General features: G+C 45.2%; 1 pseudogene; it reads left to right on the top strand.

The window, feature by feature from the left end:
- The first annotated feature begins 30755 nt into the window (after positions 1-30755).
- On the top strand, positions 30756-31387 carry LOC125519584 (annotated as a pseudogene).
- Positions 31388-72089: the final 40702 nt, after the last annotated feature.

Raw genomic sequence — 72089 nt, 5'->3', positions numbered from 1 at the left:
TCGGCCATAGGGTCTATCATGTATGCTATGCTGTGTACCAGACCTGATGTAAACCTTACCGTAAGTTTGGTAGGAAGGTACCAAAGTAATCCCGGCATGGAACACTGGACAGCGGTCAAGAATATCCTGAAGTACCTGGAGAGGACTGAGGATATGTTTCTCGTTTATGGACGTGACGAAAAGCTCGTCGTAAAGGGTTACGTCGATGCTAGCTTCGACACAGATCTGGATGACTCTAAGTCACAAACCGGATACATGTATATTTTGAATGGTGGGGCAGTAAGCTAGTGCAGTTGCAAGCAAAGCGTTGTGGCGGGATCTACATGTGAAGCGGAGTACATGGTAGCCTCGGAGGCAGCACAAGAGGCAATCTGGGTGAAGGAGTTCATTACCGACCTAGGAGTCATACCCAATGCGTCGGGCCCGATGACTCTCTTCTGTGACAACACTGGAGCTATTGCCCTTGCCAAGGAGCCTAGGTTTCACAGGAAGACCAGGCATATCAAGCGTCGCTTCAACTCCATTCGTGAAAGTGTTCAAAATGGAGACATAGATATTTGTAAAGTACATACGGACCTGAATGTGGCAGATCCGTTGACTAAACCTCTCCCTAGAGCAAAACATGATCAACACCAGAACTGCATGGGTGTTCGATTCATCACAATGTAACTAGACTATTGACTCTAGTGCAAGTGGGAGACTGTTGGAAATATGCCCTAGAGGCAATAATAAAATGGTTATTATTATATTTCTTTGTTCATGATAATTGTCTATTGTTCATGCTATAATTGTGTTATCCGGAAATCGTAATACATGTGTGAATACATAGACCACAACACGTCCCTAGTGAGCCTCTAGTTGACTAGCTCATTGATCAAAAGATAGTCATGGTTTCCTGACTATGGACATTGGATGTCATTGATAACGGGATCACATCATTAGGAGAATGATGTGATGGACAAGACCCAATCCTAAGCATAGCTTAAAGATCGTGTAGTTCGTTTGCTATAGCTTTTCCGAATGTCAAGTATCATTTCCTTAGACCATGAGATTGTGTAACTCCCGGATACCGTAGGAGTGCTTTGGGTGTGCCAAACGTCACAACATAACTGGGTGACTATAAAGGTACACTACAGATATCTCCGAAAGTGTCTGTTGGGTTGGCACGAATCGAGACTGGGATTTGTCACTCCGTATGACAGAGAGGTATCTCTGGGCCCACTCGGTAATGCATCATCATAATGAGCTCAATGTGACCAATTGGTTGATCACGGGATCATGCATTACGGTACGAGTAAAGTGACTTGCCGGTAACGAGATTGAACAAGGTATTGGGATACCGACGATCGAGTCTCGGGCAAGTAACGTACCGATTGACAAAGGGAATTGTATATGGGATTGATTGAATCCTCGACATCGTGGTTATTCCGATGAGATCATCGAGGAGCATGTGGGAGCCAACATGGGTATCCAGATCCCGCTGTTGGTTATTGACCGGAGAGTCGTCTCGGTCATGTCTGCGTGTCTCCCGAACTCGTAGGGTCTACACACTTAAGGTTCGGTGACACTAGGTTTGTTGAGATATTAGTATACGGTAACCCAAAAGTTGTTCGAAGTCCCGGATGAGATCCCGGACGTCACGAGGAGTTCCGGAATGGTCCGGTGGTGAAGATTTATATATAGGAAGTCAAGTTTCGGCCATCGGGAAAGTTTCAGGGGTAATCGGTATTATACCGGGACCACCGGAAGGGTCCCGGGGGTCCACCGGGTGGGGCCACCTATCCCGGAGGGCCCCATGGGCTAATGTGGGAGGGGAACCAGCCCCTAGTGGGCTGGTGCGCCCCCCCTTGGGCCTCCCCTGCGTCTAGGGTTGGAAACCCTAGGGGTGGGGGCGCCCCACTTGGCTTGGGGAGCACTCCACCCCCTTGGCCGCCGCCCCCCCCCTTGGAAATGGCATCTCCTAGGGCCGGCGCCCCCCTAGGGGTCCTATAAATAGTGGGGGGGGGGATGGAGGGCAGCCGCACCCTAGCCCCCGGCGCCTCCCTCTCACTGAGCTTGGCGAAGCCCTGCCGAGATCACCGCTGTTTCCACCACCACGCCGTCGTGCTGCTGGATCTCCATCAACCTCTCCTTCCCCCTTGCTGGATCAAGTTGGAGGAGACGTCTTCCCAACCGTACGTGTGTTGAACGCGGAGGTGCCGTCTGTTCGGCGCTAGGTCATCGGTGATTTGGATCACGACGAGTACGACTCCATCAACCCCGTTCTCTTGAACGCTTCCGCTCGCGATCTACAAGGGTATGTAGATGCACTCTCCTCTCCCTTGTTGCTAGATGACTCCATAGATTGATCTTGGTGATGCGTAGAAAATTTTAAAATTCTGCTACATTCCCCAACACCACTTACCTGGCCTCCTTCAATACATAAGTTTGACATTATGAGCGATAACCATGATGTGTTGTGGTGTGAACAAGGTTATTTTCTCTCTCAAGATTTCCGTAACAGACCAGTTTACTGGATTTCCAGTGCTTCGTGAGAAAAAGTGTTACCCTTCTAATTTGCTTGAATTTGATGCCCCTACTAACATCCTCATAACTGAGTTGTACTTGTACTCTAAAATGTCCTAACTAGTCTCTGCTGCATATTTTCTACTAACTTCTATCCCTCTAACCTTATTACATCTACCAACGAAACCACCTCATGTGCCTCTATAAAAGGGGAAACGCTTTTCATCCGTAGATAGGAGAAAATCGTCAGACTACTCAACGGCCGTCGATTCAATTAGAATCTGACGCTCATAGATGTGGTTAGTTATGAAAAAAAGAAAAAAAATCCCATCGGGAAGACGGCAACCTCCCGCAACCCCCGCTTGTAATCGCTCGAGATCCCTCCCGATTTCACTCGCTGCCAACCGAACGCAACGCCCCGAGCAAATCCACCTCCCACGCACTACCCTGAACTCGCCGCGCAGATCCCCTTCTACCCTCGTTATCGAGTAGCACGGCCACCTCATCGGCCAGTTCCCTTCGCCTGTTTCTTCCCACTACATCATCTTGTCCACTGATGCGACACATGGGGACCTCATCCTCATCAGCGGATCTTGCTCCGCCAGGTTATCCATCGGCTGAATCGGCATATGGAGTAGCAATAGTAGAAAAAGGGTCATTTGTCTCGGTTCCGGTTCGTAAGGACTTTCTGTTCCGGTTTTGGAACTGGGACTAAAAGGTCGTTACTAATGCCTTTGGTCTTTAGTCCCGGTTCTTACACGAACCAGGACAGATGGGCCTCCACGTGGCCGCTGTGGCCAGCCTAGACAGGGGGGACTTTGGTCCCGGTTGGTGACACCAACCGGGACCAAAAGGCGAGCTGAGGTTTTTTTTAAAGGGGCTGGTTTAGGGGTTTTGGGGGTTAATTTAGGTTGTTATTAGCTAGCTAATAGAGAGAAGTGTCCTCTATTATGCCTAAACATGGCTTAGATTGAAGTGAAGGCAACATGTGGTGCATGTCGAAAGTAATACTAATCCTAACTTAATCAAGTTTGGATTGTACTACTTTCGACATGCACCACATGCATGTTGCCTTCACTTCAATCAAATCCATATTCATTTCACCCGCTGATATATAATAACCCTTCATGCTCCCATCATGCATCATCATATATAATAACAAGTCTACTAATCATCATACAACTTGCGATCATATATAATAACAAGTCTACTAATCATCATTATGCATGTACTCGTTATTAATAACAAGTCATACGATCATCATCCTCATAGTAATCAAACCAACCCTACTTAATTGTTCTTAGCACATGATCATCAGTATTAGGTAGGACCTAAATACCCTCTTTAAGGTAAAAATAGCATAAAACAATATAGACCCTGACTCTCCATTATGGAGAATGGAGATCATCCTGTCTCCAATTCTTGCGCTTCGCTTCCTTTTGCTTTCAAAAACCTCCTTACGACTGTCCATACATTTTTTCCATCCTTTGATTTGTATGTCTCCATTTCTTTTAGAAATCTGGTATGGACAGATGAGATTCGTAGGATGACCTGGCTGTATGTTCAAAACATTAAGGCTACCTTTCTGATACATCAAATGAGGCACACAATTCTCTGGGATTATCTGTTGAAAAACATAGTAATAACTTCATAGTTAGCAATGATGTATTAGTTTTAGAAGCATGCAAAACATGCACGGATGTTGCAATAGTAAAAAATCTTACCAGGGTATCTCCATGGTAGTTACCGTAGTTCAACACGTGCACTAGTGGCACGTATTGACCATAATGTTGAGAAGTTTGATGTAGATATTGTAATTCTCAATATCAGTACAAAATCCGACCAGATGATTTTTCTCCTGATAAGTTAATTCGGAACCATCGGTGCAGTGGGTTTTGTCTACTATCTTCCGCACATTCTTTGAAGGATGAAAATAAGCTGTCAACTGTTTTGAAATAAATAATATAAATTAACTAATAACTATGTTTGAGAAACTCACATAGTGGTAGAATTGGAGGCGTATCAACAAGGACCCAAATGTCTTGCTCGATTTCAGGATCACCAAGATCCATGGTGACAAGCATACCGTCATCAAAACCATACATCTTGCAAAGTGCTTCCCATTTTGTGCAACCAAAATGGGTTACGCTCTCAGAATTGTACAGCTTTACTTCAAATTCCACACCATGGTGGGTCCTTAGGTGAATTTTCTTTGTTTCAGAACTTTCATGGTCTTCAAAACCCATCCTCTCCAAGACATAGCGTCTTGCATGGCATGGGATAAGCTAGTCGAATTGTAAAAGATGAAAAGTACATGTTGAAATATTTGAAGTCGTGCTTAATTACGAAAAAAATAACACTTGTCGTTGTTGCGTACCGTTTCAACATCGAAGGTCTCCTCCAGCTTAATGCTGAAGCGTCGATCTTCATCCAGGTGAGGCATGTCGCACAGACCTCGGTCGTCATGGCACCAGCCGCACTCCCCCGGGAGACTTTCATCGTCCGAGTACGACATTTCATATGTTCATAATTCAAATATTAAACGTCTACAACTAAATATATGTACTAAAAAACCTAAGTTAGATTATTATTATTCATCACGGGTTGACTATCGGTATGTCTAGTCTTTTCTTGAAAACTCTCAACACAGGAATGAAGGAGAAGCTACCCCCATATATGGTGGAGACTCGACAGACTTAAAGTCAACCCGAGGACTCATATTATAGGACTCATATTGACATGGAGATTTGGCTTGTCTCACCTCGAGGTCGGAGGGGGGGGGTCGGTGATGGGGACGACGGCGCGGATGATGGAGGGGGCTCCTAGATTTCTGTAAAAACAAAAATCCTATAAGATATCAAGTAATCAAATGCATACGCCTTGCATAGTGCTTTCCAATTTTAGCATTCAAAGTAGCAGTACTTTTCCAATTTGAGCATTCAATAAGCAAAACCAAATCATAAAATAAAGTAGTATTCAAATTAGCATGCATTCAATTATAAGCAAAACTACATCATCTCTTGTGTCCATACATCGCCGAATATTATCACTAATACTCCTCGAATACTATCATACATATAGCATCGCTAATACAGCTAGAACCGTAGCGCCCGACGGGTATCGACGTGGGCGGTGGACACCCAAAGAGAAGGAACCATCACAGGATCATAGGTCCAGTGAGATCCCTGAAGAACCTGCCAGGTATTGTCGAACCTGCCCTCCAACGCAACCATGTAGCGACGGGCGTGCTCGTCCTCCTCGCTGACACGGTGACGTACCACCTCCGTGGCGTCCGGAAGCCTCGGCACCATCACTGGCCCACGCAACCGCCACCAAACAAGGATCGGGTCAACGACGGGCTGGCTCCTCACCAACCTGCGCCCCCCGGAAGGTAGCACCTCCCAATACCAGCCCGACGGAGCCCAGTCCCGGACATGGCCCCTCTGATCAAGCCGTCCTCCTCCGCTGAGTCGACGATGAGGATGCGGGGTAGGCATCGTCGACACCGATGCGAGAATAATTGCTTGAACTAAAAAAACTATTTCTATTAATTTTCTTGCTAAAAATAAACTACTTCTATACTAAAATGAAGTAGTTTTATTAAATCAACTAGTTCAACTACTAAGCACTTACTATAAATAAAATAAAGTAGTACTTACTAAAAATAAACTACTTCTATATATATAGTAAAATAAAGTAGTTTTATTAAATCAAGTAGTTCAACTACTAATTAAGCACTTACTATAAATAAAGTAGTTTTATTAAATCAACTAGTTCAACTACTAATTAAGCATTTACTACAAATAAACTAGTTTAACTAGTTCAACTACTAATTAACCACCTCTGCGGTGTCCAGAAGAAGAAAAAAAGGAGAAGAAGAAAGGAATAATAGAGGAGAAGATCGAAGAAGAAACTAAAAATCTTTTCTTCTTCTCCTCTTTTTTCTTCTTTTTTCCTCTTCTTATTTATTTCTCCTCATTTTTCCTCTTCTTCTCCTTCTTCTTCTCCTTCTTCCTCTCCTTCTTTTTCTTCTTCTTCTTCCTTCTTTCCTTCTTCATCTTTTCTTCCTTTTCCTTATTTTACTTTTTCCTCTACACTAACCTAAAATTGATATATACTAACAACCTACTTAATACATGTATGAAAAAACATATATAAACAAAAAAATGCTATGAACATTATATTCATACATACATAGCCACATCCATTCATCATATAGCTACCACATACATATATACATTATATATATATATGACAAAATGCAATGAACAAAAAAATACAAATTATATGGAAAAAATGAACAAAGCTGTGGCGACGGCTCACATCGGGGGCGGCCGGCAAGGGCGATGGCGGGGGCGGCGAAGGGCGGCTGCGACGGCGGCGGGCGGCGGCGGGCGGAGGGCGACCACGACGGCGACAGCGGCGGGGGCGGAAGGCGACGACGATGGCGGCGTGTGGCGGCTCGGGGGCGGAGGGCGACGGCGTGGGCAGCCTGGCGGCGTCGAGCTCGCGGCGTCGTCGGGCGGGGGGCAACTGGGGATGAAAACAGAAAATTTTCACAAGTGTTTCATATATAGTCGAAGCATTGGTCCCGGTTCGTGGAACCAACCGGGACCAATGATACCCTTTAGTCTCGGTTGGTGACACCAACCGGGACCAAAGGTCATGTACTGGAACTGCCGCGGTGCGGTGGGATGTTTAGTCCCACCTCGCTAGCTGAGAGGGGCTCGGAGTGATTTATAAGCCCTACCGAGCCGACCACTTCGAGCTCCTCTCTACTGTAGGCTTACGGGCCTAAATCCACTCTCTCTGCCTGCGGGCCTACTCGGCCTACTGTGGGCCTGCATCCTGGCCCAATTAGCGGGTTTCTAGCCGTATGCAGGCCGTGGTGGCCTAGTAGGCGGCATTTTTTTGCTAGTTTTTTTCTTTTTTCTTTTTTCTTTTATTTTTTAATTTTGTTTCTACTTACAGCAAAATACTTACTAGTTTTTTAATTATTCTTTTTGGTTTAGGTAATAAAAATTATAAACTTTCTGTTGGTGCCATTAATTTTCCAATTTGAATAGTTCAAATTTGAATTCTTTGAAATTTGTGTGAATCACTAGTTTGTGATTAACTTTACTATAAAAATAGATTTTGGAGTGATTCTTTTTCCTGCTATTTAATATTACTGTGTTTTATCATTATATTCAAAAACAGTCTTCATTATTTTAGTTTCTAACAAAAAAATAATTATTATAATTATTTTTGATATTAAAGTTTCTAACAAAAAAAGTTCTTTATGAAAATTATTTTTGCTTTTAATGATTTTGAATAGAAAATACTTTGATAATTTTAGTTGCATCAATTTTATATAATTTTAGTTTCAATAATACTAGAGGTTGATTATAATGTTTTGAACAGAAAATACTTTGATAATTTTAGTTTCATAAATTTTATTTATGTTATTAAAGTTTATTTTATTTTATTTTATTTTGTTTCTACTTATATATTTTATTAAATTTTATATTATTTTGTTACTAATTACTTATTTATTTTATTTTATGATAATTATTTTTGCTATTAAAGTTTGTAACAAAAAAGTTCTTTTTGAAAATTCTGTGAACTCCTGACTTTTTGTGTGTTCAAAATGCACCGTTCAAAGCCACATCATAAATTTTTAGCCCTTTCTGACTTCATTTGTTATTTTTCATGCATTTACTGATTATTTTGAGCTATAAGACCCTGAAATTGAAAAGCTTTTCAAATGAACTCTGAAAAGGTTGAAAGTTGGCATGGTATCATCATTTCATCCACATAGCATGTGCAAGAAAGTTGAGAGGGTTACGGCAAAAACTGGATGCCCTTCGTTTACAAAATGGACAATCTCTTTCGAAATATCAGGATTTCATGCGAAAACTTGTCTGTTACAACATGCATTTCAAATGAACTATGAAAAGGTTGAAAGTTGGCATGGTATCATCATAATAGTTGTTGAGAGAAAGTCTTCATTTTTTCTTCGCTTGTGTCCTTTCCTTATTGTGCCGTAACCGTGGATAATCTTCATCATTTATCAGGATGCATGGGTCAGCCTTGACTTTGAAGGGAGGAATTTCATGAAACGTTTCATAATCTTCGGACATGTCTGTCTTGCCCTCCACTCCCACGATGTCCCTTTTTCCTGAAAGAACTATGTGGCGCTATGGCTCATCGTATGATGTATTCGCTTCCTTATTTTTTCTTTTTCTCGTTTTGGTAGACATGTCCTTCACATAGATAACCCATGCCACATCATTGGCTAGGACAAACAGTTCGTCAGTGTATCCAAGATTGTTCAGATCCACTGTTGTCATTCCGTACTATGGGTCTACTTGTACCCCGCCTTCTGACAGATTGACCCATTTGCACTTAAACAAAGGGACCTTAAAATCATGTCCGTAGTCAAGTTCTCATTTGTCCACTATGTAACCATAATATGTGTCCTTTCCCCTCTCGGTTGCTGCATCAAAGCGGACACCGCTGTTTTGGTTGGTGCTCTTTTGATCTTGGGCGATCGTGTAAAATGTATTCCCATTTATCTTGTATCCTTTGTAAGTCAATACAGTCGAAGATGGTCCGCTAGACAACGAGTACAGCTCATCACAAACAGTCTTGTTACCTCTGAGACATGTTTCCAACCAACTGCTGAAAGTCCTGATGTGTTCACATGTAATCCAGCCGTCGCACTACTCTGGGTGTTTGGAGCGCAGACTGTTCTTGTGTTAATCGACATACGGGGTCACCAAGGTAGAGTTCTGTAAAACTGTGTAGTGTACTTGAGACCAAGAATATCCGTCCCTGCATACTATTGAGTCCCCTCCAAGCGTACCTTTTTCCAGTCAGTCTCCCCTCATACCGCGATTTAGGGAGACCTATCTTCTTAAGGCCAGGAATGAACTCAGCACAAAACCTAATGACATCCTCTGTTTGATGGCCCATGGAGATGCTTCCTTCTGGCCTAGCACGGTTACGGGCATATTTCTTTAGGACTCCCATGAACCTCTCAAAGGGGTACATATTGTGTAGAAATACGGGGCCCAGAATGACAATCTTGTCAACTAGATGAATTAGGACGTGCGTCATGATATTGAAGAAGGATGGTGGGAACACCAGCTCGAAACTGACAAGACATTGCACCACATCACTCCTTAGCCTTGGTATGATTTCTGGATCGATCACCTTCTGAGAGATTGCATTGAGGAATGCACATGCTTCACAATGGCTAATCAGACGTTTTCGATAGAAGCCCCCTCAATGCAACCGAAAGCAGTTGCGTCATAATCACGTGGCAGTCATGAGACTTTAGGTTTTAAAACTTTTTCTCTGGCATATTTATTATTCCCTTTATATTCGACGAGAAGCCAGTCGGGACCTTCATACTAAGCAGGCATTCAAAGAAGATTTCCTTCTCTTCTTTGGTAAGAGCGTAGCTGGCAGGACCTTCATACTGCTTTGGAGGCATGCTGTCTTTTTCGTGCAAGCGTTGCAGGTCCTCCCGTGCCTCAGCTGTATCTTTTGTCTTCCCATACACGCCCAAGAAGCCTAGCAGGTTCACGCAAAGGTTCTTCGTCACGTGCATCACGTCGATCGAAGAGCGGACCTCTAGGTCTTTCCAGTAGGGTAGGTCCCAAAATATAGATTTCTTCTTCCACATGGGTGCGCGTCCCTCAGCGTCATTCGGAACAGCTAGTCCGCTGGGACCCTTCCAAAGATTACGTGTAAATCATTGACCATAGCAAGTACATGATCACCAGTACTCATGGCGGGCTTCTTCTCGTGATCTGCCTCGCCTTTGAAATGCTTGACTTTCTTTCGACATTGATGGTTTGTCGGAAGAAATCGACGATGGCCCAGGTACACATTCTTCTTGCATTTGTCCAGGTATATACTTTCGGTGTCAGCTAAACAGTGCGTGCATGCGTGGTATCCCTTGTTTGTCTGTCCTGAAAGGTTACTGAGAGCGGGCCAATCGTTGATGGTTACAAACAGCAACGCGTGCAGGTTAAATTCCTCCTGTTTGTGCTAATCCCACACACGTACACTGTTTCCATTCCACAGCTATAAAAGTTCTTCAACTAATGGCCTTAGGTACACATCAATGTCGTTGCCGGATTGCTTAGGGCCTTGGATGAGAACTGGCATCATAATGAACTTCCGCTTCATGCACATCCAAGGAGGAAGGTTATACATACATAGAGTCACGGGCCAGGTGTTGTGATTGCTGCTCTGCTCCTCGAAAGGATTAATGCCATCCGCGCTTAAACCAAACCATACGTTCCTTGGGTCACGTGCAAACTCAGCCCAGTACTCTCTCTTGATTTTTCTCCACTGCGACCCGTCAGCGGGTGCTCTCAACTTCCCATCTTTTTTACGGTCCTCACTGTGCCATCCCATCAACTTGGCATGCTCTTCGTTTCTGAATAGTCGTTTCAACCATGGTATTATAGGAGCATACCACATCACCTTCGCAGGAACCCTCTTCCTGCGGGGCTCGCCGTCAACATTACCAGGGTCATCCCGTCTGATCTTATACCGCAACGCACCGCATACCGGGCATGTGTTCAAATTCTCGTACGCACCGCGGTAGAGGATGCAGTCATTAGGGCATGCATGTATCTTCTTCACCTCCAATCCTAGAGGGCATACGACCTTCTTTGTTGCGTACGTACTGTCGAGCAATTTGTTATCCTTTGGAAGCTTCTTCTTCAATATTTTTAGTAGCTTCTCAAATCCTTTGTCAGGCACACCATTCTCTGCCTTCCACTGCAGCAATTCCAGTACGGTACCGAGCTTTGTGTTGCCATCTTCGCACTTGGGGTACAACCTTTTTTTGTGATCCTCTAACATGCGATCGAACTTCAGCTTCTCCTTTTGACTTCCGCATTGCGTCCTTGCATCGACAATGACCCGGCGGAGATCATCATCATCGGGCACATCGTCTGGTTGCTCTTGATTTTCAGCAGCTTCCCCCGTTGCAGCATCATCGGGCACATCGTCTGGTTCCTATTGATCTTCAGCAGCTCCCCCCGTTGCAGCATCACCGTATTCAGGGGGCACATAGTTGTCATCGTCCTCTTCTTCTTCGTTATCTTCCATCATAACCCCTATTTCTCCGTGCTTCATCCAAACATTATAGTGTGGCATGAAACCCTTATAAAGCAGGTGGGTGTGAAGGATTTTCCGGTTAGAGTAAGACTTCGTATTCCCACATATAGCACATGGACAACACATAAAACCATTCTGCTTGTTTGCCTCAGCCACTTCGAGAAAATTATGCACGCCCTTAATGTACTTGGAGGTGTGTCTATTACCATACATCCATTGCCGGTTCATCTGCGTACATTATATATAATTATGTGTGTCAAAAGTAAGAAATCAGACAAGTATCTATCTAAAGTAAGAAAATCAGACAAGTATCTATCTAAAGTAAAAAAATCAGAAAGAAGATAAGAACAAGATGCTCACCACGGTGGTGCTGGCGACGAGATCGGCGCGGGCGATCGACGGCGGTGAAGACGGGGACGGGGCGTGCCGGACCGCTAAACCTAGACAAATATCGGGAAAAATGGAGCTCGGAGGTCGAGCTTCGAGAGGAGAAAACTTACCTAGCGTGGGTCGGGCATTTCATCGAACACCTCATATGCATAGGAGGTGGGCTAGAGCACCCAAATGCCCTCCCCTCGCCGGCCAAAAAAATAGAGCAGTGTGGACTGCTCTGCTGGCCGGCAAGGGGGTATATATAGGCAACTCATTTGTCCTGGTTCGTGGGTGGAACCGGGACTAAAGGCCCCCCTTCTGTCCCGGTTCTAGGCACGAACCGGGACCAATGGCTATGGGCTAGGATCGAGGCCCATTGGTCCCGGTTCGTGCCTAGAACCGGGATAAATGGGTCCACATAAACCGTGACAAATTCCTCCCCACGCCCGGTCAGGCCCCTGGGCGCACGAACCGGGACGTATGCCCCCCATGGGTCCCGGTTCTTGACTGAACCGGAACTAATGGGCTTGGCGGGCTCGAACCAAAGCCCTGTTTTCTACTAGTGTAGCATCAGCCGGCGAAGAACATGCAGTGGACTCTAGTATTTCCCCCCTATTCTCCAAATCGAAGGTATTGCACTTCATCGATTGCCCCTGATTTGCTGCTACACTGTAATTTTGCATGCAAATTTCATTGTCTGGCGAGTACTCGTTGCCATTTATGTGACCCATAGCTATGTAGAGAGGCAATCCTGGCTATTCCTTAGTTTCAATCTTTAGTGGTTCGAATGAAGTTGAGAATCGTTGAGATAACATCATTTCATTGGTTCCTGTATATGGAGCTTCCACGAATATGCATCTATAGTCAGTGGCAATTTTTTGTTCATTTAAAAAAAAGTCATGCTTCCACCTAACAATAATAATGCACCCTTTGCATTATTATCTAGCTTCATACCTGGGTGCTTCTACATTGTAACCATTTTGCTACTATTGTCTAGAAAAATGCTTCCATTTATCATCACAAATATTATGTGTAATTTGAAAGTTGGCGACACTGAAGATTCATCCTCATCTTGCTATCAAGCTCAGTTTGTTATACATTACCAATTTTCCATGCTTCATACAAAGATTAGTTATGTTTAAGTCCCCGTGTTTTCATGCTTCCGAGTAACGCTACATATGAACCTTGTACAAAAATCCATGTTTCTAACCAGGGTGCTTCTACTTAGTAAACATTAAGTTTCGTTGCGGTAGAAAATTGCTCCCAATAAGATGCATCCTCATAATGGTACCAAGCTTACTTTCTTATCTAATATCACTGATATATGCTTCATATAAAGATCCGTAATATTGAGTCGCCATATTTTCATGCTTCCTACATCCTTGTTGTTTTGAGCCAACATTAGGGGTCAAACCCTATTGCTTCCGCATGATGTGCTTCCATACTTCTATTCCATTACTATTCTTGTCTCAGTTCACATTAACAACAACCCATGTTCTCATCGATTTAAATTTGATCTGGTTTGACTGTATGTGGTTTAACCTTGTTGCTGAAAGCTCACATTTACTCAAATTTAGATTCACAGAATTGGCTTAGAAAGAATTAATTTGTTTACCCTACTCTGGGAAAGTAGCTAATAATTTTGAATTTTCAAATTTATGCATTAACAATATATGTATCAATCATGCCGCATATCCATTGTGATAGCATTTTTTCCTAACTAGTTATACTTCCTTTGTTTTCCATATATGCTTCTACTTTATATATGTTTTGTTTCACACAATGATAATCATGCAGTGACACTCATGCTTCCTTCGTTTTCCATATATGATTCCTTCAATTATGTGGACTGCTTCCATACCCGCCCCCCTATTATTTTACAATTTTTGTTCTTGTACCATTAATACATGTCATGCTCATATATTGTACTACATATATGTATCTGTTCTAGGTAGTTTGCTTCCATAGTTCTAGCATCCTTTTTTATTTGCTCCCATTTTCTTTACCATTGTAATGTTAACATTCTCTCCTTCATCAGTATTTTGATGTACATGTAGTATGAATTGTTGATTCCTACCTTTGATACTTACACATCATGTTAACTAATGTATGATTTAGGCGGCTGTTTGCTGAGGGCCGAGTGGTGCCGGTGAGACATGTCTATATGGAGCCGGCCGGTGCATGCACTAAGAAGCACAACGACACTTGAATCTACCTCACAACGAAGATGACCATTTGCTATACGAAGGGAAGTGGGTCTATAGTCTTTACACTAGTAGAAAACAGGGCTTTGGTCACGGGGCAATATTCACATTAGTCTCGGTTCAGTCACAAACTGGGACTAATGTGAGCATTGGTCCCGGTTTGTGCGGCTAAGGCATTAGTCCCGGTTCACCTGAGCCCTTTAGTCCTGGTTTGAGACACGAACCGAGACTAAAGGGTGCGATGCCCTTTAGTCCCAGTTTGTGTCTCAAACCGGGACTAAAGATTAGACCTTTAGTCCCGTTTGAGACACGAACCGGGACTAAGGGACTCAAACCGGGACTAAAGGTCCCATTTTCAAACTCTACCCCCCCCCATGGATCGCCTTTTTTGTTTTGAAAAAATCAAAACAAAATGATAAAAACTTCAAAAAATAAAATCCTTCGAGAGATAGTTATATTACTACATCTACTAGTTAGGAAAATTTAAAAACTTAAATTTGGACATGTTTTGCAAAAAATGTAGGGAAAATATAAAACGGCTATAACTTTTGCATACGATGTCGGAAAAGAACGTATAATATATCAAAATGTTCGGCTACAACTTTTGCATAGAGCCTGTTTGCAAATTTTTAGAATCCTCAAATTCTAAAAGGAAAAAAGTTATGCTCAAATTTCAGTTTTTTTGAATTTTTGTTAAATCTGGTCAAACTACTTATTCAAGAAGTATTAGTGTTACTAAATAATTATTGAAGAATATTAGTGTTACTAAATAATTATTTCAGTTTTTTTGAATTTTGGTCAACTATGGTCAAACTGTGGTCAAACTACTTATTCAAGAAATATTAGTGTTACTAAATAATTATTGATTTTTAGAACAATAGTTTCAAAACTCAAACAGTGAAATGTGCGACATCATGCTCAAGCTAAATTCCTGAGGGTTAATAGGATTGACATCTTACTATTGTCAGGAAAACAACAAGTGCAGACTTGGAAACGAGGGAGAATAGAACCCGGAAGTTAAGCGTGCTTAGGCTGGAGTAGTGAGAGGATGGGTGACCGTTCGGGAAGTTAGATGATTTGGAATGATGAGGGGTGATTAGAGATTAAAGGTTAAATTGAGCAGTGATGAGGGGTGATTAGAGATTAGAGATTAGAGGTTAAAATAATTCAAAATTTTGAAATTCAAAAAAAAATTCAAAAAAATCATAAAATTTCCTTTAGTACCGGTTGGTGTTACCAACCGGGACTAAACATGGACCTCCAGGCAGCGGCCACGTGGAGGGCCTTTAGTCCTGGTTCCAGTTAGAACCGGGACTAAAGGCCCTTATGAACCGGGACTAAAGGCCCTTTTTCTACTAGTGTTAGGAAGCATATAATATAAACCTAAGAAGCATTGTACTATCGGTGACTTGAAGGAACAAAGAATTTGTAGCACATCTGAAACATGTTGTATGAACCACTGAAGTATGAAAACTAACTTATGTATGGTTACAAGAAAATTAGTTTTGTGATGGAAACACTTGTGTAGTGGATGGAAGCAAAGTTTTCTTTTGTTTGAAAAACATAATTAAATAGATATATGGGACTCCAATTTTCCCATGTGAAAAATAATTTTTGTGGGTGCAATATTTTGTTTAATTTTGGGTAGATCAAACCAATTTTGATCGCAATCATACAAATTTGTGTTGTCGGTGGATGCAAAATTCATTCTATGGTGTTGGAAGCAAAAATGAAGTGTTACATTAGATACAAAGTTTTCATATTATCGAAGCAATTACAAAAAAGTTTACTAGCACCCAAATAAATTGTTCACTGCTGAACGACGGAAGCAGGAAAAAAAAGTTGGTCCTAGGAAAGGTTGAGCCATGGAACGGCAGCAGGAAGCAGACAACTTGGTTCTAAGGAGCAAAGGCTCCGTGAAGTTAACGGGAGTGGTTACAAGAAGCACGCAATTTGAGGAGGACCCTACTAAAAAACTAACAAACAACCAGCATCATTTCCGTACAGGATCCAACGGCTTCTGTGCTACTAATCCTACGGTCACAGACTAGTCTGATGAAATAGTAAGGATCAGTAGTCCGATCCCTAGTGGTCCCCCTATAAAAGTAGTTCGGCCTCCTGGCCTTACACGGTTACTCCTCTTGGACATCACATATATAAAGTGAATAAAGTGAACGTGACAAGCACATAACCATGGGGCACCAAGCTCTCATTTTTCTTGGTTAGCATCTTTGTTTGCCTAGTACTAATAGTGGTGTAGCCATGATTTTGGGTCGGGGTGGTCCAATTGATATAAGAAAATACCACACAATGAATACAACATATCAATATACTAGCCGAGGGGGCCAATACCCCCTCCCTTATATATGTTCAATGGTATGCTAACATCTACCAAATAGCGCTATTACCTTGCACACCGGTGCAAGACCCTCTTTAGAAATAGCCCGGCCTTACACACACTGCACACCAAAACACTGCATGGAGAAGAAGAACATCAACGTCACGTGCGCGACTTCATGAGAGACACTCTTAGGGTTGAGCGGATGCAGGGGAGGAGGAGAGTGGAGCTAGAGGAGGGAGATGAATAGCAAGAGGAAAGCCATGGCCGTTCCAGTAGGAGTGATGGTCCTGTGTCTTTCAGGTTGCTCTCAAGCCCATGGAGGATCGACACGTAGGGAAGGAATGACGGCGCGTCATCCCCTGACATGGTGTGGTGGCCTGGTGGGGCATGGGTCGTCTGATGGATGCACGCGGATGCAACGCAACGATATGCATGTGTGTATCACTCCAAACGTCGTATGGGCATGCACCATTGCTACTTCTTGAGCTTGCGCTGGGATTTCCTTAAAGAGGAAAGGTGATGCAACACAATAGAGGTAAGTATTTCTCTCAGTTATGAAACCAAGGTTATCAATCCAGTAGGAGGTCCACACAAGCGCATTTGATAGTACCTACACAAACAATCAAATACTTGCACCCAACGCGATAAAGGAGGTTGTCAATCCCCTCAACGGTTAATTGCAAGGATCAAATTTGATAGTAGTAGATAGATAAAAATGCAAAATAAAAAACAGTAAATAAATTGCAGCAAGGTATTTTTTGATGTTATATATGATAAAGAATAGACCCGGGGGGCATAGTTTACACTAGAGGCTTCTCTCTCCAATAAAAGCATACGGTGGGTAAACAAATTACTGTTGGGCAATTGATAGAAAAGCACATAGTTATGACATATCCAAGTCAATTATCATGTATATAGGCATCACGTCCTAGACAAGTAGACCGACTCCTACCTGCATCTACTACTATTACTCCACCCATCGACCACTATCCAGCATGCATCTAGGGTATTAAGCTAATGAAAAAAGAGTAACGCCTTAAGCAAGATGACATGATGTAGAGATAGATCCAAGCAATATGAATAAACCCCATCGTGTTCCGCTTAATGACAACAATACAAATACATGTCTTGTCCCTTTCTGTCACTGGGATATCGATCACCGCGAGATTGAGCCCATCAGAAAGCACCTCTCTGATTGCAAGATAAATCAATCTAGTTGGCCAAACCAAAATGATAAATCAGATAGAAATTAAGGACAGTATAATCGCACCTAAAGCGAGCCCTCACAGCGATTTGCATTCCTGGCCGTCCGTTTTGACGATCTGAAAGTTTCTGGCCATCAGATTTCAGGTCAAAGGCGATCAGTTCCGCAATGTGTTTAAACTGGCCCAGCTGTCCTATGGCCTGCTGCTCTGGAGGCTGAAACAAAGGCTTTTGGTTAACTGGGCCTGTTCTCCTAGCCCAATCGCTAGCCCACTGATACGCACATTCCCTGGCCTCATTTTCCCGTGATCCCTCAAAAGCCACACATCACTCCACTCCTCCCTCATCAGCCTCCGCCACTGCCACCATTACGCCTCCCTCCTATCTGGTTGACACCAACGACGACCAAGCCCCCCGGAAGCCGTCCACGACTTCATGCTGCTGCGATGGTGGCCAGGGGCGTAATCCTGATCTGGACTTCGATGGGGAAACACGCAAAAAGAGAGGAATCGACTGTTGGGGAACGTAGAAGAATTTTAAAATTTTCTACGCATCACCAAGATCAATCTATGGAGTCATCTAGCAACGAGGGAGAGGGTAGTGCATCTACATACCCTTGTAGATCGCGAGCGGAAGCGTTCAAGAGAACGGGGTTGATGGAGTCGTACTCGTCGTGATCCAAATCACCGATGACCTAGCGCCGAACGGACGGCACCTCCGCGTTCAACACACGTACGGTTGGGAAGACGTCTCCTCCTTCTTGATCCAGCAAGGGGGAAGGAGAGGTTGATGGAGATCCAGCAGCACGACGGCGTGGTGGTGGAAACAGCGGTGATCTCGGCAGGGCTTCGCCAAGCTCAGCGAGAGGGAGAGGTGTCACGGGAGGGAGAGGGAGGCGCTAGGGGCTAGGGTACGGCTGCCCTCCCTCCCCCCACAATATATAGGGCCCCTAGGGGGGGCGCCGGCCCTAGGAGATCCAATCTCCAAGGGGGGCGGCGGCCGAGGGGGGTGGCTTGCCCCCCAAGACAAGTGGGGCGCCCCCCACCCCTAGGGTTTCCAACCCTAGGCGCAGGGGGAGGCCCAAGGGGGGCGCACCAGCCCACCAGGGGATGGTTCCCTTCCCCACTTCAGCCCATGGGGCCCTCTGGGATAGGTGGCCCCACCCGGTGGACCCCCGGGACCCTTCCGGTGGTCCCGGTACAATACCGGTTACCCCCAAAACTTTCCCGATGGCCGAAACTGTACTTCCTATATATAATTCTTCACCTCAGGACCATTTCGGAACTCCTCGTGCCGTCCGGGATCTCATCCGGGACTCCGAACAACTTTCGGGTTACCGCATACTAATATCTCAACAACCCTAGCGTCAGCGAACCTTAAGTGTGTAGACCCTACGGGTTCGGGAGACATGCAGACATGACTGAGACGACTCTCCGGTCAATAACCAACAACAGGATCTGGATACCCATGTTGGCTCCCACATGCTCCTCAATCATCTCATCGGATGAACCACGATGTCGAGGATTCAATCAATCCCGTATAAAATTCCCTTTATCAATCGGTACATTACTTGCCCGAGACTCGATCGTCGGTATCCCAATACCTCGTTCAATCTCGTTACCGGCAAGTCACTTTACTCGTACCGTAATGCATGATCCCGTGATCAACCACTTGGTCACTTTGAGCTCATTATGATGATGCATTACCGAGTGGGCCCAGAGATACCTCTCCGTCATACGGAGTGACAAATCCCAGTCTCGATTTGTGCCAACCCAACAGACACTTTCGGAGATACCCGTAGTGCACCTTTATAGTCACCCAGTTACGTTGTGACATTTGGCACACCCAAAGCACTCCTACGGTATCCGGGAGTTGCACAATCTCATGGTCTAAGGAAATGATACTTGACATTCGGAAAAGCTATAGCAAATGAACTACACGATCTTTGAGCTATGCTTAGGATTGGGTCTTGTCCATCACATCATTCTCCTAATGATGTGATCCCGTTATCAATGACATCTAATGTCCATAGTCAGGAAACCATGACTATCTTTTGATCAACGAGCTAGTCAACTAGAGGCTCACTAGGGACGTGTTGTGGTCTATGTATTCACACATGTATTACGATTTCCAGATAACACAATTATAGCATGAACAATAGACAATTATCATGAACAAAGAAATATAATAATAACCATTTTATTATTGCCTCTAGGGCATATTTCCAACATTGGCATACTATTTCCCCTCCTGCTCGTCCTCCCCCCTCTCCCTGTGTCATCGACCGTCACTTTTGTTGAGTCTCCCACCTCCATCCTCCTCTCCTCTCGCAATCTGAATTCCACCATTACGAGAGTCTCGAGGATAAGGAATGAAACCCTAGCCTTACCATATACCCAGTACATGGCATGACATGCCCCAGTAAGAAGAGAGGGCTTTAGATGAGGCGAATTCTGCACTCACGAAACCAATTTGGGCTCCAGCAATTACCCAGATCCAAGACACCTCCCCCATTCCGTCTGCTGTTGACTTAACGTTTGATATCAGTCTAAATGATCTACAATCCTACTGCTTGCCTGAGTTCGCATCACTTACGGGTTTTTTTTTCAATTCTATCAGGCACAAATAGACCTACTTATCAGGTGAATTTGGAGGTCATACTGTAAACTGCATTTCCATACAGCTCATTTGGGTGACACCCTGGGGCGTTGGCTGATATTGCTTCATACAGTAAATTGTGTTCCTGCTGACCCGTTGTGCTTGAGGTGACAATTTGGATCATGATAGGCCTTCTATTGTATGATTGGTTGCACCCTGTTATCAACGGAGTTTGGGCGTGGCTCCTTGGCAGGTTAGCTTTTGTTTATTCCCTATAATTCTTTATCGTTGTTCCTTCCAAGTAATGTGCTTGTTCTGTTGCATTTTAGTGTGTAGAGTATACAAGTAAGTCATTAGATTATCTTGCTTCCTCAGGGTTGTGTTCACATGAAAGACATTTGGAATTTTGTAACCAATCAGGCATACTAGCTTCTGTAAATCGACAAAGCCACAATTTTAGATGAAGGCATGAAGCAATAACGCACTCTGCATAATCCAATTCGAAATCACATTTTCTGCATGGTCTCTTACTTTCCTTTTCCCACTACCTATTGTGTCACAAATTTATTGTGTGTTTTTTCTTATGGAAAATCTCTATGAGGAGACAATTATATCACTGTTTCAGAAGGAAGTAAACACCCTCAATTTTACCTAGATTCTTCTGTATGGAATCTTCTCTCTGCAAAATTACCCGTATGTTTTTTTCATGAGGTATTAGTCTTAGATGATATGTAGTTTGTACGCTTCTTGCTGTGGAATAAGTGAGAGTTTACATTCTTTGTGATTGGACAAGTACCTAATTAACCGTTATTTAGTGTAAGAAAGGAAACACATCGCTCACTTCTGTTTTTGTGGCAGATGCGTGGACGTTGATACCAAAAGAAGATTGTTTTGTTATAAAGGTTGGGGTAATTAAATCACTGGATTCATGTACTAGGTGAGAGATTGTTGGTGCTTTAAGGTAGCTAACCTGTAAATCTTATATCTACATACAAGGCAGGCAAGGGAATTTTTTAAAATCAGGTTAACCTGTAAATATTTCTTATATCAACATGACTTCAATTGATTGGCATGTATAAACTTGGAACAGATTTATCTTTTGAATTGTTAACTTGCCTGAATCAACCCCATGTCATCTCCACCAGTTAACTTCCCATGGATAGCTCATCCCTTACCTAGGTTATTGAGAGTTCTAGCTAAACTCCTGTTTTCTTTTCTTTGAAATTTGCTAAACTTCAGTTGCACCATTATGATGGTCTTGCAAGAGTACGAATGGCAATGTACTAGAGTGCTACCAGTTGGAATTGTATCTCCAGATGACCGATTTTCGTAAAGAGAGAAAAGACACACAAAATAAACCGAAATGTGATATACATCATATACTTGCTGCACGTTTGTGATGGTTGTTCCATCATCTAAATCATAATGTATAGTTGAAGCCTGATTCAGTGTGCATCAGGATTACTATGTTCTGTTACATCATTCAGTGTTTGCATGTGTACATGAATTAGCCTTCTTGATTGTATACAAATTTATAACATGTAGTGATGGTTGTTCCATCATCAAAAACATATTGTATTGTATCCAGATTCAGTGTGCATCGTATTTCCATATTCTATTATGTCATCCAGGATCCAGGATTGTCATGTTTACTTGGATTAGCTCTCTTGATTGTATACAAATTTATAACATGCTTTGTTTGTATATGTTTTTAGTAAAAGTGCTCAGCCTTGAAGTCTATATACTCATCTATGACACACACACACACACAAGTAATTGGCCGTTTTACTTATTTGTGCTCCAACATGTCATGTAATCGACACGCTGTCACGGACTTTATTCTTCATTCTTATGTAAACGATCTTGCTCTTATCTGATGAATAAAGTTTCTATGCTTGAATAAAAAATAGTCATTTGATTTATTTATGCTGTAAATCATATTAGGTAATTGAGGTATTTTTGTTTTTTCTCTCTCTTTACAAAATCAAATATTGTGAAGAACAGACCATCTTCGACATTGTTTTCATTCAGTTTGTTCATAATTAACCTCCACAGGTTGGTGATGAATCATGTATGTGATAGCAACCAACCATAAATATATTTACCAATAGACGGGCGCAGCAATGCGCGCCTTCATGGTCTAGTACAAAGCTATAATATAAGAATTCAGAAAAGACTCAAATAATAATCATGGATAGTTTGATCACAAACCCACAATTCATCGGATCCCAACAAACACACCGCAAAAAAGGATTACATCGAATAGATCTCCAAAACATCGAGGAGAACATTATATTGAAGATAAAAGAGAGAAAAGAAACCATCTAGCTACTAGCTATGGATCCGTAGGTCTGTGGTAAACTACTCACACATCATTGGAAGGGCAACAAGGTTGATGTAGAAGCTCTCCGTGATCGAATACCCCTCCGGCAGAGTACCGGAAAAGGCCTCCAGACGGGTCCTCTTGAGAACAGAAACTTACGGCGGCGGAGAAAGTGTTTTGGGTGGCTCTTTGTTGGTTTCCTGATTTTAAGAATTTATAGAGTCGGAATTAGGTCAAACGGAGAAACAAGGGGCCCACAAGGTACTTGGACGTGCCTACCCCCTGGGCGCGCCCTAGTGCCTTGTGGCCTACTCCTTGCCTTCTAACCTCCTCCCGAAGCTTCTAGGGTCTCTCTTGTACAGAAAAAAATCGTCAAAAAGTTTCATGGCATTTGGACTTTGTTTGGTACAGTATTTCTGGAAAATAAAAAACAAGCAAAAAACAGCAACTGGCACTTGGCACTAGGTTAATAGGTTAGTCTCAAAAATGATATAAAATTGCATGGAATTGTATAAAACATCCAAGATTGATAATATAATAGCATGGAACAATAAAAAAATTATAAGATACGCTGGAGACGTATCAACCATACCATTGGCCACTGCACGGCCGGGGCGGTCGTTTTCCATCCGCATCAACCACAGGTCGCTTGTGGTTTCATATGGCCGGGCCAGGGTGTAGTGTACTATGGTAGCACGCATTTGGAATCCAAAAAGAAGGTTGTCATGGCAGATGCGGTAAACCAGCGAAAGATGGCATGACCAGGATACAACTCTGTGTTTTTCGTGAAGCTCTGCAGGAGTGCTCCAAAAATCTAGAAGATGGAGTTGAGGGGAAATTATGAACCACTACCACCAGTAATTGGATACCCCTCCATTTCTCCCCACATCATACAATCAAATAGACCCTTTCTCCAAATTTTCCTTCTTGATGTTGGAGCTAGCTGGAAGTCAAACATGATAAACTTATCCTTGGTGAAGCTGCAACTTCTATATGGAACTGCTCCAAAGTGGTTTTGCTAGAGTGAAACTGATTTTGGTGAAGCGGAGCTGTCCCAAACAGGGCCTTACTATCAAAGTCATTGCAACCTTTTGTATTTGTTTTCTATGTTCTATTGTAGCTCACAAAGCATGTCAATTATCTTGTTTTGTTTACCCATCTAAGTCAACCACAACTGATCGATCATAGCACATTTTTCATGGATGAATGGATTTTTTCTTTTTCATGTATTTTCTAGACTTGTTTTTTGGTTATCCGGTTGGTGAAAGACTATGAAATCTTAGTAGTATGAGAGTTAGTGCAATAGGATTTGAGTTTGTTCACTTTTTTCTTCCACCAAGCATTTATTGTTCCTTCTAGCGACGTGGTTTTTGTGCGAGTATTTTTACTACTTTGGTACAAAATTAGTGTCTTTATGGGCCTGGCCCATAGGAGCAAGGCTTGTGTTCAGCCCATTCATTTGCATGGTGACGGTGTCCTGGACTAGGGGGTACTCAACATGTCATCTCCCGATCTGTTAGATTGGGCCGAGGACCTCCATGGTCGTATACTCATGGGCCAGTTCGGATAGCTGCCGCATACATGGAAGATTCCACAAGACATGGTGATCAAGACAAGGACTCCTCCCCACCGGTATATTCGGCTAGGACTCTTGTTATCCTAGGCCATTGGTGTATTATATAAACCGAGGCCAGGCTAGTCGATAGATATATACAACAATCATAACATAGGCTAGCTTCTAGGGTTTAGCCTCTACGATCTTGTGGTAGATCAACTCTTGTAATACTCATATCATCAATATCAATCAAGTAGGACATAGTGTATTACCGTCATCAAGAGAGCCCGAACCTAGGTAAACATCGTGTCCCCTGCCTCCTGTTACCATCGATCCTATACGCATAGTTCGGGACCCCCTACCCGAGATCCCCCGGTTTTGATACCGATATTGGTGCTTTCATTGAGAGTTCGGCTGTGTGATCGGCAAAGGATCAATGGCTCGCCTGCAGATCAACTGCGACGCCGGCATCTTCGTCGCCGGCTCGACTGGTCACCTCGGCTCGACCGAGGACCGCGCTCCATCTCCGATCGTCGTGTTCGGATGGGGGTCTTCATCAACATCAACTCCGATCTCTATCAAGTTCATGGAGGAATCATCCATGGAGCTCGGGGGCTCAATGTCAACATTGCCCTCAGGCGACCGAGCTGTTTTTTCCGAACAGCGAACTTGTATCCGCTGCCACCGCCTCCTCAAGCATCGCTTTGACGATTCCTTTGGTGGAATTGTGCGGAATCGAGTCTACAACAATCATGCAAAATTTCGTTGAGTTCCGATGGAGGAATCTCCGGCAATCTACGATATACCGGAGCCCTTTCAAATCTGGATGGGAATCTGGACGAGTTTAGGGCGTGGTCTCCAGCACCTAGCTCGGACGTCCTTTGGAAGATCCAACCGTTGATCGGCTGCGGAATTCCTATATCTACCACCCCTCCAAATTCAGCTCGATCCGACCGTCCAAACTCCGGGAACCTTCCGATTGGTGTATCACTTTTCGGATCTATTTTCTGCGCGAATACGGATCCGACCCGAATTCATGTTTCTTTATGAATGTGATATGGGACGACCTTCTTAAAGGAATTTGCTCCTAGGGTATTGTGCACTGTCTTTAAACACGTGCCCATAAAATTTTAAGCCTCCTCTGAGGTAATCTTCACTATCATGCTGGTGTCAAACCAGTCCGACAATACTGCTCCACGGCTGCCGACCTGCGCTAGACACGTCGTCGCCTTTTGAGCCGAGCTCAACTTCTTCGGATCATCATCTCGGCGAGCGAACAAGAGTTCGGAATCACCAAGGATAAATCATCACCAACATTGCCGCCCCACGGATTACACGGAGAGAGAACACATGCATCGCCGCATGATCACTTCATCAAACCGACATTGACCGCGTCACAGGTTACGACCTGCGTCGGCATGGCCGCACTGTTGCTTCTTCAAGCCGATGTCCATCACGCCGAACTGCTTCAACACCTGGGCTGACACGGCAGCTGCAATGTCTCCTTACCGACCTGCTCCGTCTCCTCGGCTAGACCGAGGGCTTCACCATCTCTTCATCAACTTACTTCGGAGACTTCGGCGTCACCAGCCGACCAACTTCATCACATTAGCTGGACCACGGGCTTTTCCTCGGCGAGGCAAACTTTGCTAGCATCGCCATGCCACCGCTTCATCACCCATCAGGCAATGGGTGTGCGGATCGAGCCCTAATTTTGGGAGTAACCTTTCTCCAGATTGCTACAACAGATAAACCAGGTGCTATTTATCCTACTATTTTTTTTCTTGCTTGGGTTTATTTTCCCAAGGAATTATTACTCCGGTTTGTTTCATCATCTATACACTGGTCTATCAAATGGTGGCTGTATTAACAATGGTGGCATGGTGGTTCGGTCAGTTTCCGTATATACTTCGGCGAATGCCGCATCCGGAACTTAGACCGGCATGCGAATTCGGGCTTGGCTACGCCTTCACCGTGTCACGCCGACGCCTTGCATCGACATGACTTCGACGCCAGGCCACATCTCTTTTAATAAATTATTTTTGCAAGAAGCAGTTATCCTTTTTGGACCGCACTATTTTATGTGTGTAGGCGATCGACTTCGACCGCGTCACGTGGTCTCTTCGGCAAGCCGATGTCGTTGTCCTAATCGGCGTAAATCGGCTCGCGTGATCACCTTGTTGGTCGTATTCCCATACCAACGTGTTCGATTGCCTCAGAGACTTCGGCATCGCCAAGAGAGCTCTACTTCATCGAGTGTTCGGCGCACAGGCCATATTTCTTTTATTACTCACTTTACATAAATTATTGATTGTGCAACATTTTTTTATTATTCCTATTATCTCCGACTTGCACTATTTTCTCTGCACAGGTAGATAATCCGGGCAGCGCTGACACCGCGGCGTACCAATGTACCACGTCACCTCGGCTGACCGGGAGCTTCGTCATCACTTCATTAACACATGCTGGGGGCTTCGGCATCACACTGCTGGCCTGCTCCGTCGCCGCGGTCGGACTGGGGTTTTCACCTCGCCCATCGACTATGTTGTGTCACCACTTCATCAAGCCGAGTTCTTTACTCGGACATCTCGGGACCGGCTTGGGGGCTGGGATCTCGTCCCGCCACAATCTCGGCCTGCATCATCAACACCGAACACATTAACCAGCTAAGTTGCCTTCATGCTCAAAGTTTTAAATTTTTAACTTGTGTTCGGTTCGACCAAGCATTATACTTTTTTGGAGAAAAGTTTCTTGTAAAAATTTCCTTGTCCAAACTTTGTTTGTGACGCACAAATTCAAATACCCCGTTTATTTGGGGGCTTCCTTTATGAAGCTTTTCCTCTTGCATATGATTATACTTGTACGGCTTCGTTCCTTATTCGTGTATTATGCCACAATATGCACCATATTGACTTAAGCGATTTGCAAGTTGGGTTGCCTGGCTCCTGTGCTTACTCCTACATTCCCAATTGTTCGGCTAGGGAGTAAAGGGAGCACCTCTGCGATTGTCACGACCGGGTCCTCCAAGCTCTGACCTCAGACTGGGTGAAGCCGAAAGCTAGCGCTCTTATTGTTTTCAATTATGGTCGGCACACAATGGAACTCATGAGTACAAAAAATCTATTACACAAGTCTCATAGTAATAATGTGCACCGAAGAAAGGTATGGGTGGGGGTACTATTTTCTTCGAAGATGCTTCTTACACTTCGTTAGTAATATAGCATAAGTTTCCTGAGCACGCTTTGTCTGTTACAGCCTTATGGCCTGATTGCCTGGTCATCAGAAACACCGTCGATACTCTCAACAGGCGGAGTACATGACACTTTTCGGCCCTTGGCCGAAGAGGGAGAAGCCGACGGTCGGTTAAGACGCGTTTAAAGTTCGGGTGAACACAGATATGATATAAGTACTTCGGTACATACAATCATTATACATAAAATTCTTTTACCCAAGTTACTTGGGGGCTCTTAAATTTATATGAGCCGTTTTATAATAAGTGTTCTTCTTCTTAGTCATTGCAAAGTTTTTATTATTATTATTATTATTATTATTATTATTATTTATCACTTCTTTTTTCGACACGAGTGTGTGGTCACTAGCCGGGGAGCCTAATTTCTCTCTCAAAGCCGCTAGAGTTTAGTTTGCTAAACTGACCTAATGAGAAGTACTTCGCCCTCGGGATAGGAGGTTGAAGCCGTAGGCTGACCCGCTTGAAGTCTTGAGATAGGATATGTCATGTTAAAGCACGACAGAAGCACTCTTTTTTTCTAAGACCAATTTTCGGATTGGCACCGAACACTTGATCTTGTTCGGACGTCATGTTTTTACTGACGTTTTTTTGGTTTTCCAAGCTTTTGGCACATTTAAACTATTTGTGTGTTTTCAGCACAAGTCTTGCAGTGCAACGCCGGACACCTTTAGAGATTCGGCAAAAACATTCTCGGATATTGCTATATATGCATCGGTTTCGAATTGTGTCTTCGGTCAATAGTTGGGTTGCCTAGCTCTTGCGCTTGCCTCCTACGTTCCGCTGTGTTCGGCTAGGTGTGCAAAGGGAGAACCACTGCGATTGTGCTTCCAGCTGACATGGTTAAGCACCTCAGTGGAGAAAGCCAAAAACTAACTGTCACAATAAGCGTAAAGTGGTCAGCGATCCGATGACCGTGTTATATGGTGGGCCATTCATAACATTGGCCGAAGTGTTTACGGCTTGACCTCGACTGTCGCCGAACACTACCGGGGGCTAGTAACTGGCCTCCCAAACTAAATCCTCAATATTTTGCTCTTACATTAGAGCTGAGGTTTCATGATCATGCTTAGCATGACAACCCAAAGAAAGGAACCGCTAGCGGGACTATTTTCTTTGGAAGACATTTTTTTATGTTAAACAGTAATATAACATATCTCTCTGCGTACCTTTGTTTATAAAACCGTATGGCCAGTTTGCCTTGTTTGTCGTAAATCTTTGCCCTCATAAAGGCTTTATAAAGTAGGACAAACACTCCTCGGCTACTGGCCGAGGAGGTTGAAGCTGATGGTCGGTCAACAAAGTTTTGTATAATGTGGATCCGAGCATTAATGACGTAAAGTACTTGGATACATAGAGTCATTACACATAATTTGTGATTTTACTATGGATATTGATCCTCAATTCGGCCACCCGTGCCCACATTAAGGCTCGGGAGCTACTGAGCTTCGGGCTTATTATTTACAAATATTAAAGGGGCACATCGATCCCCTGATCTGGTGTTGCCACCCGACCAGTGTCTCGGGGGCTACTGCATTGCCTGTCCAATGCATAAAATTTTAAGTGCAATACAGTTTCCGAGGAGATTTTGATCCCCAGGTTGGTCGGCCGCACCCAACCTGAGTCTCGAGGACTGAGCATGCCGCTTTTTGTGTCCCGAAGTATTCTGCCGAGCTAGGACTTGATCCTCAGGCCGATTTTGCAAATCAACCTGAGTCTCAGCGGCTACTGGGATCAGCGGTCTTGCGTCATCCTTCAGGTGCATCTCGGGTTTTAGACCAATACACACCTTGAGGGCTACTAGCTATATATCTCAGCAGAGAATAAATTGCACCAATCAAAAATATTGACAAAAAATCGGCCCACAGTCGGGGTGGTGCACCACCTCGGAAGTAGTCCGTCATAAAGCCCGGGCGCTAGTGGCTGGCTCCATAGAGGGCATTTCTGGCATTAAGCTCGGCTAAACTCCTTCAACTTTTTTGAACCAAGGTGATTTATGACAGTTCGGCGTTGGAGCTTGGACATAGTCCGGCGTTGGAGCTCGGATACAGTCTGGCGTTGGAGCTCGGATACATTCCGACGTTGGAGCTCGGAAGCGGTCCGGCGTTGATGCTCGTCTGCAAAAGATACCTCGAATGCAGTCCGGCGTTGGAGCAAGGACGCAAGAGGACACTGCCTCCCAGGAACAACTTCAAACCCGAGGTGTGGCATAAAAATAACAAGGCATTGATAAAGGCCAGAAACTTAAAGGGGCTCCTCGGATACCCGATGTATAAACTCATCGAATGCATTTCGGCGATCCTCAAGATCGAAGATGAGGAGATTTGTTGAACCAGTTTTCAAGACCGACAACCGAAGATGAAGAATAGTTCGGAAGAATCGAGGAGCGTCCCTAACTTGAAGACCGGTTCAGGGGCTACTGACGGTGTCCTGGACTAGGGGGTATTCAACACGTCATCTCCCGATCTGTTAGATTGGGCCGAGGACCCCCATGGTCGTATACTCATGGGCCAGTTCGGACAGCTGCCGCATACATGGAAGATTCCACAAGACTTGGTGATCAAGACAAGGACTCCTCCCCACCGGCGTATTCGGCTAGGACTCTTGTTATCCTAGGCCATTGGTGTATTATATAAACTGAGGCCAGGCTAGTCGATAGATATATACAACAATCATGCCATAGGCTAGCTTCTCGGGTATAGCCTCTACGATCTCGTGGTAGATCAACTCTTGTAATACTCATATCATCAATATCAATCAAGCAGGACGTAGGGTATTACCTCCATCAAGAGGGCCCGAACCTGGGTAAACATCGTGTCCCCTGCCTCCTGTTACCATCAATCCTAGACGCATAGTTCGGGACCCCCTACCCGAGATCCGCCGGTTTTGAGACCGACACAAGACTTGATTGGCTTAGAAGGATGTTATTATGTCACATGTGAAGCGTTCCAGTGCAAACGGGCACATCGTGGGGAAACAATTAGCACGCGTATGATATGTCTCACTCCCGTCATAGAGGGGGAACAGTCATGCACTGTCGCATCCAAGTTAGTAGGTTTAAATTGATGCCAAATTTACAGATGGGCACAATTAAGGTCGGGTCAAAGATCTGCTAGATATTCGATCACGTTCACAAGTAGTATTAAATAAGGCAAACTTCTTTGTACCTGTCACAACAATGTCTTACCAAATCACGGTGATCCCTCTACTATAAATCCACCCCTCCTCCCTCGCCAGAAACAACAACTTTGTTTTCCTTCACTGGTTTTATCCTCTTGTCGGCAATGGCTCGCAATGTGACCCTACCGTAAATCCCCCATGACTCAACCCAGCGTGATAGATTCAAGAAGCGCCTCAAGGGCCTGATGTAGAAGGCGGATGAACTAGCCATCCTGTGCGATGACAAGACCTGCGTATTGGTGTACAACGAGGGCAAGGCGGCGCTGGAGATGTTCCTTCCCAGGCCGAGACGGTGGGTATCCTAAATCAATTCAAAAGCATTCTGGAGCTCAAGCAATGCAAGGAGGTGATCAACCAGGAGGGCTTCATCACCAAGCGCATTGACAAGCTCCGGGACCAGGTCGACAAGACCCGCCGAGAGTGCGAGGATAGCGAGATTAGGTACCTCCTCGACAAAACCATGCATGGCGACCTCTTGGGCCTCGTTGGCCTCAACGTCAAGGAGCTCACTAGAGTTGGGTACAAGGCAGACGTGCTTCTCAAGAGCATCAGCGAGACTGTTTTTCATGTAGCACGCCGCCACCCCTGCCGCTCTTTCCAGCGCAGCACCAGCATCTTAGCCTCGGCTAATCCCGTCACCACTCCAAGTGGCTCAGCTCGGGTGGGAGTGGTGTGGCTGGGAGCCGCCATTCGCTGGCCGCCGGCGTTGGAGGGGTGCCTGGATGACCGGATGTGAGGGAAGAAGTGAGGAGAGAGAGGGTTGTCACTAGTAGAAAAAGGGCCATTTGTCCCGGTTGGTTAGGCCCATTTGTCTCGGTTGGGGAACCGGGACTAAAGGGTAGGTACTAAAGCCCTACACCTTTAGTTCCAGTTCTTACACCAACCGGGACAGATGGGCCTCCAGGTGGCCACTGCGGCGAGCCCATGCAGGAGGGCCTTTGGTCCCGGTTGGTGTCACCAACTGGGACTAGAAGGCATCCACGCGTCAGCAGCTGGCAGGAGCTGAGGTTTTTGTTTTTTTTTTCTGAAAGGGTGGTGGTTTATGGGGTAATTTAGGGTGTTAGTGACAGAAATATGCCCTAGAGGCAATAATAAAGTTATTATTTATTTCCTTATATCATGATAAATTTCTCCCTAATAATAATCTCTCCCTAATAATAAAGTACGGATTGACTCCGTGGGTTCACCGTCACAATGCGCTTCTTCCCGTTTTTTACGCTTTCACTTTGAATTTTAAAACTTATTCGAAGTGGTACTATTCCTGTAGGTCAAAAACATTACGATCCTGCCGGTATGATTAAAACTTGGTCCTCTGTACGTCGGCCCAGCTTGCAACGCAGGGAGGAAAAAAAGGAGAGCTCCTATTGGACGCTCTTTGTGTCAAACTGCCGTCGCCACGCACAGGGGTAGTCTAACTGGGCCGGCCAATTGGACGCTCTTTGCGTCAAACTGTCGTCGCCACGCACAGGGGTAGCCTAACTGGGCCGGCCAATCGAGTTGTACCACTGGAAGTAAAAAGAAAGCAAAAACGTAGGGATGCGAGTTGAGGATGTGAGGGAAGAAGTGAGGAGAGAGAGGGTTGTCACTAGTAGAAAAAGGGCCATTTGTCCCGGTTGGTTAGGCCCATTTGTCTCGGTTGGGGAACCGGGACTAAAGGGTAGGTACTAAAGCCCTACACCTTTAGTTCCAGTTCTTACACCAACCGGGACAGATGGGCCTCCAGGTGGCCACTGCGGCGAGCCCATGCAGGAGGGCCTTTGGTCCCGGTTGGTGTCACCAACTGGGACTAGAAGGCATCCACGCGTCAGCAGCTGGCAGGAGCTGAGGTTTTTGTTTTTTTTTCTGAAAGGGTGGTGGTTTATGGGGTAATTTAGGGTGTTAGTGACGGAAATATGCCCTAGAGGCAATAATAAAGTTATTATTTATTTCCTTATATCATGATAAATTTCTCCCTAATAATAATCTCTCCCTAATAATAAAGTACGGATTGACTCCGTGGGTTCACCGTCACAATGCGCTTCTTCCCGTTATTTTACGCTTTCACTTTGAATTTTAAAACTTATTCGAAGTGGTACTATTCCTGTAGGTCAAAAACATTACGATCCTGCCGGTATGATTAAAACTTGGTCCTCTGTACGTCGGCCCAGCTTGCAACGCAGGGAGGAAAAAAGGCCCAGCTTGCAACGCAGGGAGGAAAAAAAGAAAGCAAAAACGTAGGGATGCGAGTTGAGGAGAATCGAACCGGCGACCTGTCGGTTGGAAGAGCGTAGTCCCAGCCACTCCAGCTAAATAGCGTAGTTTGTAGTGCAGCAGCCCGCACCAAACATAACTTAGCACAACGTGCAACTGGACTTCACTGCTGTGTCGACCCAGAATTAGTTACTGTATTGTACAACGTCTTGAACGTACGATTAGGCAAACAAAATTTCTGAAAACGAATAAATTTTCAATGTCCCAAGCATTTTTGGAATTTGTGACATTTCTTTAAAGCATGAACATTTTTTTAATCTTGAGAACAAATTTTGAAACGGAGAACAAATTTGGAAGCACGAACATTTTTTGAATCTTGAGAACAAATTTGAAATAGAGAACAATCTTGAAAAATCCCTAACAAATTTGGAAGCATGAACAATTTTTTAAAGCATAAATCTTTTTTAAAATATTGAGAACAAATTTTGAAAATAGAGAACAATTTTGAAAAATTCCGAACAAATTTGGAAGCGCGAAAATTTTATGAAAACATGAATATTTTATGAAGTCTGGTACATTTTCTGCATTTCGAAAGATTTGAAAATTTTTGTGTAACAAGAACAATTTTTGAATTTTGAGAATATATTTTTAAAACTGAACATTTTATAAAAATACAAACAAAATTTGAATATTTTGAATTTCTTTTGAAGAAAAGAGAAGAAAAAGGAAAGGAAAAAGAAAGAAAGAAAGCAAAAAATCAGGAACATTTGTCGAAATTGTGAACAAATTTTTGAAAATGTGAACACTAATTCAGAAATATGAACAATTTTTGACAAAAAATACATTTTTGAAAATTCTGAACCATATTTGAACTTTTTGAAAAGCTTAAAAAGAAAAAGGAAAATATTAAAAAAGAAAAAACATAGAAAACGAGAAATAATAGAACAGAATAAGACTGTGAAGAAAAACCAGAAAGAACCAGTAGAAGGAAAAAAAGTGTTTTGGTATATATCCGCGAACTGGTTTTAGGTTTTGTCGTCCCTCTTAGTTTCTTTAGGGTAAACATTATTATTCCTACACAGCCACGAGTCAGTCATTGTGGCCACCTCGGCGTGTACCCCTTCAGTAGGTCGTGGGTTCGATTCCTAGCGAGATCATTTTTTGCGGTTTTTTAGTCTCGCGAAGCGAAACCACTCAAATGGGCCGGCCCAGGTTGATCTGCGCCCCTATGCGAAGCGGCGACTACTTGCCGCAGTAAGCGGCGAATAGGGAATTCCGGAAAAAGGCCCAGCTTGCAACTCAGGGAGGAAAAAACACTTGGGCCTTCTGGCTATACGTTGGCCCATCTTCAGTGCAACGCAGGTCAGTCGTTGTGGCCACCTCGGCGTGTACCCCTTCTGTAGGTCGTGGGTTCGATTCCTAGCGAGATCATTTTTTGCGGTTTTTTAGTCTCGCAAAGCGAAACCACTCAAATGGGCCGGCTCAGGTTGATCTGCGCCCCTATGCGAAGCGGCGACTACTTGCCGCAGTAAGCGGCGAATAGGGAATTCCGGAAAAAAGGCCCAGCTTGCAACTCAGGGAGGAAAAAACACTTGGGCCTTCTGGCTGTACGTTGGCCCATCTTCAGTGCAACGCAGGTCAGTCGTTGTGGCCACCTCGGCGTGTACCCCTTCTGTAGGTCGTGGGTTTGATTCCTAGCGAGATCATTTTTTGCGGTTTTTTAATCTCGCGAAGCGAAACCACTCAAATGGGCCGGCCCAGGTTGATCTGCGCCCCTATGCGAAGCGGCGACTACTTGCCGCAGTAAGCGGCGAATAGGGAATTCCGGAAAAAAGGCCCAGCTTGCAACTCAGGGAGGAAAAAACACTTGGGCCTTCTGGCTGTACGTTGGCCCATCTTCAGTGCAACGCAGGGAGGTAAAAAATACATGCTTGTGATAGAATTTGAACTCACAACCTTCCACGCAATACCTCTAGCACCATCCAACTGAACTAGATTGGCCTATGTTATTTATCTTCGCTTGGTTTTCTTAACAAATAGTACCACCTCATGTTAACTGTTTTTTTTCACAGGCCACACGAAGTCTGAAGGAAGATGGAAGTCCATTGGATTCAGGTTGTCATATATGCGTAAGATTTACCTAATATTTTAGGTCAATTAAAAAGATTCTCTATTTTTTGAATTGCTATTTTGCTTTTGATCCAAACGATGTTCCATATTTTTTTTGATATCATAACCATATTTATTCATATTCATGTACAAAATGTGTCATGCAACTGACCGGAGATCAACTATAAAGTTAAAAAGATTTACATAATATTTATTCTAAAATTTGTACTCTGAATTAAAATTGATTCAAATGATGTTCCATATTTTGTTTTGATATCGTAAACATATGTTTAGTCAGGTACAAAATTATTTTGAGACAATTAATTCACACTTGCTAGATTTCTTTGAGATGCTTCATGAAATGTCTGAACCTGAACTTATTCATAAACTTACATTTAATGTTAGACCACATTATCCTTAAATTTGATGATAACTATGTAGCGGGGCAGTTCCTTGACTAGACCAATTGTGGATCATATGAACCAGTGTTTTCACCGTTGCAAAACACATGCGTTGTGCTAGGGAGCATGGGTGTGGTGATGGTGCATGCACCAAGTGCAGTTGAGAAAATAACTCACCATCATTACAAGTTCGCAAAATTACAAGTCGGCACGGGAAGGGGCTGTTGAAACATCATGTTCGAGTATGATGATCAAACTCATCGCCTTGGGATTGATCATGTTTGTTATGAATACGCGCACAACAAGACCACCATGAACAATGATGGCGAAGGGAAAGAAGTGGTAATGCAGAGGGTCAGTAGGGAAGTGTAAGGATTTGTTTCTCCCGTTGCAACGCACGGACATTTTTGCTAGTAATAATAAAGCACGGATTGAGTCTCCGGGTTCACCGTCGTGGCTTTTTTATGAAAACTTCCTTATACTTTTTTGGTAATGAACTCGCAGTCCTGATGGCTAAGCGAAAAAAAAAACGATTTGATTTCTACTCCCCGCCCCCGTCTCCTTCTTCGACCCACACATGAATCGCCGCCCTCCAGCCTGCCCGCCGATGCTCCGTCCGCGGTCCGCCCCTCTTCTCCATCTTCCTCCCCCCCCACCTCGTGGTGGATGGACATGCCCTCCGGCGCTCCATCCTCCCCTCTTCTCCATCTTTTCCCTAGCCATCTCCCTCCTCCCTCCCTGTTCCGCCCCCACCCCTACTCGGATCTGGTCTGAAACTAGGCGCCGACGACTTGGAGGCAGAGAACACTCGAGCACTTCTTCTGGATCGGGTCAACGCGGCGCCATCGCTCGATGCGGAACGGCGGGGGCGGCTGGAGCTTGCAGAACGGCATCGGCGGCTGGAGCTTGCAGAACGACGGCGGCGGCTGGAGCTGGGGATTGCCAGCCCTAGGAGGAGCGCGTCTCACCGGCCGCGGCTTCACTGGGAGGAGCATAGCTGCGTAGTCGGTCGCTCGCGCCGCTGCTTCTCCGGGAGGAGCACCAGCTACGGCCCTTACCATCCCCGCGGTCACCGCTGCTGCTGCAAACGCAGGTGATGGAGAATCGCTCCTTGTGTTTCGTTGCTGCCAGATCCTCGATCGCTACCTCGATCTCGCCATCACCAGCCCATCAAGGGCTTCAATATCCTCACGTATCCACCAGCAAAATAAGGAAAAAGCTCAAGTTCCGACTCATGTTTTTCTCGATTGAAAAATAAGAAGCTCTAGCCCAGTGGTTGACGGTGTCTCTTGTCTTATTTTCTTAGCGTAATTATTTTTCATCATGATGCAAGTTGCTGCTTGAGTGTTAGAATTTGCGAAATACCGATTTTCTCTTGGCCCCAACGACATTGTTTCGCTACTTTCAAAACGCCAGTTGCGTGAAGAAATATGTTCTTCCTTTTCCCCAAAGAAGATTTGTACAATCTGATTATCTATACATTGGACAGATAAACAATAGAAAGAGAACTCAATCTGATATGTTTTTTGTTCAGATCCAGATATAAACCATAGATTGGTAAATGCATCTAAATTCTAAATTAAATTATACTTAATGTGAGAGGAAAGCAAGATTTCCTTACAGTACTGATGGTTAATGGTAGAAGCATATCAAGTATAACAGTGAAATTGCACTATTGTTTGTGGTCGTGTTGTTCAATTAAAGGTTAATATCTCCAAACTTCATTTTCTCTTTTTGTAGAAGCTCTCACCTAACAACTTATTTTCTAGGACTGTTAGTCTTTGTTTAACAAATTTGCATCTTGATGTGGCTAAACGGTGAAGCAATTCCACTGTAAACATAAGTGCGTATGTCGCTCTTTTCTTCCTACTAAAAATAGTCCGCTCGTTAAACTTAAATGCAATATCAGTTCACTCTGAAGAGGCGTATCCTCTTTCGCGAACTACCGATTCCTTTGACCTGTCAAAAAATCCAAAGGATCCCTTTAAATTGGTTCTAAATGTTTATGCAGCATCGGTGTTATAAGGTACCAGAAAACATGTGGAGAGAATACTTAGTTCCGTTGTCAAAACAATAGCTGTACTCTGCTAGGTTTTGTTAGATCAACTGGCTACTTTGGCGGATTCTTGTGTGGACGTGATGGGCAGGTACCTCGCCCTCTCCCTCATCCTTCCTGTACTCCTCCTATCTCTTATTTGCACAGTCCCCACCCAATTTTTTTGCCTTATTTGCACATCTGTTATAACAACAATGTGACATTATGGTATCATATTTGCAATCATCCACTTAAATGGCACCTCCAGTTCCAAAAAAATAGATGTATTTGACTCTTTTTTGTTTACATCCATCATGCCGACAATGATTAGAGGAAATCAGTAGTGATAACATGATTTGTTGACTTGCTTTGGGCTTGGTACAGCGCTGCCGTATACTTAGAGACACTATGTGATGCTAGATTTGGTACGATGTGATGCCGGCTGTGAATCTGGCAACGAAGGAGGTCACGATGGAGTGGCTCCTTCTGCATCATGGTTTGTAGCACTCGATACCCATGCAATTAATTAATACTCAATTTTGTAGCACTCAATACATCATGGTCTTCTTGTCCTTTGTTGTTTGGTTGATATAGAATCCATCAGCTCTTACCAGGAGGCTTTAGCTTCGAACCTGACTCTTTTAGTAGTTTGATTGTTGCAAGCGTGGAATTGATCGCAAGTACTTCTTCTACAGATCACAACATCTACCATGCCCGCGAAGTACAACCAACGGCCTATGATGCTCAGCATGCATGAATGCAAAGTTCTGTTATTGCACACCATTTGTTTGGTTTGATACGTAATTTAGCTGCAGTGGCATTGTATTGATAAATGATGACATTGCTGCAGTCACATATGTGCGGAGGCATGATTCATGTTCAGACTTTAAAGACTTTGTTGGTTATTTCTTCACTAAAATCCTTCCTTATGGATTAGCTCATCATATTGGAATAGTAGTTGATCACTTATGTGGTAATTAAATATTATAATTTGCCAGAATACTATCAACATGAAGTGTAATTACTACAATAGAAGTACTATAATGTCCTTTGGTGGTGTAGACTGGTCGTATGTTCTCACTCATAGTACAAGATTTGTTTCATTGTCCACGGGTGGGTGGCGTCATTGGAGGTCGAACAAGATAAGTCTCTAGGATTCCATAGTCCACATTTCTCCCTTTCCATCCCTATAGAGTTGATTGGTTTTTTTTTAGCATCTCCCAGTAAATATAAGTCCGTTCTTTTCCAATTCACTGGTACTCCCTCCGTCCGAAAAAAGCTTGTCTCCATTGAAACAAAGGACTGAATCTGACAGTTTCGCAATTCAAACCATGGTGCCTAACTTTTCCAAGATGCGTATTATTTAGTATGTCACTTTCATACATCATTATTGCTGCTACAGTTTATGTACTCGACATATAAACTTTCATAATCCTACTGGAAGTTGTACTTCCCTGCTTTATACACCTTTTTGTTGTGATATGCTGCCAGTTAAAACATTGACTGCAACATGCTCTGGCGGATGTCTCAACTATGTAGCGAAATGAAATGATTTGAATACAAATATTATAAGTCCTGTTTTTTTTTTCACATGGATGGGTTCATGTTACTAATTGTTTGGCAGATTAAGGTTGCCAATTTTCCATTTCTATGATATTGTAATGGCCACAAAATTCTATTTAGTTACTTACAGATCTGAACTATAACATAGTGCACACATTTGTTGGAGAAGGAACTGCCTTCCAAGCTTATAAACGATTTTGTCTTACAACCCAGCCAAAAAATCTCCAACCATTGTGTAATGAAATTATACATAATTTTTCTTCATGTTGAACATAATTGATGAGAGATTAATCAAATTATCATTTTTGTTTTAGGTCATGCTTATTTTTTTTGAGGGCTTAGGTCATGCTTATTGGGTTAGGAGTGTGATGTTTTTTTCTGTTGCAACGCACGGGCAGTTTTCCTAGTGTTTATTATTCATGCTAGAATTGTATTAACCGGAAACATGATACATGTGTGAATACATAGACAAACAGAGTGTCACTAGTATGCCTCTACTTGACTAGCTCGTTGATCAAAGATGGTTATGTTTCGTAGCCATAGACAAAGAGTTGTCATTTGATTAACGGGATCACATCATTAGGAGAATGATGTGATTGACTTGACCCATTCCGTTAGCTTAGCACTTGATTGTTTAGTTTGTTGCTATTACTTTCTTCATGACTTATACATGTTCCTATGACTATGAGATTATGCAACTCCCGTTTACCGGAGGAACACTTTGTGTGCTACCAAATGTCACAACGTAACTGGGTGATTATAAAGGTGCTCTACAGGTGTCTCCGAAGGTACTTGTTGGGTTGGTGTATTTTGAGATTAGGATTTGTCACTCCGATTGTCGGAGAGGTAACTCTGGGCCCACTCGGTAATACACATCACTTAAGCCTTGCAAGCATTGCAACTAATGAGTTAGTTGCGGGGTGATGTATTACGGAACGAGTAAAGAGACTTGCCAGTAATGAGATTGAACTAGGTATTGAGATACCGACGATCGAATCTCAGGCAAGTAACATACCGATGACAAAGGGAACAACGTATGTTGTTATGCGGGTTGACCGATAAAGATCTTCGTAGAATATGTGGGAGCCAATATGAGCATCCAGGTTCCGCTATTGGTTATTGGCCGGAGATGTGTCTCGGTCATGTCTACATAGTTCTCGAACCCGTAGGGTCCGCACGCTTAAAGTTTCGGTGACGATTGTATTATGAGTTTATGTGATTTGATGTACCGAAGGTAGTTAGGTGTCTCGGATGAGATCGGGGACATGACGAGGAGTCTCGAAATGGTCGAGACGTAAAGATTGATATATTGGACGACTATATTCGGACATCGGAAATGTTCCGAGTGATTCCCGTATTTTCAGAGTACCGGGGAGTTACGGGAATTCACCGGGAGAAGTATTGGGCCTTATTGGGCCATACGGGAATAGAGGAGAGAGGACAAAAGGAAGGAGGCGCCCCCCCTCTGGTCCGAATTGGACAAGGGGTGCATCCCCCTTTTCCTTTTCCTTCCCCCCTCTTTCCTTCTCTCCTACTCCGGTAAGGAAAGGGGAATCCTACTAGGACTTGGGAGTCCTAGTAGGACTCCGCACACTTGGCGCGCCTCCTCTAGGTCCGGCCTCTCCCTCCCTCCTTTATATACGGGGGCAAGGGGGCACCTCTAGACACACAAGTTGATCTGTTGATCTCTCCCAACCGTGTGTGGTGCCCCCTCCACCATAATCCACCTCGGTCATATGGTAGTGGTGCTTAGGAGAAGCCCTGCATCGGTAGCAACATCATCACCATCATCACGCCGTCGTGCTGACGGAACTCTCCCGTGAAGCTCTGCTGGATCGGAGTTCGCAGGACGTCATCGAGCTGAACATGTGCTGAACTCGGAGGTGCCGTGCATTCGGTACTTGAATCAGTCGAATCGTGAAGACGTACGACTACATCAACCACGTTGTGCTAACGCTTCCACTTTTGGTCTACGAGGGTACGTGGACAACACTCTCCCCTCTCGTTGCTATGCATCACCATGATCCTGTGTGCGCAGAATTTTTTTTGAAATTACTACGTTCCCCAACAGTGGCATCCGAGCCTGGTTTTATGCGTAGATGTTATATGCACGAGTAGAACACAAGTGAGTTGTGGGCGATATAAGTCATACTGCTTACCAGCATGTCATACTTTGGTTCGGCAGTATTGTTGGATGAAGCGGCCCGGACCGACATTACGCGTACGCTTATGCGAGACTGGTTCTACCGACGTGCTTTGCACACAGGTGGCTGGCGGGTGTCAGTTTCTCCAACTTAGTTGAACCGAGTGTGGCTACGCCCGGTCCTTGAAAAGGTCAAAATAGCACTACCTTGACGAACTATCGTTGTGGTTTTGATGCGTAGGTAAGAACGGTTCTTGCACAGCCTGTGGCAGCCATGTAAAACTTGCAACAACAAAGTAGAGGACGTCTAACTTGTTTTTGCAGGGCATGTTGTGATGTGATATGGTAAAGACATGTTGCTATATTTTATTGTATGAGATGATCATGTTTTGTAACCGAGTTATCGGCAATTGGCAGGAGCCATATGGTTGTTGCTTTATTGTATGCAATGCAATCGCCCTGTAATTGCTTTACTTTATCACTAAGCAGTAGCGATAGTCGTAGAAGCAATAGTTGGCGAGACGACAACGATACTACGATGGAGATCAAGGTGTCGCGCCGGTGACGATGGTGATCACGACGGTGCTTCGGAGATGGAGATCACAAGCACAAGATGATGATGGCCATATCATATCACTTATATTGATTGCATGTGATCTTTATCTTTTATGCATCTTATTTTGCTTTGATTGATGGTAGCATTATAAGATGATCTCTTAATAAATTTCAAGATAAAAGTGTTCTCCCTGAGTATGCACCGTTGCCAAAGTTCGTCGTGCCCAGACACCACGTGATGATCGGGTGTGATAAGCTCTACATCCATCTACAACGGGTGCAAGCCAATTTTGCACATGCAGAATACTTGATAGTTTAGTGCACCATGCTTAACAGCTTAGAATCGGGACTTCAAAGACGTTTTGAACGTCATGGATCATATGAGATGTTCCAGGAGTTGAAGTTAATATTTCAAGCAAATACCCGAGTTGAGAGATATGAAGTCTCCAACAAGTTCGATAGCTAAAAGACTGAGGAGAATAGCTCAAGCAGTGAGCATGTGCTCAGATTTTCTGGGTACTACAATCGCTTGAATCAAGTGGGAGTTAATCTTCCAGATAAAATAGTGATTGACAGAATTCTTTAGTCACCATCACCAAGTTAGTAGAACTTCGTGATGAACTATAGTATGCAAGGGATGACGAAAACGATTCCCGAGCTTTTCATGATGATGAAATCGATGAAGGTAGAAATCAAGAAAGAGCATCAAGTGTTGATGATTAACAAGACCACTAGTTTCAAGAAAAGGGCAAAGGGAAAGAAAGGGAACTTCAAGAAGAACGGCAAGCAAGTTGCTGCTCAAGTGAAGAAGCCCAACTCTGGACCTAAGCTTGAGACTAAGTGCTTCGGAAAGGGCATTTCCCTACTTTATGTTTTGGATGATGATGACAACCCTTTGTTGGTCTAATCTTGTGCTAAATGTTTTGGGTTCTCGAGGCTTAGGCCTACATCGGAAAGCTATTCTCTCTCGTAGGAAAAGATCGAAGACGGAATCCTCTATGCTTTTTATCTCTTTGGTCGTAGGGAACCCGTACTATCAAGAGGGAATCTTCATTGGAAAGAACTGGGGGAATCTATTCACGTACACCTTCCTCACCCCCTTCTTTGTCTCTCTCAGGTGTGTGTGTGAGAGAGAGTTTCCCTTATCTTCTTCCGTTCACTGTTACTTCCCAGCGGTTGTACCGCTCTCTGGAGCGGTTGTACCACTGGTTCTTGACGCTCACCAGCTTCGATCGAGCGGTTGTACCGCTTCTTCTAGGCGGTGGTACTGCCACCATGCTCTGCAAAAGCTAGGGCGGTGGTTCCGGCCATGCACCGCCCAAATACCGCTCAAGGTTCTGGTTTGATGCGGTTCTCGAGCGGTAGTGGCCCGGTTGGTCTGGTCGTTCCTCGATGACTGGTACCACGGTGCTCTGAGCAGTTCTTCCGCTCAGAACTTAGCCACCCAAGAGCTCAAGGCCATGCGGTTGTTCCGGCCATGCACCGCCCAAGTACCGGTCAAGCTTCTGTTTTGATGCGGTAGTTGTGCGGTGGCTAGGCGGTTAGTCCAGTTATTTTCTTAACTGGTACTACCGCCTGCTGGCCTGGTTGTACCGCCAGGTAGGGTTCTGCAAATACACCGTACGTGAGTCCCGGTTGTACCGGGACAAGGACCAGTTGTACCGCTGCAGTGCTAAAAACATAGTAACGGCTTGAATTTTAGGGTTGCTATATAAGGGTGCTTCTCCCACCTACCACTCTTACCTTTGACCTCTCTCACTCCACCATTAATGCAACTCAAGCTCTCTTGCCCGATCTCTCTCTCTCTCTAGCCACTCAAACTTGTTGATTTGCTAGGGATTGACGGAGGAGACCTAGATCTACACTTCCACCAAAGGATATTTGCTTCCCCCATACTTTCTTGTGTGGATTTTTGTTACTCTTGGGTGTTTGAGCACCCTGGATGGTTGAGGTTACCTCGGAGCCATATTCCATTGTGGTGAATCTTCATGGTTTCATTGGAAGCCTCCAATTAAATTGTGGAGAGAGCCCCAACCCAGTTTGTAAAGGTTTGGGCACCACCTTCAAGGGCACCAATAGTGGAATCACGACATCTCGCATTGTGTGAGGGCATGAGGAGAATACGGTGGCCCTAGTGGCTTCTTGGGGAGCATTGTGCCTCCACACCGCTCCAACCGAGACGTACTTCCCTTCAAAAGGAAGGAACTTCGGTCACACATCCTCGTCTTCATCGGCTCCCACTACAAAAAAATACACTTCCGTGATGATACGTGTTTGTCACAGTAGGTCGCTTTTTTTGTCATGCATGTACATCCATGACAAATTTATGACAGAATCAAGATAGTCATACCTGTGCTGTCATAGAAGTGTTCCATGACATTACCAAAATTATCATCACGGAAGTGTCCACTTCCATAACGATAAATCACACGTCACAGAAGTGCTTTCGTCAAGGGTGACCGACACATGGCATCCACCGTAACGGAACGCCGTTAAGCTATCGGGCCGGGTTTTGGATCCGATAACCCGTTAACAGCCCCGATCAATGGGAAATTCCACGTGTAAAATTCTTATTGGCCGGACAAAACACGTGTCAGCTCGTCAGTGGTTCAGATAGGCGCCTATGATACGTCGACATGTGGCACGGCCCAACAGAGGCCCATTCCTGTGAAAAGGCCGGCCCGTTTGACTTGGTCAAAAGGTGGCGGGCCGGCCCATGGAAAGCCTGTTAATGGCATGTTCGCATATAGCCCATTTACAGCCCGCTAACCAAAGGCCCGTTACGCCCTATCCGAATTAGGCCCGGTAGCGTCATCTGGGACATCCAATATGATTCCAGCCCGTTTTCACTTCTGGCCCATGTATGGCCCATGACGTCTTTCAGCCCATATGAGGCCCTATGTAACTCTTGGCCTATTAACGGCCCATGGTGAAACTGGCCCGTAATGAACAGTGTATCACTTTACACCCATTAACGGCCCGTGGTGAAACTGGCCCGTAATGAACAGTGTATCACTTTATACCCATTAACGGCCCGTTATTCTGTTGGGCCGTTTCCAGCCCATGTTATCTTTCGGCCTTCTCAGAGCCCATTTATTCTTGGGCTCATTTCCAGCATTCGTTTACTTACAGCCCGTTACTGTCATTTTCTGCTTGTGGGCCAAATTCAGCCCATGGTTACTGTCGGCCCGTTTGTGCTCTGTTAATACGTTGGGCCATTTTCATAGCGTCATCAAATACGACCTATTAACGATGGCCCGTTACGGTCGGCCCATGAACGGACGATTCCAACTCTAGCCCGTTTACGGCCATAATGCGGCCTGTTATTGGCCCATGTTTGGCCAATCGATCATACGGCCCGTATAAGGCCCATTGATGATACGGCCCGTAGAAGGCCCATTGTTTCTACAGCCCGTAGAAGGCCTACTGTTTCTACGGCCCGTAGAAGGCCCACTGTTTCTACGGCCCGTAGGAGGCCCAGTGTCACTACAGTAAATATTAGCCCATGGTTATTGTGGCCTAGTTTTAAAAAATAGGTTATTGCAGCCACTAGTTAACCGCGGAAAAAGAACTGCAATGACTACAAGCAAACAAATAAATAAGACAACAAGGAAATAAATAAACAAGCAACTAACGCTAGGCTATCACGGCTATTACACATATTACATCCACTGGGCATCAAAGTTCACCACCAGTGCAAATATAGGGAACAAAGCAGCATATCATATACACTGGCCGTCAAAATTGGCCACCAATGCAAATAAACGCGGCAGCAAAACAAGAGCATAACTGAAACAACTTCAGAAGAGCTCAAGAAACGTTATCCTGGGTATCCACCATGCTGGCAATAAGCTTAGCAACCTGATTAGCTTTGTCCTGTTTGGCGCTAAAATCCTCCAACGCTTGCTGTTGCACCAAAAAGTATGCATCTGAATGCTCCAGGGACTTCCGCAGTCCTTCCGCTTCTTGTCACAGCACAGCTAATCGATGTCTTTCAGCTTGTAGTTGAGACTCAAGAAACCGAACTGATTCAGACAGTGAGTTTGAATAGCTTGTGCAAGCAGTAGTGGCCAGTAACTCCAACACTAAACGAACACAAGATGTGTCACTATCCTGAACCTTATCTGCATTACTTCCTTTACCGTTGCTTAATAAGGCACTCTTCCCCAATAATCTGTCAGCATTCTAAAAGAAGAAACAAGCAGACACATAACAAGTTTAGCATTTACTAGTATATGGAACTCATTTCGGTGAACCAGTTCATTAGTAAGGTGGACAAGATTAAACTACCAAGTCTTCTATTGCCAAGTACTAGTACATAATAAAAACATCAAACAAACATATATCTATGTCCTATGGTAGCAATGGAATCTTAAATTAGAACAGTTGTTCTTCAGGTTTAGGCACTTGTTCTACATGAACAGAGTACAGTAAGACGCAAGAATATAATACTTAAAAATAGAAAATGAGCTCATAGGCCTTACCACATTCTTGGTTCAGGACCAGTACAGAACAAGGCATTCCCAGTCATCGTCCAGTAAATGTGTCTCAGGAGAACGTAAGTGAATTTGATGAGTTTCTTTGCCGGTGAAGTACATTTTCTTCAGGTAATTCCGATACTGCCACCAAGCATTCTTGAAGATAGCAGAGGTATTAGCACAGGTTACCTCATCCTGAGTTTCCAAATCGGTCCGTCTCTATAGAGAAAAATGGAAAAATTTGCTGTATTATAACCATCATGGAGGTAGGATGTACGGGACGAAGCAAAGTAATTGCCATGAATAACATTACTTACACATAACTCCTGGACAAACACCTGCAACTGGCATTTTCCTTCATCTTCAGTATAATATTTCCAAGATGGGAAGATACGCACATATGATTTAACAACATCAAATGCGATAGATGCTAAACTACGACTAGCTGGTTGTGCTTCCTCCATAGGAATAGGCGTACTAACTGGTGGAGTTGGGGTTCGCCGTGATAGTACTGGCCCTTTGGGCACTGGAGCTGCCTTACTAACTGCTCTTGTTTGGGTGCTCTGTGGTGCAGATGGTGCTGTGTCAACAGGAATTGGGTTACTATCGGCTGGGGTTGGGGTTAGATTGGGTGAAGCTGGTTCTCTGTCCATCGTAGTAGGGGTACAATCTGCGAGAGTTTGGGTTATGTGTGGTAGGGTTGGTTCTTGTGCATGTACAACCGGGGTGCTATCTCCACCAAGAGGTAGCACTGTTTTATTCGAAGACCGTGTTTTTAGTCCGCTAGATACTGGCATCACCTGCTCCAATTCAAATGGCTGATAAACAGGAAACATAGTTGAATCTACAGACATTGTATGAGAGATAGATGCAATAGATAGTGTGGAAAAAAGAGGGCATGAAATAGTTGACATGTATATTGTTTAACTAAAATGGATAGCATGACATAATTTCACATATATGATGTCTATCTAAACTTGATAGCATAGCATGACATAATTCAAAGATATGATGAATAACTAAATAGGATTGCATGACATAATTCACCTACAAGTTATCTAAGTAATCAGGATCGCATCATTTAATTCACATATGTGATTTATATGCTAAACAGAGGGCATTCGATATGATGTCTGAACTAAGAACATGGTGTTGAATATTGTGTATATGATGTCTAAACTATGCAATGCAAGACACCGTATGCATGATATGAGCAGTATAACCGTGCCAAGTTAGAGCATACACCTTAGTGGGGGAATAGGATTGGGCATCTGTCTCTGAATCCATCTCTGAGGAGCTATCGGGACCCAACAAGAGATTTGCTTCGACAGGTAGCACTGTCTGCTCTGAAGGCCTTGTTCTCACTCCAGATTTTTCCATCTCCCACCCAAATGGCTGATTCACAGGAAGAGTAGTTTAATGTACAAACATTGTCGACAAATGGAAATGTAATGAAGAAAAGGATGGGCAAGATATCATTCAAATATATGATGCCTGGTTAAACAGGATGGCATTGCACATTTCACATATATTATGGCTGGTTAAAAGACATGAGACTGCATAATTCCCATATATGATATAGAAACTAAACAGGTGGCATTACAGAACATGTCTAAACTAAGCAGATGACATATATGATGTCAAAAGTAGGCACTGCAAGGCAACATATGCATGATATGACTAACATCATCATGCCAAGGTAGAGCAAACACCTTTGGGGGTAAATAGGAGTGGTCAGCGGCGTCCGAATCCGCCTCAGAACAGATATCTTCCTCTGGATTACAATCTGGAGAGGGGTGGGGAGGGTTTTCCATTGAACCCACCATGGAGCGATGTCTGCATGACATTGTATTGCTGCGCAAAACTCTTCTCTTTTTCTCTACATGTTCAGCATGACTGTGTACAATATCTGACATGCATACGAAAAAATTATGGTGAGATTATGTAAGGAGAGCATGCAGAAATTTAGAGTGATGGTAACAACTAGTGGATCGATGTTTTTACGTTGAACCAAAATAGCCCTAATGGACCGACGTGAATGTATAGTAATAAGTGATGCAACAAGTATACAACCTCTTTTCCGTAGCCGTGTCGACCTCGGCATCATTGGGTTGGTCGCTGAAGCAGTTGAGGCAGAGGTGGCTGTCGGAGGTGTGGAGGAAGATCTGAGGAATCTGTAGACGGCGTCCATGGCACTGCTCTGTTGTGATGGATCGTTCTGTCGTTGGAGCAGCTCCGGTGAGCCGTAAGACGTAAAGGCTGAAGCAGCACAAGACAGACATCGTCAATCTCAAGTTGGGGGCGGGGGGCAATATGCCCTAGAGGCAATAATAAAAGCATTATTATTATATTTCCTTGTTCATGATAATTGTCTTTATTCATGCTATAATTGTGTTATCCGGAAATCGTAATACATGTGTGAATAATAGACACCAACATGTCCCTAGTAAGCCTCTAGTTGACTAGCTCGTTGATCAACAGATAGTCATGGTTTCCTGACTATGGACATTGGATGTCATTGATAACGAGATCACATCATTAGGAGAATGATGTGATGGACAAGACCCAATCCTAAACATAGCATAAGATCGTATAGTTCGTTTGCTAGAGTTTTCCAATGTCAAGTATCTTTTCCTTAGACCATGAGATCGTGTAACTCCCGGATACCGTAGGAGTGCTTTGGGTATACCAAACGTCACAACGTAACTGGGTGACTATAAAGGTATACTACGGGTATCTCCGAAAGTGTCTGTTGGGTTGACATGGATCAAGACTGGGATTTGTCACTCCGTATGACGGAGAGGTATCACTGGGCCCACTCGGTAATGCATCATCATAATGAGCTCAGAGTGACCAAGTGTCTGGTCACGGGATCATGCATTACGGTACAAGTAAATGACTTGCCGGTAACAAGATTGAACGAGGTATTGGGATACCGACGATCAAATCTCGGGCAAGTAACATACCGATTGACAAAGGGAATTGTATATGGGGTTGCTTGAATCCTCGACATCATGGTTCATCCGATGAGATCATCGAGGAACATGTGGGAGACAACATGGGTATCCAGATCCCGCTGTTGGTTATTGACCGGAGATTCGTCTCGGTCATGTCTACATGTCTCCCGAACCCGTAGGGTCTACACACTTAAGGTTCGGTGACGCTAGGGTTGTAGGGATATGTATATGCAGTAACCCGAATGCTGTTCGGAGTCCCGGATGAGATCCCGAATGTCACGAGGAGTTCCGAAATGGTCCGGAGGTAAAGAATTATATATAGGAAGTGCTATTTCGGGCATCGGGACAAGTTTCGGGGTCACCGGTATTGTACCGGGATCACCGGAAGGGTCCCAGGGGTCCACCGGGTGGGGCCACCTGTCCCGGAGGGCCACATGGGCTGTAGGGGGTGCGCCTTGGCCTAAATGGGCCAAGGGCACCAGCCCCAAGAGGCCCATGCGCCTAGGGTTTCAAGGAGGGAAAGTCCTAGGAGGGGAAGGCACCTCCTAGGTGCCTTGGGGAGGAGGGATTCCTCCCCCTTGGCCGCACCCCCCTAGGAGATTAGATCTCCTAGGGCCGGCGCCCCCCTTGGCCCTCCTATATATAGTGGGGGAGATGGAGAACTTCTTACCTTTTGCCTTTGGTGCCTTCCTCTCCCTCTCCAACACCTCCTCCTCCTCCATAGTGCTTGGCGAAGCCCTGACGGAGTACTGTAGCTCCATCACCACCACGCCGTCGTGCTGCTGCTGGAGCCATCTTCCTCAACCTCTCCTTTCCCCTTGCTGGATCAAGAAGAAGGAGACGTTACGCTGACCGTACGTGTGTTGAACGCGGAGGTGCCGTCCGTTCGGTGCTAGGATCTCCGGTGATTTGGATCACGTCGAGTACGCCTTCCTCATCCCCGTTCTTTGAACGCTTCCGCGCGTGATCTACAAAGGTATGTAGATGCAATCCAATCACTCGTTGCTAGATGAACTCATAGATGGATCTTGGTGAAACCGTAGGAAATTTTTTGTTTTCTGCAACGTTCCCCAACAGTGGCATCATGAGCTAGGTCTATGCGTAGTTCTTCTTGCACGAGTAGAACACAATTTGTTGTGGGCTTAGATGTTGTCAACTTTCTTGCCGTTACTAGTCTTATCTTGCTTCAACGGTATTGTGGGATGAAGCGGCCCGGACCAACTTTACACGTACGCTTACGTGAGACCGGTTCCACCGACTAACATGCACTAGTTGCATAAGGTGGCTGGTGGGTGTCTGTCTCTCCTACTTTAGTTGGAGCGGATTCGATGAAAAGGGTCCTTATGAAGGGTAAATAGAAGTTGACAAATCACGTTGTGGCTTTCACGTAGGTAAGAAAACGTTCTTGCTAGAACCCTATTGCAGCCACGTAAAACTTGCAACAACAATTAGAGGACGTCTAACTTGTTTTTGCAGCAAGTGTTTTGTGATGTGATATGGCCAAAGTTGTGATGAATGATGAATGATATATATGTGATGTATGAGATGTTCATGCTATTGTAATAGGAATCACGACTTGCATGTCGATGAGTATGACAACCGGCAGGAGCCATAGAAGTTGACTTTATTTTTTGTATGACCTGCATGTCATTGAGAAACGCCATGTAAATTACTTTACTTTATTGCTAAATGTGTTAGCCATAGTAGTAGAAGTAATAGTTGGCGAGCAACTTCATGGAGACACGATGATGGAGATCATGGTGTCATGCCGGTGACAAGATGATCATGGAGCCCCAAGATGGAGATCAAAGGAGCTATGTGATATTGGCCATATCATGTCACTATTATTATTTGATTGCATGTGATGTTTATCATGTTTAGAATCTTGTTTACTTAGAACGACGATAGTAAATAAGATGATCCCTCATAATAATTTCAAGAAAGTGTTCCCCCTAACTGTGCACCGTTGCGACAGTTCGTTGTTTCGAAGCACCACGTGATGATCGGGTGTGATAGATTCTAACGTTCACATACGGGTGTAAGACAGATTTACACATGCAAACACTTAGGTTGACTTGACGAGCCTAGCATGTGTATAGACATGGCCTCGGAACACAGAAGACCGAAAGGTCGAGCATGAGTCGTATAGAAGATACGATCAACACGAAGATGTTCACCGACGTTGACTAGTCCGTCTCACATGATGATCGGACACGGCCTAGTTGACTCGGATCATGTTATACTTAGATGACTAGAAGAGGGATTTCTATCTAAGTGGGAGTTCATTGAATAATTTGATTAGATGAACTTAATTATCATGAACTTAGTCTAAAATCTTTACAATATGTCTTGTAGATCAAATGGCCAACGTAGTCCTCAACTTCAACGCGTTCCTAGAGAAAACCAAGCTGAAAGACGATGGCAGCAACTATACGGACTGGGTTTGGAACCTGAGGATCATCCTCATAGCTGCCGAGAAAGATTATGTCCTACAAGCACCGCTAGGTGATGCACCTATTCTCCCTGCAGAACAAGACGTTATGAACGCTTGGCAGGCACATACCGATGAATACTCCCTCGTTCAGTGCGGCATGCTTTACAGCTTAGAGCCGGGGCTCCAAAAGCGTTTTGAGAGACACAGAGCATATGAGATGTTCGAAGAGCTGAAAATGGTTTTCCAAGCTCAAGCCCGGGTCGAGAGATATGAAGTCTCCGACAAATTCTTCAGCTGTAAGATGGAGGAAAATAGTTCTGTCAGTGAGCACATACTCACTATGTCTGGGTTACATAACCGCTTGACTCAGCTGGGAGTTAATCTCCCGGATGATGCGGTCATTGACAGATTCCTTCAGTCGCTTCCACCGAGCTACAAGAGCTTTGTGATGAACTTCAATATGCAGGGGATGGAAAAGACCATTCCTGAAGTATTTTCTATGCTGAAATCAGCAGAGGTAGAAGTCAAGAAGGAACATCAAGTGTTGATGGTCAATAAAACCACCAAGTTCAAGAAGGGCAAGGGTAAAAAGAACTCCAAGAAGGACGGCAAGGATGTTGCCGCGCCTGGCAAGAAAGCTGCCGGGAAGAAGCCAAAGAATGGACCCAAGCCCGAGACTGAGTGCTTTTATTGCAAGGGAAGTGGTCACTGGAAGCGGAACTGCCCCGAATACTTAGCGGACAAGAAGGCCGGCAAAACAAAAGGTATATGTGATATACATGTAATTAATGTGTACCTTACCAGTACTCGTACTAGCTCTTGGGTATTTGATACCGGTGCAGTTGCTCACATTTGTAACTCAAAACAGGAGCTGCGGAATAAGTGGAGACTGGCGAAGGACGAGGTGACGATGCGCGTCGGGAATGGTTCCAAGGTCGATGTGATCGCCGTCGGCACGCTGCCTCTACATTTACCTACGGGATTAGTTTTAAACCTCAATAATTGTTATTTAGTGCCAGCTTTGAGCATGAACATTGTATCGGGATCTCGTTTACTTCAAGATGGCTACTCATTTAAATCCGAGAATAATGGTTGTTCCATTAATATGAGAGATATGTTTTATGGTCATGCTCCTATGGTGAATGGTTTATTCTTAATGAATCTCGAGCGTAATGCTACACATATTCATAGTGTGAGTACCAAAAGATGTAAGGTTGATAATGATAGTCCCACATACTTGTGGCACTGCCGCCTTGGTCACATAGGTGTCAAACGCATGAAGAAGCTCCATGCTGATGGACTTTTAGAGTCTCTTGATCACGAATCATTTGACACGTGTGAACCATGCCTCATGGGTAAAATGACCAAGACTCCGTTCTCAGGAACAATGGAGCGAGCAACCAACTTATTGGAAATCATACATACTGATGTGTGCGGTCCAATGAGTGTTGAGGCTCGCGGTGGCTATCGTTATGTTCTCACCCTCACTGATGACTTAAGTAGATATGGGTATGTCTACTTAATGAAACACAAGTCTGAAACCTTTGAAAAGTTCAAGGAATTTCAGAGTGAGGTTGAGAATCAACGTGACAGGAAAATCAAGTTCCTACGATCAGATCGTGGAGGAGAATACTTGAGTCACGAGTTTGGCACACACTTAAGAAAATGTGGAATAGTTTCACAACTCACGCCGCCTGGAACACCTCAGCGTAATGGTGTGTCCGAACGTCGTAATCGCACTCTATTAGATATGGTGCGATCTATGATGTCTCTTGCCGATTTACCGTTATCTTTTTGGGGGTATGCTTTAGAGACTGCCGCATTCACTTTAAATAGGGCTCCGTCGAAATCCGTTGAGACGGCACCGTTTGAATTATGGTTTGGTAAGAAACCTAGGTTGTCGTTTCTAAAAGTTTGGGGATGCGATGCTTATGTCAAGAAACTTCAACCTGAAAAGCTCGAACCCAAGTCGGAAAAATGCGTCTTCATAGGATACCCTAAAGAAACTGTTGGGTATACCTTCTACCTCAGATCCGAAGGCAAGATCTTTGTTGCCAAGAATGGATCCTTTCTAGAGAAGGAGTTTCTCTCGAAAGAAGTAAGTGGGAGGAAAGTAAAACTTGATGAAGTATTACCTCTTGAACCGGAAAATGGCGCAACTCAAGAAAATGTTCCTGAGGTGCCTACACCAACTAGAGAGGAAGTTATTGATGATGATCAAGATACTTCTAATCAAGCTCCTACTGAAATTCGAAGGTCCACAAGGACACGTTCCGCACCAGAGTGGTACGGCAACCCTGTCTTGGAAATCATGTTGTTAGACAACGGTGAACCTTCGAACTATGAAGAAGCGATGGCGGGCCCGGATTCCGACAAATGGCTAGAAGCCATGAAATCCGAGATAGGATCCATGTATGAAAACGAAGTATGGACTTTGACTGACTTGCTCGTAGAGCGGCGAGCCATAGAAAATAAATGGATCTTTAAGAAGAAGACAGACGCGGATGGTAATGTGACCGTCTATCAAGCTCGGCTTGTCGCTAAGGGTTATCGACAAGTTCAAGGGGTTGACTACGATGAGACTTTCTCACCGGTAGCAAAGCTGAAGTTCGTCCGAATCATGTTAGCGATTGCCGCATTCTATGATTATGAAATATGGCAAATGGACGTCAAAACGGCATTCCTTAATGGTTTCCTTAAGGAAGAATTGTATATGATGCAGCCGGAAGGTTTTGTCGATCCTAAGAATGCTGACAAGGTGTGCAAGCTCCAACGCTCGATTTATGGGCTGGTGCAAGCATCTCGGAGTTGGAACATTCGCTTTGATGAGATGATCAAAGCGTTTGGGTTTACGCAGACTTATGGAGAAGTCTGCGTTTAGAAGAAAGTGAGTGGGAGCTCTGTAGCATTTCTCATACTATATGTAGATGACATACTTTTGATGGGAAATGATATAGAACCCTTGGACAACATCAAGGCCTACTTGAATAAGAGTTTTTCAATGAAGGACCTTGGAGAAGCTGCTTATATATTAGGAATCAAGATCTATAGAGATAGATCGAGACGCCTCATAGGTCTTTCACAAAGCACATACCTTGATAAGATATTGAAGAAGTTCAATATGGATCAGTCTAAGAAGGGGTTCTTGCCTGTGCTGCAAGGTGTGAAATTGAGTTCAGCTCAATGTCCGACCACGGCAGAAGATATAGAAGAGATGAGTGTCATCCCCTATGCCTCAGCCATAGGTTCTATTATGTATGCCATGCTGTGTACCAGACCTGATGTAAACCTTGCCGTAAGTTTGGTAGGAAGGTACCAAAGTAATCCCGGCAAGGAACACTGGACAGCGGTCAAGAATATCCTGAAGTACCTGAAAAGGACTAAGGAAATGTTTCTCGTTTATGGAGGTGACGAAGAGCTCGCCGTAAAGGGTTACGTTGACGCTAGCTTCGACACAGATCTGGATGACTCTAAGTCACAGACCGGATACGTGTATATTTTGAATGGTGGGGCAGTAAGCTAGTGCAGTTGCAAGCAGAGCGTCGTGGTAGGATCTACATGTGAAGCGGAGTACATGGCAGCCTCAGAGGCAGCACATGAAGCAATTTGGGTGAAGGAGTTCATCACCGACCTAGGAGTCATACCCAATGCGTCGGGGCCGATCAAGCTCTTCTGTGACAACACTGGAGCTATTGCTCTTGCCAAGGAGCCCAGGTTTCACAAGAAGACAAGGCACATCAAGCGTCGCTTCAACTCCATTCGTGAAAATGGTCAAGATGGACACATAGATATTTGTAAAGTGCACACGGACCTGAATGTAGCAGATCCATTGACTAAACCTCTCCCTAGAGCAAAACATGATCAACACCAGAATTCCATGGGTGTTCGATTCATCACAATGTAACTAGATTATTGACTCTAGTGCAAGTGGGAGACTGTTGGAAATATGCCCTAGAGGCAATAATAAAAGCATTATTATTATATTTGCTTGTTCATGATAATTGTCTTTATTCATGCTATAATTATGTTATCCGGAAATCGTAATACATGTGGGAATAATAGACACCAACATGTCCCTAGTAAGCCTCTAGTTGACTAGCTCGTTGATCAACAGATAGTCATGGTTTCCTGACTATGGACATTGGATGTCATTGATAACGAGATCACATCATTAGGAGAATGATGTGATGGACAAGACCCAATCCTAAACATAGCATAAGATCGTATAGTTCGTTTGCTAGAGTTTTCCAATGTCAAGTATCTTTTCCTTAGACCATGAGATCGTGTAACTCCCGGATACCGTAGGAGTGCTTTGGTATACCAAACGTCAACAAGTAACTGGGTGACTATAAAGGTATACTACGGGTATCTCCGAAAGTGTCTGTTGGGTTGACATGGATCAAGACTGGGATTTGTCACTCGTATGACGGAGAGGTATCACTGGGCCCACTCGATAATGCATCATCATAATGAGCTCAAAGTGACCAAGTGTTCTGTCACGGGATCATGCATTACGGTTACGAGTAAAGTGACTTGCCGGTAAACGAGATTGAACGAGGTATTGGGATACCGACGATCAATCTCGGGCAAGTAACATACCGATTGACAAAGGGAATTGTATATGGGTTGCTTGAATCCTCGACATCATGGTTCATCCGATGAGATCATCGAGGAACATGTGGGAGCAACATGGGTATCCAGATCCCGCTGTTGGTTATTGACCGGAGAGTCGTCTCGGTCATGTCTACATGTCTCCCGAACCCGTAGGGTCTACACACTTAAGGTTCGGTGACGCTAGGGTTGTAGGGATATGTATATGCAGTAACCCGAATGTTGTTCGGAGTCCCGGATGAGATCCCGAATGTCACGAGGAGTTCCGAAAATGGTCCGGAGGTAAAGAATTATATATAGGAAGTGCTATTTCGGGCATCGGGACAAGTTTCGGGGTCACCGGTATTGTACCGGGATCACCGGAAGGGTCCCAGGGGTCCACCGGGTGGGGCCACCTGTCCCGGAGGGCCACATGGGCTGTAGGGGGTGCGCCTTGGCCTAAATGGGCCAAGGGCACCAGCCCCAAGAGGCCCATGCGCCTAGGGTTTCAAGGAGGGAAAGTCCTAGGAGGGGAAGGCACCTCCTAGGTGCCTTGGGGAGGAGGGATTCCTCCCCCTTGGCCGCACCCCCCTAGGAGATTAGATCTCCTAGGGCCGGCGCCCCCCTTGGCCCTCCTATATATAGTGGGGGAGATGGAGAACTTCTTACCTTTTGCCTTTGGTGCCTTCCTCTCCCTCTCCAACACCTCCTCCTCCTCCATAGTGCTTGGCGAAGCCCTGACGGAGTACTGCAGCTCCATCACCACCACGCCGTCGTGCTGCTGCTGGAGCCATCTTCCTCAACCTCTCCTTTCTCCTTGCTGGATCAAGAAGAAGGAGACGTTACGCTGACCGTACGTGTGTTGAACGCGGAGGTGCCGTCCGTTCGGTGCTAGGATCTCCGGTGATTTGGATCACGTTGAGTACGCTTTCCTCATCCCCGTTCTTTGAATGCTTCCGCGCGTGATCTACAAAGGTATGTAGATGCAATCCAATCACTCGTTGCTAGATGAACTCGTAGATGGATCTTGGTGAAACCGTAGGAAAATTTTTGTTTTCTGCAACGTTCCCCAACAATAGCATCTCCAATAGATGATGTAAAATGGATGTAAAATTAACATCACCAAAAACCACCTGACTACAACAGATGAGGTAAAAACTGTTGACTCTGAACTTAACTGTCGAAACTGAAATTTACTATGGAATCTGAATGCTACTGTCGAAACTGAACGCAATGGTAGCAGAGAGGCACTTGACATGTAGTTTAGGGAGGGCATGTAGTTCATCTTCAACCTGCACCCCCCTGAGCCGCCAGCCACCACTGGCCGAACCGCCGGCCCCAGCGCTGCCTCGCCGCCCCGAAACAACTCGCCACCACTGCCCCGGCCAGCCCTCTAGGCCCCCCGCCCCCACCATGAACCCTAAGATAGATAGTGGGGTACCTCTCCGGCGTGCCCCCGTCCCCGCTGTGGGTGGTTCTTCCTTAACTCCGGCGAGCCCCCAACCCCTGAAAATCGACTGACCCAAAAGTCGATTCAGTCGACTGAAGTGTGGCTTAATCGGAGCAGAGCAGCAGCACGAGCAAGGGGGAGAGCAGCAACAGCAGCTGGGCGAGCAAGCAATCGGGCGAGAGCCGGAGCAGCAGCAGCAGATCCGACTGGTATGGACGCCGCCGCCGAAGGGGCCTCGCACTGGGGGAGAGCCGTCGCGGAGATGTCGCCCGCGGCGCCGGCTTCAAGGTAGGCGCTCCATGGGGGTGCGGGATGGAGCACCATCGGCGCCGGGAGGTCGAGTTAAGGAGAAGGTGCGATGCGATGAGTGTACAACCTCTTTCGTGGCGCCGAGTAGGCCTCGGCTTCGTCCGAGGAGTCGGTGAGGATGCTGCGGTTCCGGTGGAGCAGGTTAAGGCGGCACTGTGGGGATGGAGCAGCCGCGATAGATGAGGCGATCGTCAGAGCAGCTCTTTGGAGGTGGAGGACGGGGCGGCTGAACCGACGGGACGGCGAGATGGACGACGGATCCTCATCCGGGGAGGTGGATGAGGGACGTCGAGCTGTTGCGGTGGACGACGTCGTCGGGGAAGAGGCTTCGGTTGGGCAGCGGTGACGTGGCGGACGGAGGAGGGTGGGGTTTCACGGCTGGAGCGGAGAGGTTATGGCAGCCTGGGATTTCGAATGGCGAAAAGGGGGCGATGGGAGGGGGTGAAGCATGACTTAGGAACGCGCTTGTCTAAAATGTAGGGTGTGTTACAAAAGTACCCCCCACCGATTTGAACTAGCGGCCCTTTCGGCTCAGGGTTAGAAGGGGGATTTCGTGTGTCGGGATTTGGCAGCTGGAGGGAGTTTTCGCGCGCATTGTAATTTCGGGATAGCAAGGCGCGGGTTGTGAAGGCGTCAGTTTTGGGAGCACGATATCTGAATTTTCGGGATATAACAAGACGCGGGTTGAATTTTAGGGACAGCCTAACATATAGTAATACTGTACTTGTACGTACGAAATCAATTCGCACTTCCCTCAACCAAAAAGAAAACGAAAAAAATAAAACTATTCACACCACACAAAGAGAGAGTCTTGCCCCATTTTACTATACAAATGCTATTCAAAGCTACTCCCTCCTTCCATCTATATAGGTCCTAATGCGTTTTTGATGCTAACTTTGACCAAATATTAGAGCAATGATTTATGACATGCAACTTACACAAAGCACACCATTAAATTCTTCTGTGAAATGTTCTTTCAATGATATAATTTTCACATTGTGCATGTCATGTACTATTAATCTTGTCAATAGTCAAAGGCGGTCTTAAAAATCTCATTACGCCCTATATAGATGGAAGGAGGGAGTATGAATCCATGTTATGTCCGATTAAATTTTTTCGCTTGTTGTATAATGCATGTAACCTACTCATACCAACATTTCAGTGCATTCCAAATGTCTATACTACCGCTGCAATTCGAACTAAATTTGAATTCGTTTCTCTATTTCAATAAGAATCTACAATCATGATTGTTGCCAACTTCAACCATCATAGTTTCCTTGCTATCCGCCAGATATAAATCAGACGGCCTATAATGCAGGATGGCAGACACACCATCATCAACAACTTCGTTTTTTATAAGAGTAGAGATAAAATATATTAAATGTAGTATACCATGTTCATAACCACACCATGTGTATCACCGTTATATATATTCACACATCCGTCGGTTTGAAACACTATGATAAATTCTTGAAATATCCGAATTCGCTTTTTATAATGAAGTATATATGATCTCTATTCGTCTTTTACACCCACACAACCCTCTTATCTTTGTAGCTAGCGCTAACTTTCTCTTGTGCATGCACACGCTCGCATCCCTCTCACCCTCCCTCAGCATTCTCTAGCTCCATCGCACAAATTCGTCTTTTCACTTTAGGTCGTTCACCCACGGTGTGTGTAGGCCTCCCAGCTCCTTCTTTACGGCACACATCGATCGATATGCCTCTCTAGCCAGGTGTGCCTAGCACAAACACAAGCTTCCCCTCTTCTCTTGTCACCGTCCATGCCTCACTCCCATCACTCTTTTCATCGTTCTCATACTCGCACACTCCTTCCCCTCGATATAGTATGCCTCTCGTACCACCTCCTACATGCATCCCTCTCTCTCTCTCTCTCTATCCTTCTCCTCGTGCCTCATTTGTTCTAACACACACATGCATGTATACCAATCGATCTCCCAACATATACCTAGCTTTAACTACCCCCCCATCGATCAACGTACCTCACAAGTTATGTCTCTCCTTTCTCTTACAAAGGGCGATTGATCTTCCTATGTAGTTATGTCTGCTTACCACAGCCACATCGTCCCCCCTCATCATTCATGCATGCCTCCTGACCCGTCTCTCACACGCACGTGCACAGACAACAAGCAGCCATCTCCTCTCTTATTGATATTGCGGGCGTGCCCTCCGTTTGTCTAGCAAGCCAATCCCACCATTTGTTAGAAGCAACTCCACTACCACCCCCTCCAACACTATAGCTCTGTCTCTCTCCCAACCTTATTCATCTCCTGCACATATGCACGGATGCCGATCGATCTCCCTTAATACATGAGGCAGATCGATCTCCTTAATACATGAGGTAGGCCTCTCTCCTCCTCCACACATATACCAGCCATTGTACCTCTATAGTTAATTGGGGGGGACGTTGCTGCCAATGAAAGCATGGATCAATTTTAATTTAACACCTTCTCACAACTTTGTCTTCAGTTGTGATGTAATTATTAGCTCCGATCTGCTAATACTTGACATGCATTAGCAAGGAAGTTAGTTTTTTATTGTTTCTGAAAGAGCATCGATGGCAAGACACGCGAAACAAAAGCTGAAAGCTCACACCATTGTACAATTTCATGTCGCTAGAAAATTATTTTTATAGTACTTCAATTATGTAAACAAATGATGGAAGCTTGAATAGCATTGCGAGAAGCCTCTTCATCATCGGGTCCATGTGCCATGCACAAAATTATACTCCTTCGTTCCTAAATATTTGTCTTTTTACAAATTTCAAACGGGCATATTTTAGAGTGTAGATTCACTCATTTTGCTTCCTATGTGTACTCCCTCTGTTCCTAAATATTCTATTCGTCTTAACAGAGATTTCAACAAGTGACTACATACGGAGCAAAATGAGTGAATCTACACTCTAAAATATGTCTATATACATCTGTATGTGCCAGTCCATTAGAAATCTCTAAATAGACAAATATTTGAGTAGTCACTCATTGAATTCTCTAGAAAGACAAATACTCCGGAGTATATTTAAGAACCGAGGGGGTAGTGCACAACCGCATGGGAGACTCAACCCGGTCGTTGCGCCGCATTAATAGTGAGTAATGAGCAGTCAAATCATAAGCCCCACCTTTCCCCCTGTAAGTTGCTCTGAAGAAGCAACCATCAATACGCTCTTCTTTGAATCCGCTCATACTACTCCATCCATCACTGTTTATACAACGCGCTTCAGAAAAAAGAAAAAATTCTGTGGGACCAAGGCAACTAGCGATCGGCCTGAAAAATAGCATTGGTAGTTATATCACGGCGTCTATTACTAGAGGGAATAATGCGTACACACATGCATGCAGTGCTTCCACCCCGGGTACACACATGCATACACTCCGTAGTAGTACAGTACATGTAGAAAAGCAAGACACCATCGACATAGTCACCCACGTCTACGCGCAAATCGTCCACAAGGACTACTACATGCAAGAGGAGGACGATAGGACGCTGGCCTTCTTGGAGCGCAGGGCAACCTTGGACGGCATTGTTCAGAAGCACGTTGAGCTCGCCGCCAACGCCGCTGCTCCTCACACGTCGGTTGGTGACCCGGTGCACTAGGGCGTGAGGATGTCGTTGAACGTTGATGGATCCGTATGTATTTTTATCTTTCCGTCAAATCCATGTAGTAGTATATGATACTACAGTAATTATCTTACCTTTCGCATCAACATCATAATTTTCGTACGTACTCCATGCATGAACGGCGCAAGAACCAAACTTCTCATTACTCTAGGCAAAATCGTTATTTTCTATCTATCGGTCACGCCATGGAGCAGAACCAAATTTTACAAGTTACGAGTTCAAAAGGAAAAGCCTGCCGTGTTCGCGTCGCACCCCCACACGGTTGGTCCGGCACGCCGCTCAAGCGGGAATGCGTGCGGTGTTGCATTTTCACTTACAAGTGGGATCACAGTTGAGCAAACCGACTATCGGCAAACCCCAACCCCGCCCACCGCGCGATGGCTGAGAAAACAGGAGGGAGAAGAGATGGTTGTAGCACGAACTCCAAGAAAATTGGTGTCGGATGGGACTCGTGTGGGTGGCATGTGCCGTACTGCTAGACGTGAATGCTAGTTATGGCCCATGCCACCCCACTATATCGAGTCTATATCGAGGTACGTAGAACAAAATTCCTGCAGTCCGTGCTCAGCCCTCCTCTATCTCTCTTCTCAGCCAGCCAGCGGACGCGCGGAGCCCATCGTCTGTTTGCTCACATGTGGCCCCACATGTCAGTGAAAACGCAAGAGGACCCATTGAACCTGCACATCTTTCACCTCGACGTGCTGGTGATGAAAAACAAATCCAATAAAGATCTCCGGTGGCCACTTTTGGAGTTACTCAAGAGTAGTAAGATTCTATTTACAGTTTAACCCAAGATGCACTTCTTGTGGCTTCAACTACCACTCTATTTTCTTTCATGACACGACCTGGATGCTGGATGTCCCACGTGTCGGCAAAAGGAGGAAGAACCCGACCAAATCTTTGGTTCTGCTCTCGGATTAGACTAGTTGTGCTAACTTAAAAATTTTATTGTATACTCCCTCCATTCCAAAATACTTGACTTCCATTTGTTCAAAAATGGATGTACCTATATACTAAGAAATGTCTAGATACATATATATTTTGACAAATAGAAGGCATGTATTGTTGAACGGAGGGAGTAGAATGGATGCAAGTTTTTGTATTGGGAAGAAGAGTACATCCATATATTGATATAGCGCAATTTTGTAGATGTTCTATCACTTTTAGCTAGCACAGACGCAAGATCGAGCCTCCGCAGATCAACAATGAATGCATCGAGAAGGCACTAATCCAACTTACAGGAGTAGTAAAATGTATTCTTGTGGTTCTTGTTTTCTTTGGTCTTTCTTTTCTAGTAAAAATTATCGTTGGAGTTCGTGCAAAACGAAGGTGCGTTTGGGGTCGTGCGTTGGAGTTGGCCTTACAAGTGGGACCGCAGTTAAGAAAACCGACTATCGGCAAACCCCCACCTCGCCCGCCGCGCGATGGCTGAAGTTAGAGAAACGACGAGGTTGAAGAGATTGCTCTAGCAAGGACTCCAAGAAATAATGGTGTCAGATGGATGTCGTGGTGGTGGCGTGTGCCGTACTCCTGGACGTGAATGCTTGTTCTGGCCCATGCCACCCTACTACTCCTACTACTTACTCCTACTACTATATAGTATACTAGTATCGAGGATTCGAGGTGCTGGTTACGTACAACGAGCACATTAACATATGGCTACAGTAAAAACACTCGCCCGACGCGCGAAGCATGTGAAGCTAGTACAAATAGTGTACTACTATTGTCGATTGGCCTCATCCGATAACCTGTTGCAATGCACGTACAATTATGTATTCGGAAAATATTTTTTTGCCTCGTCGCACCACTCACTCAGAGAAGCGAGTCGAAAGCCATTCATAAATTTAGTAAGTTTATCACAGGCATATCATTTTATTACAAACAACAGGTCATCAACCCACATCGACAATGAGGATACATTATAAATACTAAAGTTTTCACCACACAACAAATAACAAGCCATGAAATGAACTTCAACTCAACCATTCCGCGGCGTTGGAAACACTTGCTTTGAACCACAAGTGATTCTCTGGGATGGGCCATCCGTTGTCGATCTGGAGACCAACACAGGACTGATCATCTAGGCTGAAGCGGCCTACTATATCAGTACCAGGGTAGGGAACCACCCAAATGTCTGAGGTATAGACACGGTTGCTTCTCATAAATGTGTCAACAGTAGTTGGATCGCCTTTCACCATCATCGGATAGTTTTGTCCAAGGAAGAGCGAGTTTTCTCCAAGACTATCAATTATGTGCCAGGGAGAAGGAGTTGGCGCTAGCACACTAGTATCCATCCTGAATACCATGCAACGGGTGTTGGAATAGGTCCGGAGAGTGCGACCATAGGAGACACCTGCTTCCTTGGCAGTAACATCATCAGTTGGCTATATACACACAAGAAGAGGTGATCCATCGGAATTAGTTGCCAGGCGCCACAGAGTATATAGGCGCTCCTTGTGATCATCACCATCGACATCTCCCCCTTGGTTATAAATTTTTTCAAGTATAGGTGGTGGGATGTTCACAGGACATTGGAAACACAAGAAGAAGGTTAATTAGTAAAGGGAAACTTGCTAACCTGCATGCATGTGGATGAAACAATTATAATTACGGTGGAAGACAAACATACCGAAACTACTAGGTTGCCATGCAAAAACAGTGCCACTAGTTGAAAGAACATGCGGTGCCCCCATGTTTGGTTTTGGTAATTGATGACAATCTCTATGGACTAATGGTTTCCTTGAGTTATATTTGAAGGTTTTGTCCATAGGCTTTTCTTGGAGTGCATGTGTTGATTTCAAGGAGAGTTTGTGTCGACCAAGGTGTTATTCAAGGAATTATCCAAAGATTGGTCATGTGAGAGTTGAGCTTATTGCAAGCATGTCTTGAAGAAGAATATTGTGTGATCATTCATGTCTACCTTCAAGACATCATTCAAATGAAGAGAATTGGAAAGGTTCAACGTTGATCAAGACTAAGTCAAGAGTGAATCAAGTTGATCAACTCACAAAGCGCAGAAGATGTACTGAGAGGGATCAACTGATCCCATGGTATGGTAAGAATTGTCAATTACGCTTTCTGTACTAACCCATGGTCTTCGTGAGAGTTCTTTGTGGGGTTAGGTTGCGGTGTGAAAGTTCAAGTGGAGCATCACGAAGAGATCAAATGCTTGAAGCTTGCCATCCTTTGTGGTGATAATGGACTTGTGAAGATGTGCGGAAGAGTGGCTCACCCATAGTGGAGTATGGGGAGCAATCAACTAGTCTTCATCGAGTCAACACAATCAAGAAAGGTGGTCCAACTTGAGGGAGTCAAGATTGTCATCATCTAGCTCAAGTGGACCATGTGCAAGGCAAAGGTTTGCCCTTGATAGGTTTTCTATTTTACCGGTCTCATGATGGTAGTTGGGAGACTGGGTTATAGGATCGATTGCCGTTCTATCAAGGGGGGGGGGCTCTCGATGAGTAGCTTGATCGTATCGTTCGTAGAGAGCTCAAACCATTGCATCCTTTCATCATCTTTCTTGGTTCTTGCTTGGTTCTCTTTGTGAGTCTTAGAGCTTATGGTCATCTTGATGACAAGCTTGAGTTCATCGAAAACGGAGTTCACATGCATCTTCTATGATGTTTTCGATGTTGGAGGTTTTGCCGGTTCTTCTCGGTTGGAGGTTTCACTCATCTATTTGTTGGCATACCTCCCCTGCCTCTTCTTACTATATCCAGTCGCAGTTTTGATGCTACTCGTCGTCTTGTTTCCAACAAGCTTGAGTTTGCTCAATTCGGAGCTCATATGCAGAAGTTATGGCAGTTCTGGTTTTCTTGAGAGTGGTTTTTGTCTGGTCCCAGCGGTAGTACCGTGTGCCCCAGCGGTAGTACCGCTTGGAGCTCTCAGCCGTTGTACCACTGCTTCGGGGCGGTGGTACCGCCAACTTGCTCAGCAAAGTCTTGGGCGGTTGTTCCGGCCAGGCACCACCCAAGTACCGGTCAGGCCTCTGTTTTGATGCGGTACTCGGGCGGCGGTGGCCCGGTTGGTCCAGTCGTACCGGTACCACCGGTGTCCGGAGCGGTTCTACCGCTCAGGACTTAGCCGCCCGAGCGCTTAAGGCCATGCGGTTGCACCGGCCGGTACCGCTCGACTACCGCACTCAGGGGTGACTCCCTTCTGTGCCTATGCGGTGGTTGAGCGGTGGCTGGGCGGTTGGTCCGGTTGTTCTTCTCAACCGGTGCTACCGCCTGGTCGCCCGGTTGTACCGCTTGGTAGGGTTCTGCACGTATACTGTGAGTCCCGGTTGTACCGGGACCAGGAGCGGTAGTACCGCTCGTGTGCGGGCTGAGCACATAACGGTTGGATTTTCCCCCTCCTATAAAAGGGGGTCTTCTTCCCCATTGACCCCAACCTCTTTGAGCTCGTGTTCTTCCCCCTTTGTTGACCTTCTTTGAGCTTGCTAACTCTCATTCCCTCCATGGATTCTTGCTAGTTTTTGAGGGAAAAGAGAGAGGAGATCTAGATCCACATTTCCACCAATCACTTTCTCCTCTATGTGAGGGGAACCCCTTGGATCTAGATCTTGGAGTTCTTGGTGTTCTCCTTCTTGTTCTTCCTCTCATTTTCCTCCCTAGCATTAGTTGCTCCGGTGGGATTTGAGAGAGAAGGACTTGGGCACTCCGTGTGCCCTTGCCATTGCATTTGGTGCATCGGTTTGAGTTCTCCACGGTGATACGTGGAAGTGAAGTTTGAGAAGCTTATTACTCTTGGGTGTTTGGGCACCCTAGAGCTTGTTCCTCTTGGGTGCCTTGGCGCCCTAGACGGTTGGTGTTGTTCGGAGCTCAATCATTGTGGTGTAAAGCTCCGGGCAAGCGTCGGGGTCTCCAATTAGGTTGTGGAGATCACCCCGAGCAATTTGACGGGTACCGGTGACCGCCCCCAAGGGTTGCCAAAGTGTACGGGTTCGGTGACCGCCCCCAAGGGTTGCCATTTGTACGGGTTCGGTGACCTCCCTCAAGGGTCCCTTAGTGCAATCACGGCATCTTGCATTGTGCGAGGGCGTGAGGAGATTACGGTGGCCCTAGTGGCTTCTTGGGGAGCATTGTGCCTCCACACCGCTCCAAACGGAGATTAGCATCCGCAAGGGTGTGAACTTCGGGATACATCATCGTCTCCGCGTGCCTCGGTTATCTCTTACCCGAGCTCTTTACTTATGCACTTTACTTTGTGATAGCCATATTGTTTCTTGTCATATATCTTGCTATCACATAGTTGCTTATCTTGCTTAGCATAAGTTGTTGGTGCACATAGGTGATCCTAATTGTTTTAGGTTTTGTGCTTGACAAATTAACCGCTAGGTTTATTCCGCATTTGTTCAAGCCTAAATCATAATTATTTTAAAACGCCTATTCACCCCCCCCTCTAGGCGACATCCACAATCTTTCACTAGTGGTGGCAGCAAACACAAGGCCCTCGTATTGAATTGCATCACAGTACTCATCCGTGTATAGAAACTGATTTTTGAGCAATATCCATCGAGTCGAACCACGAAGGACGGCAACATGCTTGTCGAAGATAGCAACAACTTGATAGTTGTTGTAATTCCAAGAGCGGTTGGGAACTCGACAAATTTCTATCTTCCGTAGAAGACAGTCACCATGATCGTATTTGAACGTGCGTACATTACCGGTGTGCTCTACCTCTGGGCAGTGTGCTGAGATTTTTGGAAGTGGAACCCGGTGACGAGTGTACACATTCACAAGTTCCCACTCGCAGTTGGACCCAATGTAAACAACCCAATCCCCATTTGCGCCCGCCCAAGCCTTGCCCTCAAGCGATGGCATCTTAACATCATACGTATCATTATCAAGCGGCATCAACTGGCACAGGGCGAGGCCTCCGTCATGCCGGCGCCAATCATCAGGGTCACGGCGAAGAAGATAGGGGAGATCAAACCGCTCCTTGACTCTTGGGTTCTTTGTAATGATGTTATTAGTTGAGTCGAGAATGGGCTTGAACGAACCTGCCGTGCTAGCCGAGGTGATGACGTCGCACCGATCAATGAGTTTTTTTTGTGATTTGTCAAGTAAGTCGCTTTATCAGGCCTGTTGGGCTACAAATCTTTGAAGACGAGGAGAGCTTCATTCGGCTGGCCGAGAAAATGTCCTATCAGTAATGAGAAATGGGCTGTACATTTTTAAAACACATCAAACTGGCAATTATTTTCAAATATCTTTTTTTCATTTCGAGATTTTAAATTGCATTGATTTTTATTCGTGGACAATTTATTGGATTTTATATTGATATACATTTATTTTTAAAATCAGTCTGAATGTGACTCGAAATTTCGGGATTAATAATAGTTCAGACCGCACCGACATATGCAAAATTTCGTATAATTTTTTAACCGTGGCCACAATATGGGCTGTAATGGTAACATAGAGAATATGGGCTCCAAAAAATCCCGTAAGAATTAGCAAATGGGTTGTAAATTATTTAAAATAATGGCAGATGGGATGTATGCTATTTTCCACAGATTTGAGGCTTTCCACAAATGTCATGTATACTGTTGGATGTCCATCCAACGGCCGTCGTGCTTCTTCAATCTCTGCTCTTCCTGCTCCCGCCGCTCAAACAAGCGCCAGCGGGACTTCCTGCTCCCTCCTCCCCGCGGCCGGCTGTACTGCCGCGCAGGCCTCACCGTCCCACCGTACTCCCATCGCTGGCCTAGCCATCCCTCTACTCACCCACACCTGCTGTTATTCTCCGGCGACGCTAGATGAACCAGTAAACCCTCGTACAGTCGTACTCCCCTCCGCATGGGAAACAAAAACAACAGCCGAGTCTTCCCTGCCTCCATGTCATTCCCTTCCTAGGCCTCGCCGTCGTCCACCACCCTGGTGCTCTCGGCGTGGCGTGGTCAGCGTGGTCAACGACTGACATGCATCTGAAGTGGACTGTACGTGGAGAGGCTGACAGCTGGGTCCACGACCGCACACAAGGAAATGCCTCCTTATTACGCGCAAAATAATGATTTCCTCCACCTGACATCTGGGACCCACCGAAACAGCCTCTGTATTTCGTGAAAAAAACGTTACCGCCACTGACAGCTCGGACCCACCAGCTATATCTTCGCACGCGAGGAAGTGCCTCCTTATTACGCACAAAAAATGAATACCCCCCTGCTAGCTGGGACCCAGTATAGTGGGCCTACTAGGTTGACGGGGACGAAGGGCTTTGTCAACTTAGTCAATATGCAGGATTCTAGCTTGACTGACCGTACGATGTCCATCCAACGGCCGTAGTGCTTCTTCAACCTCTGGTCTTCTTGCTCCAGCCGCCCAAAGCAGCGTCGGTCGTGCCGCCTGCTCCCGCCTCCCGTGGCCGGCTGTGCTGCCGCGGAGGCCTCACCGCCCCCATACTACTCCCACCGCTGGCCAGGCTATCCCTCCACTCCACTCAACCACACCCCCTATTATTCTATGGCGACGGCAGCGCAGCCGAACCAGTGAACCCTCGTACTCCTCTCCGCGTGGGCATCCAGTGCCGCGTCTTCCCCGGCTCCGCGTCATCTTCTTCCTAGGCCTCGCTGTCGTCCACCGCCGTGGTGCTGTCGGCGCCGCGTGGTCAATGTGGTTAACAACCGAATTCCATCGGAAGAATACTGTACGTGGAGAGGCTGACAGCTGGGTCCACGGCAGCCGCAAGGAAGTGCCTCCTTATTACGCGAAAAATAATTATTCATCCACCTGACAGCAGGGACCCACCGGACGCCCACTAGTATATCGCCAAAAAAAACGTTTGCCCCTGACTGCTGGGACCCACCCGACGGGCCACCGTATTTCGCGAAAAAATGTTCCCCTGCTGTCAGCTCGGACCCACCGGAAGCGCCTCCTTATTACGCACAAAAAAATGAATACCCCCTGCTAGCTGGGACCCACCTTGGTGGGAGGCTGACTTGTGGGCCTACTAAGTTGACGGGGACGGAGTGTTGGGGAACATTGCAGAAAACAAAAAAATTTCCTACGGTTTCACCAAGATCCATCTATGAGTTCATCTAGCAATGAGTGATCGGATTGCATCTACATACCTTTGTAGATCACGCGCAGAAGCGTTCAAAGAACGGGGATGAGGAAGTCGTACTCGACGTGATCCAAATCACCGGAGATCCTAGCGCCGAATGGACGGCACCTCCGTGTTCAACACACGTACGGTCAGTGTGACGTCTCCTCCTTCTTGATCCAGCAAGGGGGAAGGAGAGGTTGATGAAGATCCAGCAGCACGACGGCGTGGTGGTGGATGCAGCAGTCACCGCAGAGGGCTTCGCCGTTCTTCTGCGAGAGGGAGAGGTGTAGCAGGGGAGAGGGAGGCGCCAAGAGTCAAGGGTGCCGCTGCCCCTCCCTCCCCCCCTTTATATAGGCTCCCCAAGGGGGGCCGCCGGCCCTAGGAGATGGGATCTCCTAGGGGGGCGCCGGTCAAGGGTGGAGTGGCCCCCAAGGCAAGTGGGGCGCCCCCCCACCCTAGGGTTTCCAACCCTAGGCGCAGGGGGTGGGCCAAGGGGGGCGCACCAGCCCACTATGAGCTGGTTCCCCTCCCCACTTCAGCCCATGGGGCCCTGCGGGATGGGTGGTCCCACCCGGTGGACCCCCGGGACCCATCCGGTGGTCCCGGTACAATACCGGTGACCCCCGAAACTCTCCCGATGGCAGAAACTGCACTTCCTATATATAATTCTTCACCTCCGAACCATTCCGGAACTCCTCATGACGTCCGGGATCTCATCCGGCACTCCGAAAAACTTTCGGGTTACTGCATATTCATATCTCTACAACCCTAGCTTCACCGAACCTTAAGTGTGTAGACCCTACGGGTTCGGGAGACATGTAGACATGACCGAGATGGCTCTCCGGTCAATAACCAACAGCGGGGTCTGGATACCCATGTTGGCTCCCACATGCTCCTCGATGATCTCATCGGATGAACCACGATGCCGAGGATTCAAGCAACCCCGTATACAATTCCCTTTGTCAATCGGTACGTTACTTGCCCGAGATTCGATCGTCGGTATCCCAATACCTCGTTCAATCTCGTTACCGGCAAGTCACTTTACTCGTACCGTAATGCATGATCCCGTGACCAGACACTTGGTCACTTTGAGCTCATTATGATGATGCATTACCGAGTGGGCCCACAGATACCTCTCCGTCATACGGAGTGACAAATCCCAGTCTTGATCCGTGTCAACCCAACAGACACTTTCGTAGATACCCGTAGTATACCTTTATAGTCACCCAGTTACGTTGTGACGTTTGGTACACCCAAAGCACTCCTACGGTATCCGGGAGTTACACGATCTCATGGTCTAAGGAAAAGATACTTGACATTGGAAAAACTCTAGCAAACGAACTATACGATCTTGTGCTATGTTTAGGATTGGGTCTTGTCCATCACATCATTCTCCTAATGATGTGATCTCGTTATCAATGACATCCAATGTCCATAGTCAGGAAACCATGACTATCTGTTGATCAACGAGCTAGTCAACTAGAGGCTTACTAGGGACATGTTGGTGTCTATGTATTCACACATGTATTATGATTTCCGGATAACACAATTATAGCATGAATAAAAGACAATTATCATGAACAAGGAAATATAATAATAATCCTTTTATTATTGCCTCTAGGGCATATTTCCAACAGTCTCCCACTTGCACTAGAGTCAATAATCTAGTTACATTGTGATGAATCGAACACCCATGGAATTCTGGTGTTGATCATGTTTTGCTCTAGGGAGAGGTTTAGTCAACGGATCTGCTACATTCAGGTCCGTATGTACCTTACAAATTTCTATGTCACCATCTTGAACATTTTCACGAATGGAGTTGAAGCGACGCTTGATGTGCCTGGTCTTCTTGTGAAACCTGGGCTCCTTGGCAAGTGCAATAGCTCCAGTGTTGTCACAGAAGAGTTTGATCGGCCCCGACGCATTGGGTATGACTCCTAGGTCGGTGATGAACTCCTTCACCCAAATTGCTTCATGCGCTGCCTCTGAGGCCACCATGTACTCCGCTTCACATGTAGATCCCGCCACGACGCTTTGCTTTCAGCTGCACCAGCTTACTGCTCCACCATTCAACATATACACGTATCCGGTTTGTGACTTAGAGTCATCCAGATCTGTGTCGAAGCTAGCATGGACGTAACCCTTTACGACGAGCTCTTCGTCACCTCCATAAACGAGAAACATGTCCTTAGTCCTTTTCAGGTACTTCAGGATATTCTTGACCGATTTCCAGTGTTCCTTGCCGGGATTACTTTGGTACCTACCTACCAAACTTACGGCAAGGTTTACATCAGGTCTGGTACACAGCATGGCATACATAATAGACCCTATGGCTGAGGCATAGGGGATGACACTCATCTCTTCTATATCTTCTGCCGTGGTTGGACATTGAGCTGAGCTCAATTTCACACCTTGCAACACAGGAAAGAACCCCTTCTTAGACTGATCCATATTGAACTTCTTCAATATCTTATCAAGGTATGTGCTTTGTGAAAGACCTATGAGGCATCTTGATCTATCTCTACAGATCTTGATGC

This window comes from Triticum urartu, chromosome 7 (assembly GCF_003073215.2).
Source record: "Triticum urartu cultivar G1812 chromosome 7, Tu2.1, whole genome shotgun sequence".
Lineage (NCBI taxonomy): Eukaryota > Viridiplantae > Streptophyta > Magnoliopsida > Poales > Poaceae > Triticum > Triticum urartu.
The sequence above is the reverse complement of the archived record's forward strand: the minus strand, read 5'-3'. Positions and strand labels throughout refer to the sequence as shown.